The following is a 54,078-nucleotide window of genomic DNA, read 5'->3' on the forward strand; positions in this document are numbered from 1 at the left end:
ACTGGGAGACTGCGATGGGGCTGGTAGCACAGGGGTAGGGGCACCCCATCGCTGGCTGCTGCCAGGCATCGCCAGCCCCCTTTGGAGGGGCTGCGCGGGCTGCCCAGGGGCAGGGGGTCTCTGCTAGTGCTGAGCCGGCCCGGGGCTCGGGCCACTCTGGCCCCAGCCCCTGCCTTACTCCCAGCCAGTGCAGGTCAAGCATCTGGGAAGTATGCTTAGTTCTGCATCAGTCTGACCCAAACCCAATGGTCCTTTTTTGGAAACCCAACCAGGGAGCCTGGGCCCCAGGCGAGGGCCTGAGCTTCCCCTCGTGGGGGCTGCGCACCACCGAGCGCTGATTGCTGCAGACTGCAATCGCCGCGTCTCCAACGAACGGGGCAGCCAGGAGCACTGAGACGCTCCCGTTTTCCCGAGAGCACCACAGCAAGCTCCCGACCTGCCATGGTGTCATTTTAAGGCAGAGACTTAGAAGCTAAGAACGGGATTTTCAATTTTCAAGGCAACTTAAACTGCAGAGAGGGGGTGGCTAAGGGGTCAGTCCTGCTCGTGGGACGCCAGCCCAGCACCCTCCCATATTCACACAACGACCAGGGGTGCAACCCTTGCACTGTTGCACTTGGGAGCTGCCAACGCCAGGAGCCGGAAGCCTTCTGCGCTCAACGGGAGGGGAGAGGGGGGACAAGAGTGAAGTTTTCCCTTCAGTTTGCTCCTCTGTCACTGAGCCCATCGAGTGCCTGCACCCCCCTCAGCCCCTCGTGTGCTGCAGTCTCCCTCCCACCCCAGCTCGGCTAGGGCACGAGAGGAGCGCTCCAAAAGCAACACCTCCTGCGGACGCTCGCATGCTCTCAACCCCGGGCAGGAGATCCCAAGTCACGCAGACCTGGAAGATGAGAAGGGCAGTCCTGTGCCAGCAGGGAACAGGTGAGGGGCAGTTTTGCAGGTTCTCAGCAGACAGCAGCATGGTCCCCCGCTTGCCGGGGAGGCTGGGGTAGGCAGGGCTCCCCCCAGGGCAGGCGCAGGGGCTCACACTGCCTCTGGCATGATGCTGCAGGGCCCGAAGCAGAGCACCGCGAGCACGAGCACCCCTTACACAGCACACAAAGTACCTGGCAGTCACCTGGACACTGCCTTTCTGCTCTCACCTCCTTCTCCCCGTCCCCCCCAAAACCTGCTGACAAAAAGCCATCAGCCCCTTTGAGCCCTGGGGCAAGGAGGGTAGATTCTTCTCGTTTCCAGCCATGGGCCCAGGCGGGAAGCAGAAGGGGTTGTGCCCCCAGGTAGCCCAACAAGAGACTCAAAGGCAAATGCTGGTGAGGGATGGCGCAGGGGCATTTCCACGGCAGCAGAAGGGCTGTGCAGATGGGGGCAGGGGCCAGGAGAGGCAGGTCCTGTTCCTACATCACTTCACACATCTCCACTTCCACCTAGGCAGCACTTACCCACCTTAGAGGGTGTCTCATTGCCGCTTTAGCCCTGGTGAAGCATTTCTTTCCGAGATGCCCGGGGGTGAAGCACCAGCAAGCAATGCCCACACCATGCTGGAGATGCCTGGGGGTGCTGCTCTGCTTTACCACCTGGAAGAGCCATTTGCCTTATAGCTGCCTAAATAAAAGCCACCTCCAACATACAGCCCCCGACTTCAGGAGCTGCATAACGAGCACAAAGCTGGCGGTCTGACATTCAACCCGCTCGGATCAAAGCCGCAGCCTTTCCCGTCCCACGGCTGTCCCAGCCCCTGGATCAGGGCTCCGCTGGAAGGACAGGCAGACCTGGGGATGGAGCAGCGCACAAACCCATCCCCATCCTGAATGGATCGCTTCTGCCCAACACAAGCCCAAGGCTGGTGGCATCTTCCCAGCTTGCCAGCACTGGTCTAGCTTGTCCCGCCACCAGTACCTCATTTCAGCTCCTGAAGCCTGAATATTCCCCCAGTGAGCAGAAGGGCTTTGGTATGAATTCTTTTAGGGCTCAATTCTGGTCTGACATATGGTATTTCCACTACAGTCGATCCTGCATCTAGATCAGTACATGGAATAGAGGTTCGATGAGACCGTACGACAGGGCCACCTACAGGACATCAAATTCAGCTTCATAACAGACCAGACACAAGGACTAGGACACTTCGGCACAGGGTCTCAGGGCTCAGAAGTCAGTGGAAGTTCGTACAGCAATGTAACTCTTATACTAGCACGTCAGCAGGGAAGTGAAAGCAGCGCCTGGCTCCTGTCACCCCATGTGAGGTTCTTTCCTTCTTTGCCAGAAATCACTGAGTTTCCAGACTCTCCTGCCTCTTTGTCATGACCCAGCTGTTAGCAAAGGGCGCTTTCAGTGGACCTTTACGTTCCCCAGAACTAACAGTGGCAGGCAGAGGGAAGGCAGGAAGATGCGACTGCCAGAAAATAAGCTACACAAGTAAAAAGACAAGAAAGGAGGCAGACGAAGTCGTCTCAAATATAAACAAGCTTTATCCAGTAAAAATTGAGTAAGCAAGGTCATGGTTTTGTAGGGGTTTAAATCCCAAGCAGCTGTAAGAGGCCTTGTCCATGTCCAAAGTCTTCTAGACGGCCGCATCTGCACTCAGCAGAAGGGCGGACTTCTTGGCAACGGTCAAACCAACCTGCTCCTGGGGAGCCTGGTCCCTTTCCCAGAAGGAAGGGGCTCAGAGCAACATGTGATCTCACCCACCTGCCCCGCTCTGCCCACAGCATGGCTGGTGTTTTGGCACAAAGCACCAATGCTGGCTTATCCCTGCAGCTTCAGTCTGAGCACAAAATGTACGGGACGCTGTCCGCAGTCTCTACCCGGAGAGTCCGCTCTGCCCTGCTATGGCTAGGCATCCAGGTGCTTGGTGAGCCTACGAACCTTCTCCTTTTTGTTCCTGTTCCCATGCTTTTTCCAGGGTTTCCCCATCTCGTTCTTGGAGCTAGACTCAGTTCGGGACACGGGACCACTGCCAGGTTTGTATCCCATCACAGCCTGGACGCCCTTCGTCAGAGCACGGACGTTCTCCTGGGGAACAGACATTTGCAAAGCTGTCATCGTTACAGTAATTACTTCTAAGTGACAGGCAAAGGTAAATCCAGCCCTCAGCTCAGCAGCTGCAAAGCTCAGGAAGAGCACCGATCCCCTAGCCTGACCTCCCGAATCACACGCCACAGGACTTCTCGGGCTGACTCCTGTCTGAACCAGAGCCAACCTTTCAGAAACGTGCCAAGTCCCAATTTCAGTTCTCCCAGTGTTGCAGCAGCCACCACAGCTGGGGCAAGTTGTGCCAGCAGTTATTTGCCCTCTACTGAAATCAGGCGTCTTATCTGGAGCTCAAGTTTGTCCAGCCTCAGCTTCAAGCCAGCGTGTCGTGTGCCTTCATCCGCCAGACTGAAGACTCTCCTTGTCAAATTTCAGCTCCCAATGGAGGTACCCGATTCAGGAAAATCGGCTCACACCCTTCTTGATCAACTCAGACTGAGCTCCTAGGGGCACATTTAAGGCAGACCTCCCAGTCCCTGAACCATTCCTGTGGCGTGTCTACAAACCCTCCCTAACATACGACCGTCCTGCTTGCGTTGTGGAAACCAGGGCACCACAGTCATGACCAATGCAGAGGTAGCAGAACTCCCTGCATCTGCACAATAGCGGCTTCTTTCCAGGTGCAACTACCACATCTGCCCTTTGGCCAGCGTCTCTCACAGCGCAGGCCCAACTGCTCATCCAACAGGCCCTCCACGAGCTTTCCAGCGGCCCACTTCCAGCCTTCGTTCTGTTTCCCCATGAATGACTTCACACTGGGCTGTACAGACACGCATACAGCGTGTCTGCGCCCGGCTCACTGTCATCACCCACCCTCCTCATCTGTTCTTCGCTCCCCCAATCCAGGTTACCTGCATCTTCCAGGTCACTGATAAAAATAATAAATACTGTCAAGGCAAGAACCAATCCTAGGCAGACTCTAACAGAAATGTGCCTGTTTGATGAGGATTCCCCATATCACCATGACACTGAGACTGAGCTGTTAGCATATGTTCAAACAGATTCATGACTGGCTCTGTTAATTTTGTACTGCTTGAGTTTCTAAATCAGTGTCATTCAAGCATTTTCTAGTTACACCCACAGCCTTTTGTATCGGAGACACAGCTAGCCTCACAAGACGGAATATTCACAAATCCACCACCTCATTTATGCTGCCTTCATCTGATTCCCTATCAGCTGTATCCTGTATCAAGCAATCAATTATTTTGGCTGGGATCAAACTAACAGGCCTATAAACTAACCAGATCACTCCATTTATCCTTTGCTAACATTGGCACAGGATTAATTATTCTTCCGATACTCTGAAACTTTTCTGAGGTTCCAAGATTTAAGATCAACATCAATCCTGACCACTCCTTGGCTAGCTCTTTTAAAACTCTTGGTTGCAAAGTTATCTAGATCTGCCAATTTAGAACTCCAGTAACTGCTCCAGTGACTTCAGAAGCTGCATTTAACGCCTTCCTGAACTATGGTTTCTGGTTACCTTTAAAGATGCTGACAGCCAGTGCTAGGCAATTTGTCCCCAAGGAATTAATTCCAAAATACCTGATGGAAAAATGTTTTGTCCACGACATTTTCAATTTGTTTTGCCCTCCGATTCCTTTCTGGTCTCAGTTCTGCATTACCCTGCATGGCTCTGCTCTGTGTACGTCTGTTGTGCTGGTGTTGGAAGTCTTTTGGGTCAGTGCCCGGAGGGGGATGACAGTACAGCAGCTTACCCTGCAAGAACAATGCATAGCTGTTATTCTCCTGGTAAGAAACCACAGCAGGCAGGGCAGACCCCTCAAGATAAGAGGGGTAACCACAGCTAGCAGCTGCAACCAGAAAGTCAGGACTCCTGCGTTCTTGGCTGAGCTCTATCGCAGACTCGCTCCAATTTTGGCCAGCTAAGTTGGTTGCTCACCCAGCTGTAAATATGCTCAGTGACAGCCTTGTAGGGATCCCACGAAAGCACTCTGCAACCTCCTGCGGAGAGGTTCTCTAGCAGCTTGTGGGATTATCACCATCAGGACAGGACCGTGGCCAGAATCAGGCCAGCACCTGCCCCACTGAAATCAAAGGGACACTCCTTTTCCTTATTGTGAGCCGTGTATTTCACAGGTGCTCTTTACTGTGCAGCTCGCTTCCATCTTTCTGGCATCGCGTACTCTCCCCAACAATATCCAGCAGTGAGACCCTGTCCCCTTGCTTTTTCTTCTCTTTAAAAAGAAAAAAAAAAAGCCTTGATACCTGAATTGATCTCACATGCTAGAGCCGTGATTCTCAACCAGGGTCCTGCACCACTGTGGGGTGCCTTGAGATCCTTTCAAGGGTGCTGTGGGGTGCCACTCAACGTGTGCACTGTTTGGTGTGCAAACACAATTCACAAGATAAACCCAGAGGCTGCCAGCAGGAATCCAGTGTTACAAACACTCTGTCCTGCTGCCGTTTTCCTGAGCTCTTGAAGAATTGCTCTATTATTTTCTGTAGTCAAAAAGAGTGGCAGCTCAGAACTAGCATTTTCCAAGGGACCCTCAAGTCTAGAAGGGTTGAGAAACATTGTACTAGAGTATTAGCTGAAGCAGGCCCTCGTTTATGGAGTTCGTTACCCCTATAACGGAAAAGCTGCTTTGGCGCCCAGCAGGAAAGGTGACTGGTGCAGGGAGAACTTACACTGACGTAATCCTTCAATATGTAACGGGCCGACCTTGGCTGATCCGGCTGCCCATGAGCTGTCATAAAGCCTCTCATGTCTGAAAGACGGAGCAGGAGGTTACGATTCAGGGAGCTTCCACAGCATGTTCTCCGCTGCTCCCTGAACACGCCACCCAGGGAGGAAGCCCTGTGCCGCGATACGAAACTTGGAAGACTTGCCCCTGCCCTCTCCCCAGCACAGGCCAGTGGAGAGGAGGTTAATACCCAGACCCGAGCCAAGTCCCACAAGCTTTAACCCTGCGAGAGAACATTTCAGCGTACAGCAGCGCACCATTACTCACATCCATAAGCAGTTAGCAGCTCTTCAGCTGTGGGTGGGCGATCAGGATCCTCATCTTCTCTGGGTCGTATGATATTGATTCCGTAGGCTGCTTCTAAAACGTGTCGTGGGATATGCTGGCAAATGTGGACTAGTCAAGGAAGCCATGTGTTGGTTTCCACTGCACGTGTACAAACAGCAGTCTGAGGTCATGCTAATTAACCCGGCGACAAAACTGCATGTTAAGAGAACATTTAAAGAACATCTTGGGGACTTTGGTTTCAAGACTGAAACAGGAAAGAGGCACAAACCTCCACAGTGAGGCTAAACCTGGGAATCAACCACCTGAAAACCCTCCGAAGTGGGATAAGATGATAACATAGTGGGTTTATTTCCTTCCTTTGTAACACCACGGACCTCAAAAAACACCGACAGCCCTGCTGCCACACAGCCTTTTCCACACCCAAGTCTTGGTATGCGTCTAACACGTGCAGATCTGTACCAAACCCCAAGCAAAGGATATTAGAGAGATGGGTGGGACATGGTCCTTCATCTGGTCTATGGGCAGAATTCCAGAGCAGATCATCTCTGCCTTTGTCGAGACGAAGGATGGCATCACCAGACCGGGGCAATCACAGAGGCACAGGCCAGGCTCCACGTACAGGGTCTGCGCGGCAGATAAAAGCAGGGCTCACCAAGTCTCGCTTTGTACACACAAGAGCAGGAGGGAGGGGGGAAGGGCACAGAGTGCATGTGCGCACACATGTATACACACGCTCCAGACGGAGGGTGAGGAAGGTCCTGCAACATGACAGTGATGGCGCTGCGGTCACCAGCCAGAGCCTCCAGCCTGCCTAGTGCAGAGATAACAGGCGAGGAAAGCAAAGCTGCAGTAACCCCAGGGTTTTTAACAGCGGACGACAAGGGATGACAGCCCTGAAGTCCTGACCTCCAGGGGTCAAGGCAAAACTCAGCTCTGACTGAGGCTCACTTTGAGCCAAGTATTCACAGAGACAGAATGGGGTGTGCACAACACTGACATCGGAACAGCAGCTCGAGTCGCACACTGCATGGGGGAGCGCATGATCGGTCTTTCCTAAGCGATGCTAGCAGAGATCAAGACTGCCCCCACAAGACACAAGCAAGAAACTATACACAGCCTTCAGACCAGCGAGCCAAGAGTGCTCAGGCACCCCCAGAGGCAAGCCGCCTAACACTGCAGCCTTCTTCAGGGGCCTGATGACACTCCCCCACCGCATACCTGAAAGTGCTTTGTGTGCCCAGGCGTAGCAGACACCGACACCTTCTTGTTACCCAGGATTGTGTTGATTGTCGAGCTCTTGCCAACGTTGGGATAACCCACCTAGAAGACAGAAAGCAGACTGAAAACACGGACACATCCGCAGGACTCTGCCACGCTCTTCAGAGAGCTCTGATGCTGAGGCTTTTATCACAGCGCTAGCTATCACAGCGGGCACTCAACACCACACTCCAGAGAAAGCCTGAAGGCCACTGCACACAACATCCTTGGTGGTACGTGCTCTTTTACACTGGAAGGCCCCAGAGTGTTAGACTGACCTCCAGCTGGTCCATGAGGCCCCGCTTCCAACCTACCAGCCCAATGGTGACCTCTCCCTCCTTCGCCTTCCTGCCGGTGTGCAGCGATCTGAACACTTCCAGCAGCTCTTCTCTCTGAACCAGGTGGCTGAAGTTGCTGAAGGGCCTGCTCGGCACCAACCCAGGGCCGTGCTGCCTCTCACTCCCACCTCCTGTCCAGCCTGGCGCAGAGGAATTTACTTCCTCCCCACCCTCATCTTCAGAACAGGTTTGCCAGGCATCCTCCTCCTCCTCACAGTCCTCATACTCTTCGCTGTCATTGTCGTCAACCTCGCTGCCCAGCACTCCGTCTCCCAGATGCAGAGAATTCTCTGGGTGCAGGTTATCCGTGTCATTCTGCACGGCTCCATCTTCCTCCTCCTCACTAGAGCTTCTGTCTTCAGAGTCACTGGACTCTTCTGGTGCTCCCTCAACTTCTAGGCCCTGCATAAAAAGTGAGAGTGTCATCCCTGAAACAGCTGGGCAGACAAGAAGCCTCAGAAGCCCGGCAGGCAATGTGTGTTGTGCTGTACAAACCCATTCAGACACGCCCTGTCCTCACCCCCATCACCGCCAGGTAGCACCCACAGAGTATTACATAGCCAGCTACCATTATAAAATGGACAAGGCCAGTTAAACCCACATGTAGCATTATTCAGCTAGGATAACTGAAGTGGGAGCAGATCGTTTCAATGTGTGAGAAGACATTTTGCCAACTACTTCAAGATTGCTCTTATACACCATTCCTTCCCTGAAGAAAGGAAATGCTTTGTTTGGACATGCATGCACCTCCTAGCACCCAGCCTAGAAGGCAATTCCATCACATTATGCCAGCCAACCAGTTGTTTCTAGTACTACTCACTGAACCCCTCAGAGCTAGCTCACATCTTGGCTCAACAGTACTTATCTTTTCACTTGCCATGAAAAAGGAGCTGCAAATGGTGTGACAAAAGAACTGAAGGATACGCTACTTCAATTCACGAAGGCTTTTGTGGACACGTCTCTATCTGCTGCTGCAGCGGTGTTTTGTAACTGCGCAGCAAGAGTGAACACAACCAACACCCTCCCCCAGGCAGCAGAAACATCCCGCTTTCTTGAGCGCTCGGCTGCACTGCAAGCAGAGCAGTCACACGGAGACCTCAGTCACTGCGACTCCCCAGAGCACGCTCAGCACAAAGAAGTCACCTCCTTTACCTTAGCCGCAGTGCTCAGCCGCACACGCTCTCCCAAGGCTGACCAAAACACGACTTTAACGCCTTCGCTCTCAAAGAACTGCGCCCATGCTGCCCGCTGCTCCTCATTCAGCAAGTCCGCTTTGTTTATCAGGATGATGTTCTCTTTGTCGCTTTCCACTTCCTTCACGTAACGCTCCTGGAGAGAACACACGGGCTGCAGAGGATCCGACCTGGGACCCTGCCCATCCCCACCCACATACGCTAAGGCAGGTATGCTCCAGACAGCTTCAGCATCCACAGTGCCAGGCTCACCAGTAACCCAGTGGGGTCTGGCACATGCAAAGTGCATGTATAACTGCAACTACAGCACGGATAGCCAGACAACCGGTATTTCAATGCGCAAGCCCATCACTGCCTACACAGCCGTGGCAAAGAGGTATTCAGGTCTATGAAATAATGGTGGCCACACTTGATCCTCAATTTTCGCATTTATTTTGCTGTCTCATTACCACACATCATTTTAGAGGCCGTGGCTGTCAAATGGCTGTTGGTTCTGCAGTTCCCAATATTTCCTTCACATTTTTACAACAGCAACCTCTTGGCTTGGATTTCACGTGACTCTTGAAACAAGCAGTGCCACAGAGAGCAAGGACTTCAAGTGGGTAATAAAGAGCGGCAGCAGGAACTGAAGAAGTCAGCATCTTGTTACACAGCAAGTTTCCTTAGCAACAGGGAAAGAGAAGCAGACAAGATATCTGCAGGGCTGGCTCCAAATGCATTGCTTTCTGCCTGAGCTATCAGAGAAGCTTTGGGTGGGGGACGGGGGGGTGTGTGGAAAAAAGGTTGCTGAGGCCAGGAGAACATTCGCAAGAAGAAATAATCCATGCTGACATGAATCTGAGGCACAGAAGACACAGGCCACAATGTGTTAGATGTAAGAGAAGACGGCTTCGGGCAATGCATCAACACAGCTGAAAGCACAATCTGAGACCCAGTGGTTTGCTTCACTTAACTTACCAGATCTTGGCACCTAAACAGGAGAGGATTCCTGGCATCTACTATCTGAACGACGATATCACTGCAAAACAAGAGGGAGCCCAGTAAGCCTCATGTGCTGCATTACCAGATGAGCAACCACAGTGTTCATGAAAAAGCAATACACAAGACCCAGCATTTTCACCTGTCAATCATATTGGCTCGTTCCACTAAGTAGCCTCATCGCACGGACAACGCGTCCCAGCGCTCGTGTACCCCAGGAGAGCCCTGCTCCCTTCACAGGGCTCCTGCTGTTCTGACGTATCCCAGCCAACACCACGCACCGGTGTCTCCTTCCCCAGCAACGCCCTGAGATCCTGAAAAGGGGGTGCTGCATCAGCACACGCCCTTGCACTGATGAAGCCACCTTTCAGAGACACTCAGCAGCCAACCCCCAGTGTTTGGTGTCCAGGCAGTTAGGACATTTAGACATGCTCACAGGGTGGGGGGGACAGGGACAGACTAATTACAGAGGCTGTGCATCAGCTTCCCCACACTGAAAAATGGTGGCAGGGGTGCTTTAACTGAAGCTCATTGAATGCGCTTTAGTTAAGGCGCCCCACTGCCATTTTTCAGTGTGGGGACGTCAATGCACGTGATGCTGAAGTCTGCTGGAGCACGATAATTACCATGCTCCAGCTGACTTGATTAATCGAGTCTGCTCTGACACACTGTGATTACAGCGCGGTGGAGTAGCCTCACTACACATGTATAGGCACCCGTGGTGCTTCGTCAGAAAGTCACTTCCATGAATTTGCAGTACACAGAAGCATGTTGTGCTCTGCTTGTGCCACCTACCCAGGAAGAGGAAAGTGCAGACCGTTTCTAGCACACCTCACACCCTGGGACAGCACTCAATTCAATCTGCATTAAGAAAGTAACATAAGGTGGTAGTCAAGGTAGATGTACAGAGCCCATTTTCACAGTGATCGTACAGGATTTCATCTGTAGCTCTCATCACTGCTACTCTTCTCTGGTACCCTCCTAATTCTAGGTAGATTATAGGAGGTTGTAACACAAATCTGTTTGTCTTGCAGGTATGATGATTTGCAAGTGCGACAGGAGAGAAAACCCAGTTTACCAGAAACAACTCTCATGGCTCAATAAAGCAATGTATTTCGGCTAAAAATACCACTAGTGTCCAGCCAGCAGTTTTCCTTCTCCTGAAACTCAAGTGTGAAATTCCAGCTAATAGCTGGTACATCACCTTTCGGAGGTGGAAAAAGATCCCTTCACACTGTTAACCTCAGAGAGTCAACTCTGTGCCTGGTGAGGAACTCCATGGACTAGAAATACAGGCGCAGAAAGCTGGAGATGTAATGAAATCTCACACCATGCAGACACAACTGCACTTGTTACCAGCAGCATCCAATGGGAGGAACAGTATAGAGAAAACATTTCCATCTGGCTTTTGATACTGCTTCCCACAACATTCTCACTAGCAAGCTAAGAAAATCCAGGTTGGGCAAGCTGGGTAGAAAACTGTCTGCAACATCAGGCTCAAAGGGCAGTAATCTATGGCTTGATATCTGGCTGGCAGCTGGTATGAAGTGGAGTGCCCCAGAGGCCGGTTCCAGTTTTGTTCAATATCATTATCAACGACCTGGAAGATGGGATGGATGCACCCTCAGCAAGTCTGCAGATGACACCAAGCTGGGGGGAGCAGCAGATAGGCTGGAGGGTAGGGTTAGGGTTCAGAGAGACCTGGACAAATGGGAGGATTGGGCCAAAAGGAATCTCAGGAGGTTCAACAAGGACAAGTGCAAAGTCCTGCACTGTGGAGGGAGCAATGCCATGCACTAGTGCAGGCTGGAGAAGGACTGGCCAAACAGTAGCTCTGCAGAAAGAGACTTGGGGGTGACAGGGGACAATAAGCTGAACAGGAGCCAGCAGCGTGCCCTTGTTGCCAAGAAGGCTAATGGCATCCCAGGCTGCATCGGGAGGAGCGTTGCCAGCAGATCGAGGGCGGTGATTCTTCCCCTCTAGTCTGCACTGAGGAGGCCACATTTGGAGTCGTGTGTCCAGCTGTGGGCCCCCTGCTACAGAAGGATGTGGGCATGTTGGAGAGTGTACAGCGAAGGGCAATGACAATGGTTGGGGGGCTGTGGCAAATGACTGATGAGGAGAGGCTGAGGGAACTGGGATTATTTAGTCTAGAGAAGAGGAGACTCACGGGAATAGGATAAAAATTAAGGAAACCAGAAACCGAGTAAGCAGAGAAAGCTCCTGGCAGCAAAGTATGACTGATATTGTGTAAGAAGGGGGAAATGAGAGAAACCCAGTTGTTTGTGCTTCTGGAACTATAATGAGCCAAACGCAAGCAAACACCTAGGAGGGAGCAAACCTGAGCTGGCAAGGCCACGGACTGCTTTTCCCATCTCCTTTCTGGTATCAGACCCCAACATAAGCTTCCTGAGGTATGTGCAGATTGGGGTAGCACACCACAACCTAAACAAAGGAGGACCTGCATACTGCACAGGAGGGCAGGCGCATGGCAAGATGCTTCTGACCACACAGGAGCTCACTCACCCACGTTCCTGTGACAGTGAGGCAATACAAAGGGGCCCTTCACGGGAGCTTCATGAAAATCAGCAGAAATGTGATCTCCAAGTTAGTTGGTAATGAAATTAAAGGCCTCAGTCTCATTGAGGGGGCAGACGGCTTGGCTATTCTGTTACAGCTCAGCCACACAAACACCACTTATACCTGGAGTCAGGCAGGGAACACACAGTCATAACACTATTCAGGATGGCAGGAGTCTATCTGCTGCTTCACCTCGGCTTTCCAATGCTCTGCTATTCTTACACTGCATCTTCCCACTGCCCCGGGGCCAGAGAATGGACAGGTGCATGTGGGGAGGGAAGGTGGAAGATTTAAAACCAACAGCCTGACCTCGCCTGGGGTCTAGAGACAGGACTGCGGGTGCAGCAGCAGCACAACATCAGTGGGAAGAGGCATGAGTAGAATTACGCACCCACATTAGTGTCTGGAGCCCCAGGGGTCAGAACTGTACTCTGAATAAAAGCCTGGGCTTTGAAATACTCAGCTCTGTTGCTTCCGAATAAAACTGCTTCAGTGATCACAAGAAAGAGATACCAATGATCTGATTGTGTTTGCAGTAACTTCCGTTTTTATATTAAGACAAAAATATTAACCACAGGACCACAGCTTTAGAGGAGTAAGCCCATGTTTGGGCAGTTGAGGGTGTGTGTTCAAAGCTCCTGTGACTTGGGAATACAAGTCAACTGGCTTCAGACTGCCGGGCTGGCCGGAGGAATACAGCCTCATCGGAAATCTCAATCTGCCGGGTGTCAGCATAGGGGAAATGTGTGATGGCTACAGATATGGCCCAAGATGGGGCATCTTTAATTACATGTCTGAGTTCACCCTGTGCTCACGGGAAGCATAGTAACGACGCCCTCTCAGTACAGGTTAATATTTGAAACCTGAAGGTGCTTAACTGAGGAAAATGACATGTAAAATCTGAAACTGAACCCACAGTTCAGGAACTGCATCAGTACTGGACTAACGTCTTCAAGAACCATTACAATAGAGGGAATGGAAGAAAAAAAAATTACATGCAACTAAGAATGGTTCAACAGAAGAAGCCATGCTCTCCTTTTTTGAAGCAATCACTCCCTCCCCTCCACCAAAAAGACACTAAAAACCTTACCTCCTTTCAATGACTCTCCAGAGCTGGCGCCAGAAGTCTAAATTCCGTTCAAACGGGGTCAGAATTAGTTTCTTGTCTTCCTCCAGCCTAGAGCAGAAACAAGGGGAATTCACCACGCATGGTTCACGTCAGACAGTACGTGCTGCGCCAGCCTCTCTTTGCAATTCTACTCAGCTCACCTCCCAGAAGAGCTGACAACCCCCCCACCCCTCCACTCAGCACTGGGGACCCTCTTCGCAGGACCTCAAGTCGAGTTCCTGAAGACAGCAACTCAGCACAGCAGGAAGGAGTCGAGACCGGAGGGGAGAAGTCAGTTGGGTGAAGAGCTGTCATTTGCTGCACCAGACTATTGGTCCGCCCAACCCCATATCCCATCTCATGGTGTGGCAGAGAGTGCGTGCCCATGGGGAGGGTGACCAGGGCATGTCCAGAATTTTCCACCCCTGCTCCTCTCCCACTGCAGCTTCAAGTGATCAGAGGGTGGGGAAGTTCAGCAAACAGGCTGGCAAACATCAATGACAGCATCAGAACTGCAGAAATGACCTGCAAGGCCAACCAGCTAGCTGCTACACGGAGCTCAAGGGTATGTCCATCCTGCGTGTTGCAGCAGAGAGGGGCACGCTGGCTCTAAAGGAGCTCCATGCCCCTTCCACGAGGTGACTCCCAGAGCCCAAGCAAGGTCACTGAAGAGGCTGCTTGGGCACCTCTACACAGGACCACAGCAGGCAGCCTAGATATGCCCTTACAGCCACAGCCAGGGCAGTTGCTCACACAGGCAGGAGGAGAGGGGAGGGGGAAGGGAGATTTCTCTCATTTCTCCAAGCAGCACCTTCCTCCAGAAACCAGGAGGGCACTGGTGCTCCGTGGAGGCAACTGTTCACAGCACCTCACCTGAAGAGGTCTGGCAGAACCCGAGGCCCCAGCTACAAGCATATTATGATTCACACTTTGGAAGAAGAAGGTAAATGACATAGGGACAAGTGACACGTGGGCCTGAACTGTCAACATCGTAAGGACCAGCTCAAGCAGTGCTGCAGGTCAGAGGCTCCCTGCAGAGATGGAGGAGTTCACCCCTCACTCCCCAAATTCCACAACACTAAACACAAGTGCAACTCACCAGGCAAGCTGCCGCCTCCACTCCAGAAAGCTGTCCCTCTCTGCTTGCCTCAGCTTCTCAGCGCTGGTTCTGCTGTCCCAGTACGGTCTGGAGCCATCGTGAATTAAAAGAAACATGGAAGTGCGTTGGAGCGTTTCCCCAACTGCAGCTGTTCAATACGAACTCCACAGGAATTCATGCCCCAGGCAGTCCAGCTGCACGCAACTCAAGGCAGGTTGGACGTATGCAGTCCTGTCCCAGCAGCCTCGTGACACCAGGTAATTCTCTACTTTCTAAAGGTCACTTCAAAAAGAGGGGTGACCAGTCAACAGAAAGACGGTTACCCTTCAAATGCGAGAGGGCTGTTCCCTTGACTGTACTCTGGGCAGCGTGTGCCACTCTGATCCTCTTCCCTTGCCTGATCTACTGTTCTGCTTTATGCTCCCCCTCCCTCATGCTCCCTGCCCTTTCTGCTGCTCTGCCTTCTGCCCTATCTGCCCCTGTGCTGCTTCTCCCCTCCCCAATCTGCCACAAGCCACACACAGCAGTTGCCCATGCCACCTGTGGTGGTTTAGGAGATGCATACACCCAGTGCAATGGGCACTGCCAGCATCTATGGACACTGGCCAGTGCACCAGATGCTGACAGGGAAGGGAAGAAATGAAAGCAAAAGCCCATTTTGAGGGAAGAAGCAATCAGAGTGACAGCTGTTTAGAAACTAGCAGGTAGAGTCAGCGGGTGTGTGGGACAGCAAAGGGAGATACAGTAGGTTTCTAATGGGTGAGCTGATATTGCCTTTGCACACACTGAACCGTTTCTGCCCTTTTACACAGCACTTGCCAACAGTATTTTCATCACCAGAGACAGGGGCTGATAGCTCAGCTTTTCCATTTTTCACTGAACTTCAACAGTATGTGTGGCAGGAAGAAGCAGGACCAAAGTCAGGGAGAAGATCTGCATGGGGCAATACAGCACCAAGGCGGGCGGCATGTGGAAAAGCCAATACGAGTGCCATGCCCATATTCAAAGCGTGTTTTGGGGGGTTTGTTAGTTTGACTCTAGATCTTTTAAATAAAAACATTCTCTTCTAGCAGATTGGAGTACCTGCAGCTCTCCATGTTAAATTCCAATTATCTTACAATTCTCATGTCTACAACAGGTTTGGATGCCGAATCCAATTATTAATTCTAAAAGCAAGGAAGGCTGAAAGCACAGCAAAGAGTCTCTCCTTGGGAAACTCAGCTCTGCAGCGTTCCAGGGGAGCGCAAGGCTTCTCAGTCTTAAGCAAACAACAGTAGAACAAATACATCATTTCACATTTTAACAGCCCTGTTTGTGTTGTGTGTGGAGTTAATTTATATCAAAAATATTATTTTCTTCCTTTCAAGTTTTCCTTCACCTCCAGGCATATACAGTGCCTTTCTTTATCTGTGATTACCACGGATTATAACAACATGGAGGTAGCAGTTAACATCTTTCAGGTTTTATATGAGTTATTCTTTCATGGAGTAAACATACTGAATTACTTGGAACAAGCCTACCAAAAAGCTTGCACAGTAAAAACATGGGGGCTTTGGAAGTGAGAGGCCTTGCAGAGACCAAATGGCCAAGCTGATCTGTAATTCCACTCGTAGCATGTACACTTGAAGACAAGAATACCACAGTATAGATCAAAACCAGAGCACTACACACAATGTCAAGAACCTAACTGTTAGCTTAATGTTCAGTAGTTGCTGCCATCAGAACAAAAGCATGCAGATTCCATTATGAACAGGCTCTGAATTAGGTTCACAAAGGAACTGCTCATGTGTAACAGCTCTGGATGTTAGCAGTTTTCCTGAAGCAGGATTGACCCCAGTAACATGCTCTTGAATAGCAAGGGGGAAAATACTTTAAAAAAACCAAAAACTTTCCTCACTAACAGCAGCGACACCCAGCTCTAATAGCACTTCTCAGCAGTTGCTCTAACGGAGCTCTTACAGAGAAAGTCAATACCACTCTCTCCATTTTACAGAGGGGAAACCAAGGCACAGGGGCTTCCTCAATGTCAGGCAAGCCACTGGCAGAACTGAGAAATAAAGTCTGGTGTCCCAGCGCTATGCTCTACTTACTTGGCTTACTGCACCCCTCAGCAGGAGCAAGCCACTCCGGCTGGTTGGTTTTCAAAGGGATGCTACTTTGGGTTGCCTGGTGCTCTCAGTTCAAACACAGGCAGCAGGCCACAACTTCAGGTGTGTAGAAGAATTACAGTCATTGTGTAAAGGAGTGGTTCTCAGGCTTTTTAGGCTCAGATACCCCCCCCCATACTTTGTGTAAACTGAGCAGTACCCTATTTCAGGCACTACTTTATTTATTACAGTGCTTACCCACCTGAAGAGGGGCTGGGAAGGAGGAGAGGCTGGCAGGAGCCCATGCTGCTGCAAGTGGGGGGAAGAGGAGCAGCAGCAGCTCCAGGGGAAAAAGGCTTCATTTATCTCCTCATAGAGCCTGCACTAAGCAGCACCCTTCAAAGACTGTCACAGCACCTTGGTTGCAAATCATCGATGCAAAGAAATAACAGATCAATGGGAAATCCCCCTTTGAGAAACTGGATGCTAGCAGTGCCAAAACACTGCAACATCATACGTAGTCTTTCTGGACTTTAGGAAAGCCTTTGACACTGTCTCTCACCCCATTCTCATTAAAAAATTAGATTGTGGTGTCGATGCCTACACAGTCAGATGGGTCACCAATTGGCTGGAGGGCCGCACTCAGAGTGGTGGTGGACGGGTCATTTTCGACCTGGAGGGATGTGGGCAGTGGGGTCCCCCAGGGCTCGGTCCTTGGGCCTGCACTGTTCAACATCTTCATCAGCGACTTGGACGAGGGGGTGAAAAGCACCTTGTTCAAATTCGCAGACAACACTTAAGATGTGGGGGGAAGTGGGCACGCTAGAGAGGAAGACTAGGCTGCAATCAGACCTAGACAGGTTACAGGGTGGGAGGATGAGAACAGGATGGGTTTCAACACTGACAAGTGCAAGGCGCTGCACCTGGGGAGGAAGAGCCAGCAGCATACCTACAGGCTGGGGAACTCCCTTCTCGTCAGTGCAGAGGCAGAAAAGGATCTTGGAGTCATTATCGACTCCAAGATGAACATGGGCCGACAGTGTGGGGACGTGGTCAGGAAGGCCAACCGCACCTTGTCGTGCATCCACAGATTCATCCTGAGCAGGTCCAAGGAGGTGATCCTCCCCCTCTATGCGGCACTGGTCAGGCCGCAGGTGGAGTACTGCATCCAGTTCTGGGCGCCGCACTTCAGGGGGGATGTGGACAGCATGGAGAGGGGCCAGAGGAGGCCACCCGCATGGTCAGGGGCAGCAGGGCAGGCCCTACGAGGAGAGGCGACAGGACCTGACCTGAACCCGAGACCTGAAAAGGCTGGATGAACACCTTGCTGGGGTCATTTGACCCCAGTGCTCTTTCCTGCCATGGCAGGGGGTCAGACTTGATGATCTGCTCAGGTCCCTTCCAACCTGACCAACTATGAAACTATCATACTGATGAGTAACTTACCTCCTTGGTATGTTCAGAAACTGCTTGTTTTCCTCATGGAGCTTCTTGACAGTTTTGGTCTCTTCTGCAGTCAAAAGGCCAGTCCGAGCCTCCGCAGAAACAAACTTGATATTCAGTTTCTCTGTTTAGAAGAGGAAGAACAGCCGGTCACATCCCTGATCAGAACGTGCAGATGTCACGATCTGGCATCCTTCAAAGGAGGATGTTTACACGAGCGTGCTATGATTGCGCTCAGTCTGCACAGAACTGATCCGGAAAGAAAAGACATCCATTCTCGCTGCATTCAAATACAGCTGTTGCTACCTGGAAGCCATAACGACAGACAAGCTGTTGTGTCGTATAAACGTAACAGGATACATCAATCAACGGCTGCTGCAGTGAACCTCTCGTTGAGTTAAATGCCTTTTCTTTTCCTACACTGCCTGCCTCTCTCAGTAGTGCCCCCTCCTCCTTCCTCTCCCCTCTGTATTTTAATCGCTGGTTTCTATTTAGCCGCTCTGCTCCCTGCGGTCCCTTCATAGCATCTGAGGGAGTCGGCCCCTGCTTCTGAAAGCACCTGCTATACATCCCTAACGTAGCCTGTCTGGTAAGGTGCAAGTCGACCCTGCTTTGTGCCTGCCTTCAGGCTGCCACAGCTAACTACCTTACTGACATGAACCCAGCTTGATTCCTGCTAGCAGATTTTCAATATAAAGGCTTGGTTTGTTTGGCTTTGGTCTGCGTTTGGGAAAAAGACGCCTAGTGCTTGGAGGGAGCCTGGAGTCCTCCAACAGCCGCGTAGGTTATGCAAGGTTTCCACACGCGCGCGCACCTCTGCTAACGTGCCTTCAGCTACTGAAGCAAAGAACGTCTCCACTCGGCCCGAGCCTGCCGCTGGAAACGCAACTCAGCGTTTCAAGCACGATGGTTATTCGTGCAACAGGCACGGGGTCCACCGGGAAAATGACCCACGAGCCACGATGCACGCCACGAAACAGAGTTAAACACAAAATCCCTCGCCAGTCTTCGGGTGCCGGTCTGCGGGGCAGGGGAGAGGAGGGGGATGCTGCTTCCGGCTTCAGCCAACGAACCGGTGCTGAATCCAAACACGACCGGAGACCAGCGCCCCGGCCGAAAACTCGCTTTACTGCAAGGTCCCGAGGACCGGGACCGAGATCAAGGCCGCAGGCAACTGGGAACGCCCCGCGTCCCCCAGCGGCTTTTCCTCAAGAGCTGGTCGTGCCCCGCCTGCCGACACCACGCGCCCGCGCGCTTTGTGGCCGGGCTCCGCGCCCGGCCCGCGGCTCGCGTTAGTGTTTCTCTGGTCGATCCAGCAGCCCGCTGGTCCCCGCACCAGCCTCTCGCCGGGACCCTCGCGCCCGGCCCAGGCTCGGGACGTGCCCGGGAAGGCCCCGGCCGCGACTCACCCGCCGCAAACTCGGTGCCGGCCAGCTCGGCCGTGGCCAGGAACTCCTCCAGCGAGCTCGGCTCCGTCACGGACTGCGGGGCCAGGGCCGAGCGCGCCCAGGCGGCGCCGTCCTCGTGCACCTCGCTCGTGTGCAGCTGCGGGGGCGAGACGCGGCACGGTCGGCACCGGGACCCCCCCAACCCCATCCCAGGGACCCTGACTGACGGGGCGGTGGGGGAGGGGGGCCCTCAAGGGAGGAGGTACTGGGGGCCATGGGGGGCGGTGCGACGTCACCATGGGGGGTAGGCCGTACCCAGGCCCCGGGCCCGTCCCGGCCGCCGCGCCGCGCCCGGCTGCGCTCCTTGAGCAGGGCCCGGCCCAGCCCCGCGCCCGACGCCTTCTTCCTGCCCATGCCGCCCGCCGCGGCCGCCGCCGCCGCTGCCCCGGAAGCAGTGCGGCTCGCCCCGGAAGCTATACGGGGGGGGGTGGAACCAGCGGCCCGGCGGGGACCCGCCTCTGCTGCCGGGCAACGCGGCCGGCCGGGAACGCGGCCCGCGCCGGGGGTTCCGGGCGCGCGTCGGGCCGGGCCGGGCCGGGCCGGGCAGCTGCGCCGCCAGGGGCCGCTGCGGCACCGCGCCCCAACCGCCCGCCCCCGGCACACGCGCGCGCACGCACGTGCACACCCACACACACCCATGCACATGTGCACACTCACACACATGCATGTGCATAGTAACAAGTGCACAGCTGCAAGAGGGACAAGTGTGGCACAGGGGGCTGAACTGTCCAACACACGTGCACGTGCATGCACGCCCATGCGTATGTGTGCACAATTACATAGTGACAGGTGTGACATATGGGCCTGAACTGTCCAACACACGTGCACGTGCATGCACACCCGTGCGTATGTGTGCACAATTACATAGTGACAGGTGTGACATATGGGCCTGAACTGTCCAACACACGTGCACGTGCATGCACACCCATGCGTATGTGTGCACAATTACATAGTGACAGGTGTGACATATGGGCCTGAACTGTCCAACACACGTGCACGTGCATGCACGCCCATGCGTATGTGTGCACAATTACATAGTGAAAAGTGTGACATATGGGCCTGAACTGTCCAACACACGTGCACGTGCATGCACACCCATGCGTATGTGTGCACAATTACATAGTGACAGGTGTGACATATGGGCCTGAACTGTCCAACACACGTGCACGTGCATGCACGCCCATGCGTATGTGTGCACAATTACATAGTGAAAAGTGTGACATATGGGCCTGAACTGTCCAACACACGTGCACGTGCATGCACACCCATGCGTATGTGTGCACAATTACATAGTGACAGGTGTGACATATGGGCCTGAACTGTCCAACACACGTGCACGTGCATGCACGCCCATGCGTATGTGTGCACAATTACATAGTGACAGGTGTGACACGTGGGTCTGAAGTGTCAAACACACACGCACGCCCAGGCATGCTCGTGTGCACACCCACACGCAGGTGCATGCACACATGCGCACACACGGGCACGTGTCGCCCGCTGAGCAGGGCCGGCGGTGGGCTCGGTGGGTGAACGCCGTTGCTCTGCCCGCGTCTTTCCCAGGCGGAGCTCAGACGGACAGCGCCTGCCCTGCGCGCCCGGCTCCCCGGGTGGCCGTGGCCCCCTCCCCACGCGCACGCAGGAGCCCTGGGAAGCTTGCCCTCGGAAGCTATTGTATTCATATTATATTATGTAGACAGACGAGCCCTCGAAGCAGAGGAGGATCGCATCCTCCAGCAGCAGCTGCCAGGCCGACCCCTCGCCTGCCGGCCCGCGCGCAGCTGCCTGCGGCTCTTTAGTGACAGCTGGGCGCTGTCAAGACCGAATCTCAAGAGTCTGCCACCGGGAAGCTCTGGCAAGAGCCCGGGGGGATTTCCACCACTCTGACTCGTCCCCGAACACGGCGCCTGTGCGCAGATCCGGCGCAGCCAGACGGTGCAGGGTGCTTCAGGCACTGGGTCCCTTTCAACGCGTGCGGCTGTCCTGTGCAGCCAGCGTGCTCAGCTCGACTCCAAACCTTCGGGCATCCGTTAGCAGCATCCTCAGGAGCCGTGCCTGGAGGAGTGCGTTTTCATGACCTAGACCTTGCGTGCGTTACAAATGTACAGCGCCGAGCACAGCAGACCCTGGCTCCTGACCCGGGCAGTACCATAAAGGACACGGGACCTGGAGAAGAGCGCTGCCAGCTGGGAGGCGGCTGGACCCGGTGACTCAGGGCTGTCCTCTCTCTTCGTCCCGTGGGACGCGAGGTGTGAGAAAGTCCTGTATCCGTTCTTTACGGCCACCTTCTCACAACGGCCCATTAGCAAAACCAAGCTGTCCCGCCGGCTCGGCTCGGCTCGGCTCGGAGCGGGAGCTCCAGGACGCAGCGAGCTGACCCGGCTGCCAGGGCACCCTGGTTTAAGAGAAAGCAGCCAGCATGTGGCTGAAAGCAAAAGCCTTGGGTACGGTCCAGCCCCTTCCCGGCCGGACACACAAGCCTCCCTTCCACACCTCCCCTTCGCCGTGGAGCCAAGGGAAGGCGGCGAGTGGCGTTACCCGTCTATGTCAGGCCAGCTGCTGCAACACGATGGCGACAAGCCACAAATGAACATGAGCAGCGTGGCTTCATACCTTCATCCTTGTGCTAGAGCAGCCCCAGACCTTCACGCCCCAATGAGCAGTGCCCTTCAAGGCCAACATATCTGTTATTATATTTCTTCAATACTTTGGTTAAAAATTACACTCCTTCCCCGCCGGCAGCCAGCACAGGGACGCACCAGCCAGTGACTGCTTCTCTGGTTGCATCTGGCAGCTCTTCTGACTCCAACATCCCAGATGTGGACTTCGGGGCGAGGAGGTGACAACCGCCCTCGTACCTGCCGCCCCAGGCAGTGCAGGGAGACGGGCCACGCCTTAGCCCTTCTGTGCAAACCCAGCAGCTCACGCTCCTTTGGGGTCTTCTGCTAACAGTGCGGTCCACGTGCAATAGAGGGACATCACCTCAGATGCATTGCAATGGGGGAAGTGGAGGAGGGTGTGCCAGGGAAGACTGCAGGGGTGCAAGGGACTCTGCCAGAGACCAGCTGGGCAAACACACAGCAGTTCCTGCCCCTGATGGCAGGATGACCATGGATGTGAAGTGCAGGCCCAATGGTCCTCTTGAGGCATCCAGGAGCAGCAGTCACAGCTCACCGCCTCGACTCGGGTGGGCTCGGAGGTGCCCCGAAGAGGGGGAGCTAAGTGCTCCGCAGGGCTGAGCGGGGCTCTTCCCTTGCAACATACACCTGTGCCAACCTGGGGGTCCCGGGACCCTGCACCTTCCAGCCGTCTCTGCAACCATCGCTCAGGGACTGCCCAGAGCTCTCCAGGGTCTTGCAGCAGAAACGGCCCCGAGGACGCCCTGAGTGAGAAGGCGTCTCTGGCTGTGAGCAGCACGTGTGCCCGCAGGGTCCCTTGGGGGGATCCGTGGGGCTAGGACAGTCCTGGTGAGGCCAGCCGCTGGCACTCACGCAGACCCCGTAGTGGCATGAGCCGTTTTCAGCTGCAGCATCACTGCGCTGCCGTCCCAGGTCAGCAAAACGGGCTTCTGGTTTTGCTGAAACTCGGCAACGTGCATCTGCTCGCGGGCAGGGCTGTGTGCACAAACGAAGGACACCCCCTCCAGCAGGGCAGGGCCCTCCAGCACCGCACTTGGCTTGTACCCACCCAGCCCCCCTGGTCCCTTCCAGGGCTGTGTGTGCCTTTCCCCTGCCGGCAGCTAGAGCAGATGGCACCGACTCGGGGCAGCAGATGGAGGGTGAGCCGACCGCCCGGACATGGCAGGGAACCAGCCAGCTTCCATGCCCGTGTCGGACAGACCGGCTCTCGTCTCAGGTTATTGTGCCTTGGAGCAAAACCGGTGCTCCAGTTCTCTATGCAAATCCTGATGATCATTTAGTAACAGCAGCTTAGTTCAGAAGCCAAGGACCCCGCGCATTTGGCCTGAAGCAAACATTGTTCTTTGCAGCCAGCTTGTCCTCCGTTCCCCCCAGGGCAGCGCTGGGAGATCTCTGTGCTGTGCTCCTGCATTATTCATGTCAGGCCTGTTCATTATTCATGCCGTTGCACAATGTCTGATACCCTGGCATTCCCAGGCCTGGTCCTCGCGAGCCGCTCTGAAGATTTCCAAGAGCATCTGCCCCCAGCCCAGAGATGGCTCGGCTCTGCGCAGCATTGCAGCTGCTCGTGCTCCAGCCTGTGCCACGTCTTTCCAACAGGTTTTCTCATTTCATAGCGAGCTGCCAAACAGCCCAAGCGTGCCGCTGGCTGACGGCAAACCCTGGCCCCAAGATGGTGTCACTGTTGGAAGTACACTAGGGTTGTGTTTGTGGGTGTCCGCTGTTCCCCCCATGCCCATGATCAGCCCTCCGCCCGTGGGCCCATCCCCTCGTGCTCAGGACGGGTGGGTTTTGCCTTCAAGAGGGTTCCTGCAGGTGCCTAGAGTGCATCGTCTCCATCCTCCTCCCAGCTGTGCAGCGTGCCATGGCCTGCCACTGGGCACCCACCTGCGCCAGGCCCCAGGACCCCCTGCGCCCCTTGGGGACCAGGGCTCAGGGTACACGTGCCATGGGCTGACTGCTCTGCATCCTCCGCACTGCCTGGCTCGGGCCCTTTGCCGTGCACCGCAGGGTGGTGCAAAGAGGCAGTGCGGAGGCACGGGGCATCCCTTGAGGGCATGCCCCACTCCGGCCATCCCCGCCGACGCTTCCTTTGGGGCTTCGCTGCTTCGTTCTCCCCACAAGGCAGGGGTGTGGAGGGGCCCGAGCTCTCTGCTGCGCTGGCTGGAGAGGGGCTCTCTGTTCTCTCCCCAGAACTGACCGGGGGAGCTCCAGGGCGGACAGGAAAGGTGCCTGCCTTGGAGGCCAGAGACTCTCGCTGGGGTGCCTGAGCTCTGCATGGAAGGGCCAGGCCGGGCCTGGCTCATCACATCTGCCCGGTGCTAATTATAGCCATCGGCTCAGGAAGCACCTCTGGGCTGCCGTGGAGAGGCTCCCGCACAGGAAGCGGGTGTGGTTGTCTGTGGCGAGCCGAAAACAGCTGCACTGGGTGTGCCGCACGCCTGATGGCTCGGCCTGCCCTTGCCCCACCGCCCCACACCCACCCCTTCATGTGCCATGGCCCTTGTCAGCCACCACCTGCTCCCCGTGCCCTGCACGCCCGCCCCCCCCCCGACTTTGGCATGCCCAGTGCTGGGAGAGCAAGCTGCAGGCGTGTTCCACGTACCCTGGGGTCAAGGGAGCAAGGCAGGGATGGGGGACACGTGCCAGCACCCAGCACATGGGTGCGCAGGAGCGCACCACAGAGCCTGGCCTTCCAGCCATCGGAGACAGACCCACAGCCACCCTGAGCCCCATTCGCTGCAAGAGACAGCCCCTGCCAGCCCTGGCCTGTGGCTGCGGTGAACATGCACGTGCACACAAGTACCCGTGCGCACACATCCTTCCCCTGGGCCGAACGAATGCAAAGGCCGGACCTCGCCATGTGTGCTCAGCGGTCCCTGGGGCTGCAGAGGGGATCCCAGGGCACGGGAGGTTTGCTGCCTACCCAGAGCCAGGATCCGAGACATGATGGCGAGGATTCCCAACCTCATCCGGCCCCCTGATTACTATCCCATGGTCCTCATCCACAGGTGGTCTTCCCATCCATCCTCCCGGTCAGTGGTTGCCATCAGCATCAGGACACCTGCATCAGGGAAATCAACCTGCGGCTCCAAAGTTGGTGCCATCGTGCGGGCTTTGGGCTCTACAACCACAAGCTGCACTTCCACGAGAGGCATCCTGGGATGAGATGGTCTTCATCTCTCTTCTAAATGTAAGAAACTGTTCTCTTACAGGTCGGCTGATCTCCTCTGAAGGGCTTTAAACTAGGTTAATCGGGGGATGGGGAAGCAGAGGATAAGGAGAACCTAGGATCAGCGAGCCACGAGCACTGCACTGGATCAGCCCAGGTAAGCACTAAGGGGCCTGATAGACATCAGGATGGGGGGTACGAAGGCACACAGTGGGGGGCTTAAATGTCTCTACACTAATGCTAGGAGCATGGGGAACAAGCAGGAGGAACTTGCACTCCTGCTTGCAAGCAACAACTTCGACCTGGTTGGACTAACTGAAACCTGGTGGGACCCTGCTCACGACTGGGCAGTGGGCATTGAGGGCTATAGGCTGTACAGACGGGATAGGGTGGGGAAGAAAGAGAGGGGGGTGGTGTTGCTCTCTATGTTAAGGAACAATATACATCCTCTATAATCAAGATGGGATCAGAGGAGGGGCAGACCGAGGTACTATGGGTCAGGATACAAGGGGGTTGGGGGGAAAGGGGCTTGGTAGTGGGGGTCTACTACAGACCGCCACAAAAGGAGGATGAGCTGGACCTGGACTTCTCCAGACAGCTCTCAGCAGCCATACGGTCAAGAGATATGGTAGTCATGGGTGACCTAAACTACCTGGACATCTGCTGGGAGGAGCAGTCAGCCAAATCGAACCGCTCACGTAGGTCCTTGACCTGCATACAGGACCTCCACCTAACGCAGGAGGGATACGGTCCCACGAGGGGAAACGCTTTGCCAGACTTGGTGCTGGCTACAGGGGATGACGTGGTGGGGGATCTGCAGGTACAAGTTAACCCAGGGGACAGTGGCCATCGCCTGACTGAATTCACTATCTGGCACAGGGTGGGTAAACTAACCAGCAGGGCTGAAGTGCTAGACGTCAGAAAGGCTGACTTCAGTGTGCTCGGGAGACCAGTTCATGAGGCGTTACATCTCAAGAGCATTGGAGAAATGGGGGTCCAGGAAGGGTGGTCATTCCTCAAGGGAGTGATCCTGCGGGTGCAGGAGGAGACAATCCCATTGCACATAAAAGGGGACAAAGGGGCCAAGAAGCCCTCTTGGCTGAACAGGGAAGTCCAGGAAAGCCTAAGGGCAAAGAAAGAGGTATCTACCAGGCGGTAGCTACGAAGGAGGAGTATGCACTTGCAGGGTGCTCCGATCAGGTCCCAGAGGACTGGAAGAGGGCCAGTGTGGTCCCTATTTTCAAGAAGGGGAGGAGGGAGGAAGCAGGAAACTATAGGCCAGTCAGTCTCACCTCCATCCTTGGGAAAACTCTGAAAAAGATCATCAAGGATCACATTTGAGGGAGCGCAGCAGGGGAAATAATGCTGAAAGGAACTCAGCACAGGTTCACTGCCTGACTAACCTGGTTTCTTTTTATGACCAGGTCACAAAGTGCTGAGACACAGGAGTCGAGGTGGATGTCATCTACCTAGACTTTAAGAAGGCCTTCGATACAGGATCTCTTTCTGTTCTTGTAAATAAGCTGACAGGCTGCGATGCAGATGATGACACGGTCCGGTGGGTGGCAAACTGGCTCAGGGGTCGCACCCAGAGAGGGGTGGTGGACGGGTCGGTATCGACCTGGAAGGGTGTGGGCAGTGGGGTCCCACCAAGCCCAGTCCTTGGACCGGTGCTATTCAGTGTCTTCATCAGTGACCTGGACGAGGAGGTGGAGAGCACCCTGTGCAAGTTCGCAGATGATACCAAATTATGGGGCAAAGTTAACACACCAGAGGGTAGGGAATGGATCCAGGCGGATCTGGACAAGTTGGAAAAATGGGCAGATTGAAATAGGATGCAGTTCAACAAAGACAAGTGCAAAGTGCTGCGCCTGGGCAAACAGACCCACTGACACACTTGCAGGCTGGGAGACGACCTTCTCAGCAGCACAGCAGTGGAAAGTTATAGCTGACTCCAAGATGAACACGAGTCTTCAGTGTGATGAAGTGATCAGTAAAGCTACCCGCACTTTATCCTGCATTAGCAGGTGCATGACAGACAGGTCCAGGGATGTGATGCTTCCCCTCTTATATAACACTGGTCAGGCCGCAGCTGGAGTACTGTGTCCGGTTTTGGGCTCCGCACTTCAGGAGAGATCTGGACAACCTCGAGAGGGTCCAGAGGAGGCCACTCATATGGTTAGGGGCCTGCAGGCAAGGCCCTACGGGGAGAGATTGAGGGCCCTGGATCTCTTCAGCCTCCGTGAGAGAAGGCTGAGAGGTGATCTTGTGGTCGCCTACAAATTCACCAGGGCAGGGCAGCAGGGAATAGGAGATGCTCTACTTTCTAGGGCACCCCTGGAGTAACTAGGAACAATGGCCACAAATTGATGGAGAGCAGATTCAGGCTGGACATTAGAAAGCACTTCTTCGCTGGAAGGGTTGCCAGAATCTGGAGCGGGCTCCGAGGGAGGTGGTGCTCGCCCCCACCCGGGGGGGTCTTCAAGAGGAGACTGGACAAGCACCTAGCTGAGGTCATCTGACCCCAGCGCTCTTTCCTGCCCAGGGCAGGGGTCAGACTTGATGACCTACCAAGGTCCCTTCCGACCCTAACATCTATGAAACCCACCACTTGCCTTCTGGGGTTGCCCTATCCCATGGGGCAGAGAGCCTGGCAGCCAGGGGAGGGTGGGGGGGGCTACCTGGTGCTCTCACCATCACGTCAGCTGTGCCCCGTGCAGGAAGTGGGACCTCCCTGCTCGTGCAGGCAAGTCCCTGGTGAAGGAAAGTGCAGGACAGCAGCAGTCAAGGAGGCACCTTCCAGCAGCTCCTGCTGGGCTCTGCAGCATGCCCACGGCAGGGAGCAGTGGAGGGGGCAGTGCAGGCCAGGGCAGGTGCCAAGCAGGGCCATGACGTGCAGCTGTGCTGGCTGGCGCGTTGCGTGGGTGAGCCGTCAGAGAGATGGTATCTGGCAGACTTTCCCACGGCTCAGGAGCTCCAGGGCCCGGCGCAGAGGCAGGTGACTTCAGCAGCTGGAGAGCAGGCTCTGCTGCATCCAAGGGCTCCAGGGCCTGGCTGATAAGCGAAGCCAGCCCAGTGCTGCTAGCGGGCCCCCTCCGGGCCCAGGGGCCACGTCGTTCCAGATCCTGCTGCCAAGCAAAGCTTTGACCCCAGGTGCCTGTCTGGCCTCATGTGAGGCTGAGTAGAGGTGTAGGTTGTAGCCAGGTTGGTCTAAGGACATGGGCAGACAAGGTTCTTTGGGTGAATCTGATATCTTTTATTAGACCAACTTAAATAGTTGGAAAACAATTATTAAGCAAGCTTTCGGGTTCAAAAACCCTTTGTCAGGCTGGGCAGGGCACTCTACCCGCGCCCCGGCTTCCTGGTCTGGAAAAGAAGCAGCATTGGTGTCACATGGGCAGCCTGCCCTTGCCTGACACAGCATGCTGTCACAAGGCACAGTGTGTAGGGACTCTGGTAATGGGAGCATCACATTGTGACATGCAACACGGCATCAAGGGACTCTGGTAGCATGTGCAGCAAGCTGTCACATGAGAGCAGCATGCAGGGCCCCTGGAAACACGTGCAGCATGCTGTCATATGACAGCTGTGCACAGGGACCCCAGGAATGGTGCACGCTGTCGTACGAGAGCAGCATACAGAGCCCCTGGTCACGTGTGCCACATGCCATGATGGAGAGACCCCAGGGAGAGCCGAGTGTGGCCAGGCGAGGATCAGCCCCTACGATGGTTCCACCCAAATTGATGAGCAAACCTGGCAGCGCAGCGCTGCGACATCTCCAATGCCCGCCCAGCGAGCTGCAGAGCCAGGCCTGAGCCCAGGTGCCCGGGGGGCCCAGGGCAGAGCTAGGAGCTGAACCTGGCACACGTCTACACTGCGGCGCCAGACAGCTGAGCTCGCCCCAGGCAACTCAGGCACCCCGTCCTCCCAGCTGCCCCGGCCGTACGTGGCACCAGGTTATCCTGGCTGGGGACTCAGAGGGGACTGGACTTTCCGTCCTGCCCGTGGTGCTGCTTGCTGCACAGACGCCAGACAGATGTGGCTGTGTTGGTCAGAGGCAAGACACACTGATGTTAACGGGACAGAGCAGGCCACGGGCAGAGGCAGGAGGCACTCTCTTCTGCGAGGAACCTTCATCATACTGCACCCACCCCGGGGCCTCCTTGGCCAGCTGGGCAGCGGGGCACCGGCACCTCCGGCTGCCTGGGGCCTGGCCAGCAAAGGAGCTCAGCCGTGTGGCCTGCAGCTCAGCCACGAGACCTGCCCGCCCGGGCACTGTTGGGTCACGCAGGCACAGGCAGGGCGTGCTTTGCCAGCAACGGGCATGGGTACCCAGCCTAGCGCCCAGGGCAGGGGACGGGTCCTGCTCTGCCACAGACTCACAGGGAGACCCTGGGCGGCTTGCTTTAGGCTCCCTTCAGCAAAGAGAGCTCTGCCCCTCCACGGCCTCAAGGACGGCCTTGCTTTGAGCGTGCAACTAGTCCTGGGGCCGCTCAGGGACGGCGCCTTAGGCTTTTCCAGCATCTGGTTCCCCACCCAGGGCCCTGGACGAAACAGCGCTTGCCTCGCAGAGACACGGCGAGGCCTCGCTCATAGTTCAGGGCTCTCTGGGAGCGAGGAGAGCTGCCCGACACAGGAAATGCTGTGACTGCGACACACCCAAAGCCCTCGCCGGCAAGCGATGCCCTGCTGATAGCACCCTCCGCGCGCCTGCTGCATCCAGGGCCGTGCTGGCACGCGAGGTCTGATGCAGCACCCAGGCCCTGAGCTGTGACAAGTCTGGTGGGGGTGTCACCGGAGCTGCCAGCCGGAGCGAGGGGTTTGACCTGCCGCTCGCTGCCTGCCCTTCCCGCCGGGCCTGGCAGATGGCGCAGCCTCATTAAGAAAAGATGCCGCATTTCTTCTTCTGCGCTGAGCCAAACTCTGCGAGGTGCTCGGCAGACACGCCAGGCGTGTGCCCGCTGCTTGATGGCGAACACGGGTGGGTCCGTCCTGCGCAGTGCGTGTGCCGGCTTCTGTGCGAGCAGCGCTGTGAAGCTGCCCCGTGCGCGGTGCGTGGATGCGAGCGCCGCCGGCCGTGCAGTGGCTTCTCCGTGCGGGGGCGCGAGCCGCGGGGCTGTGGAGCTGCCCCCGTGCGCAGAGCGGCGGCGGGCGGGCGGCGGGCGGCGCGGGGCGGCGCGGCGCGAGTGCGGGGCTGTGCGCTGCGCGCCGGGCCCGGCAGGGGCGGTGGCAGCGGCGCGGCGCCGCCTCCCTGGCGGCGTATTTAGAGCGGCGCCGCAGCGCCGGGGCGGGCGGAGCCGGGCCCGCCGCGCCGGCCGCCGCGCGATGCTGCCCTGGAAGCGGCGGCGGCTGGAGCTGGAGCGCGAGCGCGAGCGCGAGCGCGGCGCGGCCAAGGCGAAGGCGCAGGCGAAGGCGCCGGGCAAGGGCGCGGGCGCGGGCGCGGGCTTGGGCAAGGGCGCGCTGAGCCTGCGGTCGCCGGCGCGGCGGCTGCGGGCGCTGGCGCGGGCGCGCGTGGGCGGCATGTTCCGGCGGCGGCGGGGCTCGCTGCGCGTGACGGCCGAGGACCCCGCGTGCTCCGCGCTGTACCTGGGCCACGCGGCCACGCTGCAGGCGCGCGGCGACGGCTGCACCGACCTGCCCGTGGCCAAGATCTGGAGCCGCAGCCAGGCGGGCCGGCAGGGCAGCCGCATGCGGCTCAGCGTGGGCGCGCAGGGGCTGCGCCTGGCGCCCGCCGACGGCCCCGCGCCCCTGCCCGCGCCGCCGCCGCGCCCGGGCCACCTCTACCTGCTGCACCGCGTCACGCACTGCGCCGCCGACCCGCGCCTGCCCCGCGTGCTGGCCTGGGTCTACCGCCACGAGCTGCGCCACAAGGCCGTGGGGCTGCGCTGCCACGCCGCGCTGCTCTCCAAGCCCGAGAAGGCGCGCGCCATGGCGCGGCTCCTGCACCAGACGGCGGCGGCGGCGCTGGCCGAGTTCCGCCGCCTCAAGCAGCGCGACGACGCCCGGCACCAGGGCCCCCCGCGCGCCGGGCCCGCGCGCCCCGCGCCCCTGCGCCGCCTGCTCCTCCACCCGCCCGCGCCCTACAAGCCGCCCGCAGACCGCGGCCGCAGCGCGCCCCGCCTCGGCCGCATCGCCGAGGACCTGCCCGGCGAGGAGCGCGAGGAGCAGGACGCGCTCAGCCGCCGCCTCCGCCGCCTCCGCCTCGACCGCGACCGCCACGGCCCCGGCCCCGACCCCGACCCCGACCCCGACCCCGACGGACACGCCGACCCCGACCCCGACCCCGACACCGGCTGACACCCGCCGCCCACACACGGACTGAGCCCACGCTGCGCCCCCCTCCGGCCGGCGCCGGCCGCCACGGACACGCGCGCTGCGCCGCGCCGCGCCGCGCACACACGGACTGCGCCCCGCGACTGGTGCCGGGCACCACGGACACGCGGGCTGCGGAGCCCCGCCGACACACGGACTGCGCCCCCGACCAGCGCCAGGCACCACGGACACGCACCCTGCGCCCCCCGGACTGCCCCGCACACACGGGCTGCGCCCCCGACTGGTGCCGGGCGCCACGGACACACGGGCTCGGCCCCGCGCGCACCGGAATAAAGACGGTGGTTCCCGGAGCCCGGTGCGCCCTGCCCGCCCCGCGTGTGTGCGTGTGTCCGCGCCGGCCCCGGGGGAGGAGGAACCAGAGCCCCCAGGTCAGTGCCGGAGGCAGAGGTGCACAGGGAGGAGAGCTGCCCTCTCGGGCACACGTGTGTGTGTGTGTGTGTGTGTGCATGGGGGGGTGTCCTGCACTGTTGGGCACGGCAGGGATCTGTGTGAGAGAGTGTGTGTATGCACGTGTGTGTGTGTGTGTGTGTGTGTGTGTGTCCTGCCCTGTAGGGTATGGCAGGTGTGTGTACATATGTCTGTCTGTCCCAGAGGAAGAGAAAAGCAGGAGCCCCCAGGTCAGCGTTGTCTTGGCCTTGGCAGAGCCAGGGGCAGAAAGATGCTCTGGTGGAAGCCCTGCCCTGTGAAGCACCGCAGAGCCTTGTGTGTGTGTGTGTGCATTGTGTACATATGTGTGTGCCTGTGTGCATGTGCCAGAGGAGGGGACGAGCAGGACCCCCCAGGTCAGCGTTGTCTTGGCCTTGGCGGAGCCAGGGACAGAAAGATGCTCAGGGTGGAAACCCTGGCCTGTTGGGCATGGCAGGGGGTGGGTGTGTGTGTGTGTGTGCATGCCCGCGTGTCCATACATGTGCATGTCCCAGAGGAGGAGAAAAGCAGGAGCTCCAGGTCGGCGCTGTCCTGGGCTTGGCAGAGCAGCGTGTGGACAGCCCGCCCCGCGGAGCACTGCAGGGCCTTGTGTGCGTGAAACAAACCCGGGCCCCGGCGCTGTGGCCCACACTACAGTGTCTCCGCGGGCGCCAGGCCTGGGTCTGCGCTCCTGGCAGTGCCATGGCAGGCAGGCCTGGGAGGCGCTGGGATTTTAACAGGCCGCGTTCCTGGCTCGTCGGCAGCCCTTTTGCCCGAGCTGGCGCCAAGCCCTGGCATGTGGAGGCGCTTGGTCCAGGCCCGCTGCTGGGTCCCTCTGAACCGCCCCGGCCGGGGATGGGAGGGCACATCAGGAATGCTCTCCAGCCAGCAGGATCTACGGGAGCGAGAGGCTGCAGCAGGGCTCTGGCTCCCAGCATCGCTGACCTGGGCGGACATCCAGGGGCAGGGGGAGGGAGCTTCCCTGCTGCTTGCAGTATGTTTGTTCCTGTGTCAACTCCAAACAGATGTCGCTTGTTTGGTTTGCAGCTGCAAGCTGCAGCCACGCTGCCAGACCGGCAGCCTGCTGGGAGCCCTCCCCTCGCCTCGCAGAACCTGCCAGCCCCTGGGAGTCTCATAACCCAACATGGGATAAGCAGGGAAGTCAATTAGTCCCAGGACAGCTGGGGTATTTTTAGCTGTAAATCTGTTTGTCAGCAGCAGGCACCCTGGGTAGCCAGCTCTTCCGGGTTTTCTCCACGCCAGGTGGAGGTATCAATTAAGAGATTAATTAATCAGACACTCCTGATGTCTAAATATTTTCCATGGTGACTGTGCTGTCGCGGAGGCAGAAGCAGGAATGCTAATGATGATTGCTGACAGCTCCTGCACCTGTAAAACACCGGGCACAGACAATAGCCCTTGAGCAAGGAGCCAGTCCGCGAGATTGTAAATACCTCATTAAAACACGTTGCCAAATCCTGAGCCGCACCAGCAAGGAGCTGGTGGAGTGGCCTCGAGATGAGTCAGTCTCCTGTCCAGCAAGGGAGACGTGGGGGGTCAGTTCGTGCAGGAGGAGCAGATTCAGAGACAGGTGGGGGGGGACGTTCCCAGCCGTGGGGCTGCTGTGGGTCTCGTGGACTCGGTGCGCCGTGCCTCCTGGTCAGGCCTGCAAGCCTTGTCGGGGACCCTGAGTCCCGGGAGCCACCTGCTAATTTGAAAAGGAAGGACATTATTTGGAGCCAGGTCCTTCCCAGGCTCAGCTCCCACTGCCCTTAGTCAGGAAACGCCCCATCACGTCCCAGGAGAGCTGCCTGCACGGGGGTGCGCGGGCGTACCGGTCGCTCCGCGTCTAGCGCGTAGGGCCCAGGGGGTGTGGGCTGCGGCCGCAAGTCCCGGGGGCCGCGGGCACTTGCCCAGCCTGCCCGGAGAACGTCCCAGTGCCATTGGATACCGAAGGGCCCGCTCCCGCTCCTCCTCCACACGAGGACATCACGGCATGATGGGGAGACCTTTGGGGGTGAAATAGTCGGGGAGAGGAGCTGTTCTGCTTTTATTTCTCCAGATGTCGAGGCTCTGGTCTGTGTGGGGGCCCCCAGCCCGCACACCAGCAGTCAACAAATACATAAAGGATTGTCCCTAAACGAATTCGCCTCCACCCGGCCTCCCCACACCTGCTCGAGCCAGGATGGAGACCACGTGGACTTTGGGCCCTCCTTATTGCTTTCATGGGGCAGCGTCACGAGCTCGCTGAGGAGGGGCCGGTACCCGCGGGATGTGACCTCCACCCAAACAGCAGCAGCAAGAGGCAGGGTGGAGTTGCGCCTTATAGACTAACCAGGGAATGATAACCCGGTGTTTCCTTTACCCAGCCTGGGTTGGCTTCAGTGCCTCTTGTAGCCCCAGCCCGTCAGCGCCTTTCCCCTCTGGGGAGCAGCCCGTGGGCCTGCACAACAGGGAACGCTGCTGACAAGAGGCAAAGTGAGTGCTATCCCTGCGGCGGAGGGAAGGCTCGCTGTCGCGGCAGCAGCCCAGGGTGCTCGCCCCAGCTCCTAGGGGGCTCCCGTGGATATCCCTGGATGCAGCATTGGGCCCCACCGTCAAAGGCAGACCGTGTGCAAGAGACACAAGGCTCCAGTTTTGTTATTTCCATGTGAACTTTCTGCAGTGAAACCGTCCCATGAAAACACTAATAAAAACCTTCCGAACGCAGCTGGAATGAGGCAGCCAATGTTGTGAGGTCACTCGTGCGCGCGTGTTCCCTGTGCCCCTCCTTTGGCAGCGGGTATCCTGGCTGTGAGAGCATTAGCAGCCTGGTGCAAGCAGGACAGGGTGGGTGGGTGTCTGCCGCAGCCCCCTGAGGACACTGGGGGGGAGGGAGGGGAAGAGCCGGTCCCTTTGGGGTCCTACAAGGGCTTGAGCTGCAAAGGATTTTGGTTTGCAACATGCTAGCACCTGGAAGTGGCAGGAGCCCCTGCGTGCAGAAATCACTGCCGATTAGACCGGGTTTGGGGAGCTCTGGGGCAGGTGCCTCCATGCACAAATTGCTGTCTCGTGCAGCCTTCTCGTTCTGATGAAGCCAGGTCCTTGCCCCAGAACAGGTGAGAAGCAAGGCACGTTAGCAGGTCAGTGAGGAGTGTGCATCACGTAGGCTGTGCCTGAGCTGTACCCGTTCTGTGGGCGCAGACGCTCACTTTCCACCGTGCGAACCCAGTACCTGTTGCCAGCGGTGAAATCAACCCCTTGGCCAGAGCTGGCAAATTGGACCCTGATGCTGCTTCCACTGTGTGGGCTTCAAAGGAGCAAAAAGTTCCCTGAACTGACAGTGGAAGCACTGAGCAATTCCTTCCCAGGGCTGGCCTGCAAAGCAAAGGGATGCCAGGGTAAGTGGTGTGCTGGCTGCGTGGGAGGAACTCCAGACTGGGAGCAGATGTGAGTGCAAAGCCCAGGCAGACCTGCCTGCAAACCTCTGGCAGCATCGCTTCCCTGGCCATGCACAGGGTCAGCCCCAGGTCCGCCCGTCGCTCCCCGTGCTCTGCACACGCAGCCAGGCGAGACCGCGCCAGGCAGCCGGCTTGGGCCCCCCTGCTCCCCACGCAGCTTTGCCGTAGCAGGCGCACGTGACCCGCAGGCAGTAACGAGCTGGCTCAGATGACACGGTAACAGAGAGGGCTGGGACCCTGCTCAGATGGCACGCTGCACGGGCATGGGACTGAAGTGTCACCTGCCAGCCAGAGCCTGGGGCCAGGGACCTGATCTCAGGCACGGCAGCTTAGAAGGCAGGGGTCTGCCCAAATATTATGAACTGTTTGCCAAGCAATGCTGACGCCTCCCGGACCTGGCAGAGACTTGAGGAACAGAAATACGGCTGCCTCTTGCCTCTGTTCCCTTTGCGCACTTGGCCGCGTGTGGCAGACTCCCAGGCTCCCCGTCTCGTAAGCGAGAACCCGATCCTGCCAACACTAAATGCACCTGGGAACGGCGTTTGTAGGAGGAGTGGGTTAGATTTCAAGTCGATGGTGACCTCTGTAAAATGGGTATTGTGTTTATGCATCTCCGAGGAGCCTCGCAAGAATTAATCACAGAAAAGTAGGACTGGCAGGTCCCTCAGGAGGTCACATCTAGTCCAATCCTCCGCTCAAGGCAGGATCGTCCCTGTCTGACCCATCCCAGACAAGTGTTTATGTAACCTGCTCTTAAAAATGTATAATGACAGTGATTCTGCAACCTCCGTGGAAGCCTGCTCCGGTGCCAAACCACTCTGAGCAAGCAAGTTCTCCCTAATCTCCAACCTAAATCTCCTTTGTCACCGTTTAAGCTGATCACTTCTTGTCCTGTCCCGTGACACCGAGAACGGTCGATTGCGTCTTCTCCATTACACCCCTTTTTCTGTTTGAAGACAGTCACCAAATCCCTCCTCCATCCTCCCTTCCCCAGATGAACTAACCCCTGTTCTTCCAGCCCTCCTCGTGTCACGCTTGAGGAAATACAAAATGTCTACAGGGCGCGTTAAGATGCTCAGATAAAAGGCTCTGTTTCAGCGTCCGCCGCGAGTGCGGTGCGGTGTCACTCACGAGCCGGGCCTTGCAGGAAGGTGGATGTGCCGGGAGACACCGAGCACCGAGCTCCCTTGAGGGTCTGCGAGCACCTGGCTCCAGGGTTTGGTGGCGTGGCGGGGACATCCCGCGCCGACTCCAGAGTCAGCCCCTGCCCCTAGCCCTGCAGTGTGCACACACGGTGGGTCTCTGAGGACGATCTGGCCATGCGAGTTCCTTCCATTGGTATTTGCTAGCACGGCCATTCAGTGCTCCAAACCCTGGAACCATTTGCCCAAACCGGCCTGATTAAAGACAAAAATAGTCCCTAATAAACCGAGGCACATTGCACCTAGGTGAGCAAGTCTGCTGCTTTCTGGGATCCAGAGACTGGCCTCTAACGGCGAGCGTCTCCCGAGCCTTCAGCAAACCGCTTCGGAGGCTCTGCGCAGGGGCAGAGGGTGCCAGGGAGCTGTTTGTCCTTGGTGCTAATTAGAAAAATCTGTTTGCTGGAATGCAACACCCCCCGGCTCTCGTGCTGTTTGGACAGCAGATCACGCGCGGCCTGTCCGGGGGATGGATGGAGAGGCTCTGTGATGGCCGGGCGTGGTGTACAGTTTTTGTTGGCAAGTCCTGGAGCGGCCGGCACAGCTGAGCTGTGGCTCTGCCACGCGGGAGCGACGCAGGTCATCCCGAACGGCGCCGGTGCCAACGAAAACGCTCCGCTCTGCCCCAGGCTGCTGCCCCGGCCCCGCTGCACAACAGCTATTCCAGGAATGCGCGAGCTCGTTTCTGTCCCTCATCCTCTGCCTCTTCTGCTGGCAGCCTCGTGGTTCACAAGCACCTGGTCCCGTGGGAGCAAGGACACAGGCCTGGGGTAACCCCGCAACGGCTGCTCGGGGAGCTCGGAGCCTGCGAAGCCCCTGCCCTGCAGAGCGCCGAGCGAACGCCCCGGCCCTGCCCTGCGCTCCGTCAGGGGGCTTTCCTGGTGCTCTGGAGGAGATGGCAGTCTCTGCTCTGGCCCTGGAGCCCCTCCGGGAGGTTGTTTCCAGTCAGGTCCGGCCATCTCTGGCCTCTGCCGGATGGAAGGGACATGCGTGTTACCGTCTTTGCAGCTGCAGGCTGGAGGGACTGGGGCAGAAGGAGGCTGAGAGCAGGGGCGGCTCTTCCCTACTCGCGGCAGGACCAGGGCGTGCAGTGCTTTTGGGGTGGCCTTCTTCCCAGGGCTCCTTCCATCCCTCTGTATTTAGTTATTTCCCCAAAGCCCCTGGCCATGGGCACCTCCACACATACTGGCTCCTACTCGTGCCTGCGGCCTAGCCCCGGACTTGGGTTCCTCCGGCAAACAGCCCCCGGGCCTCTGTGGGTGTGGATGGTGCAGCGCTCCCCGGGGAGGCCTCATTTCAGAGCGTGAATCTCCCGGCACCTGGCTCATCCTTTGTGAAGGCAAATAACAGGGCTGCAGGCCATGATTCATTGCCCTTCTTCCTGACACCACGTTGCACACTGTCGACTTGAATGCACATGCAAGACAAAATGTGACATTAATAATAGCCGGCGCAGTCCTCGCAGGCAGAGTAGAGCCAGCAGCCGTGGCCATGCCGGCTGCATGGTGGGAAGACCTGGGCTCTGCAGAAGGTAAGTGGCTTGAGCAGCAAAGCCTTGTGTCCTGCTCTGTGGTCCTGTGAACAAATGGATGTGTGGTCTCCAGACATCTCTCACCTTGAGACCCTAGGGATAGCCGCCACAGACCCCCCAAAAGCAGGTAGGAGGTGCCTGGGATGGGAGGGGGCAGCTGAGAAGCAAATCATTGAACGATAGAAAGCGAGGGTGGAGGGGACCTCGGGAGGCCACATCTCGTCAACCCCCTGCTCCAAGCAGGACCAGCCCCAGCTACATCATCCCAGCCAGGGCTTGGTCTACCCGGGTCTTAAACACTGCCAAAGATGGAGACTGCACCACCGCTCTGGGGAGCCTGGTCCAGTGCTTCACCACCCTCCCAGGGAGAAAATTCCTCCTAATATCCACCCTCAACTCCCCTGGCTGCAACTTGAGCCTGTTCCTCCTTGTCCTGTATCTGCCCCCACTGAGACCAGTCCAGCTCCGTCCTCCTTGCAGCCCCCCTGCAGGGAGGTGAAGGCTGCTATTCAATCCCCCTTGGTCTTCTCTTCTGCAGACTCTATCAGCCCATTTCCCTCAGCCTCTCCTCACCAGTCCTGTCCCCCAGCCCCACAATGATTTTCGTTGCCCTCTGCTGGACTCTCTCCAACGTGTCCACATCCTTACTGATCCCTGGAGCACTCCACTTGATACCAGCTGCCTACTAGACATCGAGCCATTGACTGCTACTCCCTGTGGCAGATGCTCCAGCCAGTCTTCTGCCCACCTTGCAGTCCGTTCATGCAGCCTGTATTTCCTTAGCTCGCCTGCGAGATCGTTGTGGGAGACCGTATCAAAAGCCTTGCTAAAGTCAAAGTCCATCACATCCCCCGGTCTCCCCTCATCCACAGAGCCAGTTGCCTCGTCATAAAGGCAGTCAGGTTGGTCAGGCATGACTTGCCCCTGGTGAATCCATGCCGACTGTTCCCGATCGCTTCTTCTCCTCCAGGTGTTTAGAAATGGATTCCTTGAGGATCTGCTCCATGATTTTTCCAGGGACTGAGGTTTGTCCGACTGGTCTGTAGTTCCCTGGATCCTCCTCCTTCCCCTTCTTGCAGATGGGCACTATGTTTGCCCTTTTCCAACCATCTGGGATCTGTCCTGATCACCATGAGTTTTCAAAGATGATGGCCAATGGCTCTGCAGTCTCATCAGCCAACTCCCTCAGCACCCCCGGGTGCATCCCATCTGGCCCCATCCACTTGTATGCGTCCAGCTTTTCTAAACAGACCCTGACCTGTTCTTTCACCACTGAGGGCTGCTCACCTCCTCCTTGCACAAGGGTGCGCGGCGTGAGGCCCTCAGGGCTCTCCAGGGAGCAGCAGGGGAGTGTGGCTCACCGTGTGTATGATGGGGAGACCCTACTTCTGCTCCGTGCCCTGTCTCCGCTGGCAGAGCCTCTGCTCAGTGCGCAGCAAGGATTTTGCTCTGTATGTGAGCTGTGGCTCTGCACTTGCTCCACTCCATCCTCAGCTCAACCCACACGAGCAGCCCCTGCCCTCTGCACTGAGGCGAACCCTGGCCCTTGGCACGGAGCGGCGGTCCCAGCCGGTGACACGGTCTGCTTGGGACTTGGCCTCCAGTGCTACCTCCCGCAAGGTGCCCAGCATGCCCGGCTTTTTCCGCCTAGCTCTGCAGCATGGGGTACACGCCGGCTGCAAGGCTCGCAGGGGCTGGCCCTTGCCTCAGTGTGCAGCCGTCTTGTCCCCTGAAGTGCTGCAACCCCTGGCTCCAGCCCCATGTCTGTCAGGAGCAGCCCCTTCGACTACAGACATTGCCTCTCGGACATGCCACGGTTTCCTGTCAATCCGGTCCGTGCCCAAGGGACTCGTCGGAGTCACTATCGAGCCCCCGTGTGCCCGTGAGACCCACTGTTCACGGGCAGGGGCTGCTGCAGCTTGGGCAGGGACTGGTTAAAAGATTCAAGCCGCCACGTTGTTATAAATAATGTGAAGCTCCCGTAGGAAGGGGGTGATTTAGCTTAATTATCATCATTACATTTTCAGTCTCTGCTAATAACAACGGAGCCATGGCAGCGAATGTTAATACCGCGGCCCTCGGCCCCGCTCGGCGCTGCACTCACCCCTCCGCACCTCGCACCACGCCTCTTGGCAGCCACAATCCTGCGAGGCCGCCACACCAGGCCCCAGCGCAGGCAGGGGGGAAGGCGAGAGCAAAAGAGGCTTCCCAGGTGCCTCATTCCCTGCAAGGAAGGGCCTGACTGTCCACACCTGAGCAGAGCAGAGCAGAGCAAGCAGCTCTGCCCAGGTGCATTCATTGCAGCTGCTAGCCTTAACCTGGCTGCCTCTGCAAAACACTGATGCAAACATGCCAGGGGCAGGGGAATAGTATTGCCTTGCCAGCGTCCCCACGGCCCGGCACCGCATTGCCAATGGCTCTCTGTTCTCCCCCCCGTGAATCGGGACCCACCGTCACAGCCCCTGCTGATCTCCGGCAGAGGACTGCCCTGCAAGGAGTGTTTGCAGCAATGGCTAATTAGCCATGAGCGTTGGAGACGGTGGGTTGTGGCCACGGACGTGCAGGCACTGGCCCCAGACACCCAGTTGTGGGAGCTGCAGCCCAGTCAGCAAACCGAGGCCTCGCTGGGGCTCGCGGCTGGGCGCATGAGCTCTACCGCTGCCCCCGGCTGAGTGCCAGGGGAGCAGAGAGCCAGCCCATCAGAGCCGTGGGCACTGGATAAGCCAAGGGGCAAGCCCCCAGGAGCAGCTGGGGCTGGGGGCCCTGTGCCCGTCCCCACAGCCAGGCTCGGCTCCCTGCAGCCGGCTGAGCTGCCAGGCCGGCGGCGCAGGCGGGGGCAGGCATGTTGGGGCAAGCAGGGGCTGGGGTGCAGCAGAGACATGGGTGGAAGTGCCAGGGAAGCAGCAGCGTTACCCCTGGAGCAGATCGGGGTCTCTCGGGGCCAGGCCTGCTCAGCACTGCTGGCTCCAGCCCTGCGAGGCTGCCTCCAGGAAGGACTGGGCTGGGCTGGGAGCACCGGGAAGGGGAGCACCACGCCGGGGCACCACGCTGGAGATGGGCTCCCTTCTCTCACAGCCGCAGGGCGGGGAGCCCATCTCCAGCGTGGTGCCCCTGCGTGGTACCCAAAGCCCTTCCACGCTCGAGCTAGAGCTTGCCTGATGCTGAGCACCCTGCAGCCTCCCGTGTCTGTCTCTAAGCCCGTGGCCGTTGTGTTCCCCAAGGGCCATCCTCATACCGAGGTCCGGGTCACTGCTGCTGTAACCTGCCCCTCTCCGGAGCCGTTTCTCAGTGCACAGCGGGTCAGAGCCGTCCCTGGTGGTGCCCTGCTGCCTTCAGCACAGCCGCACCAAGGATGAGTTTGGGCTGTGTTTTACTGGTCGATCCCTTTGGGTCCCAACCGCCCCCCAACCCATGCACCAGAGATTCGTGGGCTACTGGGAGCTGACACACATGAAGGAGGTGGTCTGGCATAGCGGCATGCTTCGTTCTCTGCTGCTTGAGGGCACGGAGCCATCGGGCGCCGCTCCCCCGCCCCGCCGGGCCTGTGCTCCTCACCACCCTGCCACGGGCTGCGGTGCGAGTGGAGCCAGCGTCTCCCGCGCACCCTCCTCCGGCAGCGCTCGGCTCCAGGGAGTTTTCCAGGATACGCGCGGCTGAAAAGAAGCGATCAGTCATGGCGGCGAGAGCCAGGACAGGTTGGGCCTGCGGGATGGCCTTTGTCTGCGCCCGCTGGAATTATCGCTCTCTAAACACACAGACATAACAAAGCCTCTGCTGCCCGGAAAGAGCCCGAGCGAAACAAATGGAGGAAACTAGGAAGGGCCTGAATAAAGCTGAGGATCGAGATTATGGCACTTGCCGCTGTCTGCTCCGTACCTGACCCAGACAATGGAGCGGCACGGTGCTGGCCCAGCCGGGGGCCGAGGGCCGGCGTGTTTGTTTCCACTCCCCCCAGCGTGAACCGCTCCTGGAGCTGGGACAAGCCCAGCCCTGGGGTCGCGCGGTGCCCTGGAGTCTGCCGTGACACGCACCGACAAGCCCGTGCACACGTCGGGCTGTGGAGCGAGGGGCGCGTGTCCCCCCTCCCCGGCTAATCTGGACCCGCTCTCATGAGTGTGTGCGTGTGCACGGGGTCACCCCAGCCGGGCGTGCAGGCGTGGGAGGAGGGCGGCGGTGCCCATGGTGAGCGCACAGGCTGTGCCCCCGGCAGTGCCTGGGAGCTGGGGGGTGCCAGGAGCCCGCCTGGCTCGGGGTCCTTGCACCGGGGCCGGATTTCACCTCCACCTTGCCGACACTGCGCCTCCTCCACAAAGGTCAGGCGGGCTGACTGTCTGTGGCCAGGCAGCTGGGCCAGGTTCTCCCCTGCCGGCACCACAGCTTGTCACCTGCCCCTGCCCAGGGGTGCGCGGTGCCCCCTCCCCTGAGCGCACGGGACGCTGCAGCAGCTGCTCCAGTCCCTGCTTTGCCGGGGGCATCTCTGCATCCCGGGCTTCCCGGCACCAGGCAGGCCCTAGGAGCCTCTGCACCCTGGGGTGGGGTACGGCTGTCCAGGTGCCCTTTGGCATCCCTGGGGGCCTAGCCTCCTCTTTGCCATCACTGCTTGGTACAGGCGGAGAGGACAGGGCAGCGTCGGGCGCCCTTGCTGCTGGGCACGGCTCGCAGGCAGGCAGGAGGAGTCCGTGCAGAGGGGTCTCAGCCAAACTCGCCCCGACGCCTCTGTGCCTCTTGCAGGGCTCCCACCCCACCCCGACTGTGGCTGTGTGTGGAGGAGTGTGTGCCCTGTTGCTTTTGTGCGAGCACCAGGTGAGTTCAGGTGCAGCTGCATCGTGCCAGAGCCCCTGTGCTGCGGCACTTGCCCCGTGGCAGGGCTGGTGGGCTGGCCCAGAGTGCATCACACTCCCCTCCCAGCTACAGCCAGTGCAAATCCAAGAGTCCTCCTGGGATCCTGTGGCCTTTGTGTCAGTGTTACCCCGGCCAGAGTTAAAGCGCTGGGGAAATGGAGAGGAGATGGCTTTGCAGACCTGGCTCCATCATGTCACCTCTCGAGGGCCCTGGCTCCCCTCCCCTGCTGTCTGCAACTGCATTGCCAGGGTCTCCCTGCCTGCAGCTGCACCTGGATCCTCCCTTCGCAGGATGTCGGAGGGGAGCTGCCCCAGCCCTCGTCCCCTGGGGGATCGGGGGCATTGCCGTGGCCTTGCCCCTTCCTCCTGGGAAAGGGAGACCTCTGCACCGCTCTCCTCCCCGGTGCCAGGGCACTGAGGGCAGCCCTGGCAAGGCAGACACGCGTGGCGCTCAGAACTGAAGTGTGCTCTGGACGGGCCGAGTAGCTGTCCCCAGCGCTGCGCAGCAGTAATTACTCTTCCTCCACAGCGTAATCACCGGGAATGGACATGTGAACGGGATGGCAGCTTTGGCCCTTTGCCGGCATGCAGTTCAGGACAGGGCATCCTTCCCTGCCGTTATCCTGGGGCTTGCCCACTGATCTCAGGGCAGCAGCGTGCAAGAGGAAGTGCATGCAACTCCTCATTGGCGGCTTTCCAGGGAGTCGTGCAGCGATTTTCTCTAGTCTCTGACCCGTCACGTTCCCTTGCTCCCCATGCTGGACTTGCCCTGCGGCGTTTGAGCCAAGGGGCAGGCTGCAAGGGGAACATAGCGATGCCAATGCTACGTTTTGCCGGGGCGAAGCAGGGAGTGCAGCTGGACTTCGAAGTCAGGCCGCTGTACAAACTGACTCGGGTTGGTTTGAAACCCCAAAAGACCTGCAGGCAGCTCAGGCCAAAACAGACCCAACTGCACTTGGCTTCTGGGTTTTGAACCCCATGACACTGGGATTCAAGCCTCTCTGATCCACGCTAGCTGCCAAACGTGGACCAGGAGGCAGGGTCCTGCTTGGAGCTGTCCCAGGCCGGGGCTGCAGGTGTGGGGCGGGCGCATCTCCAGCTGCGACGATCCCAGGCTGTGCTGGGCACAGGCACGGACACGGACACGGACACGGATCACAGCACACCGTTCCCAGCAGCTCAGGGAGGGAGGCCGCTTCTTATCCTCCTCCAGGAAGCAGAACCAGCAGCAACTTGCACACGAAGGCTGTTATTGTCTCCCCTCCAAGGAGCGTTATTAACTGCAAACAAAGTGCAGACGCGGTGAAATTGCCCGGTGAAGCGGTTTGGTAATTGTCAAAAAGAAGAACTTGTTTTCTCGGGATTGCAACACACGGCGTTGCATAACGTGACTTGCAGCACACTCTCCTCCGCTCCAGCTCCCATTTCGGGCTATAAAAAGCAAAGCACTTCTGAGGCTTATGGACAGTAGAAGGAAAATATCCACAAGGAACAGACAACAGCACAGAGCCGAGTCAGTGCTTGATGGCACGCTAATTTGCAGTGCTGTTATTGCGGTGGCGGATGTTCTCGGAACAGCAAGCACGTAAAACAGGGACGAGACGACGGGGAGCACAACACGAGGCAATTTGCATGTTAATGCAGACAGGGCTGTGGGCTGAAGCCATCATGAGCTTGTTGCGAGGGAAGTTTTTGCTACCAGACAGGTGCAACGGCCTAGCTGGAAGAGCGCGGTCAGTCTGGGCCACGCGGTGCCCCTCAGGGACGCGGGTGGACCGGGCAGCGCTGCAGACCTGGGTTGCGGCAGGGTCACCGGTCACGTTTCCTTATCTCCGAGGCTTCAGCTGTATTTGCAGGTTCTCTCGTTCTGAAAAGCAGCCTCTTCTTCCCACAGGCAGCTCACTGAGCCTTTCTATCAGGTCATCAGCCCATGGAGAGCTGAGCTTCAGCTACTGAAGCTGGCAGGGAGGATGGCCTTGTTGAGGAGGCACTGGGCCGGGCCTTGAGGCCTGCATCCAGCTCCTGCTCTGCCACAGATCCTCTCTGTGCCCTTAGGCAAGTCACTTAATCTCCGGGCTTGATCCCATGCTCCCCGCAGGTGGTGCTAAAGCTCCTACCGGATTCAGAGGTGCCGGATGGGGAGCTCAGAGCTCAGTTTCCACACTGTAAAGTGGGGGTGATGCATTCGCTAGTGTTCGTGAGCTCTTCACCTGCTAGGGCAAAGGAGGCTTTGTAAGAACAGGGGGAAACAGCTGCTCCCTGCAAATTCCACGGCTTCACGGGATCATAAACAACGAGGGTTGAAGGGACTCCAGGAGGTCACATCTACTCCAACCCCCTGCTCCAAGCAGGACCAGCCCCAACCACATCATCCCAGCCAAGGCTTTGTCTAGCCAGGTCTTCAAAACCTCCAAGGATGGAGACTCCACCACCGCTCTGGGTAACCTGCTCCAGTGCTTCACCACTCTCCTAGTGGAAGAGTTTTTCCTAATATCCAACCTAAGCCTCCCTTGCTGCAGCTTGAGCCCATTGCTCCTTGTCCTGTCATCTGCCCCCCACTGAGACCAGCCCAGCTCCATCCTCTTTGCAGCCCCCCTGCAGGGAGGTGAAGGCTGCTATTCAATCCCCCTCGGTCTTCTCTTCTGCAGACTCAATCAGCCCATTTCCCTCAGCCTCTCCTCACCAGTCCTGTCCCCCAGCCCCCACAACCATTTTCATTGCCCTCCGCTGGACTCTCTCCAATGTGACCACATCCTTTCTGCAGCGGGGGCCCACAGCTGGACACAGGACTCCAGATGTGTCCTCCCCAGTGCTGAACAGAGGGGAAGAAATCACTGCCCTCGATCTGCTGGCATTGCTTCTGCCCATGCAGCCCAGGATGCCGTTAGCTTTCTTGGCACCAAGGGCACACTGCTGGCTCCTGTCCATCCTATTGTCCCCTGTCCCCCAGGTCCTTTTCTGCAGAGCTGCTGCCCAGCCCGTCACCCCCAGCCTGCACCGGTGCATGGCATTGCTCCCTCCTCAGTGCAGGACTTTGCACTTCTCCTTGTTGAACCTCCTGAGGTTTCTTTTGGCCCAATCCTCCCATTTGTCCAGGTCACTCTGAATCCTAGCCTGACCCTCCAGTGTATCTACTATTCCCCCTGGCTCAGTGTCATCCACAGACTCGCTGAGGGTGCATCCATCCCATCTTCCAGGTCACTGATGAAGATATGGAACAATATCAGGTGGTCCCAAACGAGCCCGTCAGAGCGGGAGCAGCAGGGGCAGCTGCTACCGGCCACCCGCACCTCTGCCCTGCCCCCAGGGGTATTAGGAACCAGCTCTGGGAGCACAGCCTGCAAGGCAGCCTGCTGGGACAGACTCGCGCCCTCTCCTTGCTGGGGGGTGCAGCAGAAAACCTTTGACCTTATCAGTCAAAACCAGCACCTTGAATTGCAGCTAGGACATTACTGGGAGCCACTGAAGTCTGCTGCATCGGGGCCTATACAGAAGGGTATGGGCTGTGTTCTTGTGGTTATAATAAGAGGTGCAGATCTCCCCTGAGATGGAGGGCTCCAGGTAGATTTCCATTGACTTGTCCCTTTAATAAACAGCGACGTGATGAGTGGCAGGAGATACCAAATCCTCCCACCTACGTGACTTCCCCTTGCCTCGTCTCCACGCTGTGGTCTCGGGGCTCCGAACCGTGTCAGCACTTTGTGCGACTGGCACAAGTGTCTCGTCCTCCAGCCCCCATGCAAATGAAGACAGTCACGTGTGAGATTTGGCAGGAGTTGCTGCCCCGGGGGTGAAGGAGAAGGAGGTGGGAATACAGCGGCTGCCCTCGGCGCAGGGGCTGTTGCAGAACGAGGCACAGAGCCGGACAGGAATAAAGACGGGCCTGTGGTGAGGGCAGGCTCGGTGAGCTGGCACTTATGCTGCGTGGCAGATAACCCGAGCGCGGGAGCTCGGCAGCCTTGCAGGGTAATCAGGCGTGTGCGGTCTGTCTCCTCCTCCCGTCTCCTTCCTCTTGTGCTCTGCACGGCTTGGAAGCCCTCCCTGGATGCCAGTTTCCATCTGAAAGGACCTCGGGGTTTTTGGGCTCCTTTCTTTCCAGCCGTCTTTCTTCAGTGGATTCGGTGCTGGTGAAAGCTGCTGCCTGGGCTGCTCGGGGCTGGGCATCCTGCGCTGTGCCCAGCCCGGGGCTCCGATGCGCCGTGGCGGTGCCAGGCCTCGTGCCCAGCCGTGGGTGGGTGAACCTCGGTGCCGTCCTCAGCCGCCCACTCCTCGCACCTCGGCCTGGCAGGTGCATCCACACAACATAGCCCCGCGCCCACCCGTGTGCATCTCCGCGGCTCCTGGGAGCATGTTCTCTGCTCCTTCGTGCAGCACTGAGCCGAGCCGCTCTGTGCTTCCTTCCTAGGGAGAACTTGTCTGCCCTCCTGGGCTCACAGGGGGTTGTGGGAAGGCTCTGGAGGACTCAGCCCTGAAGCAACATAGCATCAGAGCACCGGGCAGGTTGGCAGCCTCGGAGCAAGTCACGCTCCACTTGAAGCTCACAGCTTGGGATGAGCTGGTCTGGCTGGAGCCACACAGGGCTCAGGAGAGAGGATGCTCAGATCACCCATGGGATCCTTGTAGCTGCTGGTCCCAGGCAGCACCGTGCACCTGAACTCCTAGAGGCCTGATGGAAATCGGGATGTGGGGCTTCCTCACGGCCCGGGGGACTTGTTGGAGGCCTCCATGCCTGTCCAGAAAGCCAGCCAGGACTGTCTCTGCACTGGCCCGGAGCGCTGGGACTCTGTTGTCTGTGGCCAGGCTGGTCCTAGCGCCTGGGCTGGTGACCGAGAGCCTGGCCATCTGCTCCCCGGCGAGCGGCCAGCTGCTGCGAATGGATGCGGTGCCCAGTGGCTCCTAGGGCTGCCCAAAGCTGGGGCCTGAAGAAGCAGCCTCACTCGTGGAAAGAGGACCTCGGAGTCAAGGCCAGGGATGCTAGCATGTGCTAGGCACGTCTATCCGGTGGCCATGCTGTGCAGTGAGGCAGTGGGAGAGATGCCCAGGGCAGGGAGGGGTTCAAGGAGGGGCTGTCCGTGTCCAGCCGGGGGTTGGGCATGGTCCAGGCATAGCGGTGCGGTGATCTCCCATGAGGATTTCCAATGAGGGACACTGGGGTTGGAGATGAGGAGGAACTTTCTGACTGAGGGGGCCAAGCTTTGCAACAGGCACCTAGAGAAGCTGGGGGTCTCCACCGTTGGAAATCCTGCATGTGTCGGGTGTGTTTTTTAAGCCTCGCCCAGAGGTGCTGGGTGCTGGACGCACCCCAAGCTGGGGATGGACTGGGCTGTGCCCGTGCTCCCGCTGGCACTTCAGAGTTCCTGGCCAGAGGGTCTTGCCCCCTTGCTTAGGGCCAGACTGACACCGTATGTGGGGGCAGGAGGGAATTTCCCCCATCCCCCTCCTCAATCAGATTGGTCAGGACTGGGGGCTTTTGCCTCCTCCTGGAGCGGGGGCACGGCCTCTGCCTGGGCGGGGGTCTCTCGAGCGCATGTGAACAACCTTTTATAGAAGCAAGACATTGTCTGCTGCGGTTCCCCTCCTTTACCTGGGGCAGGTTCGGGTGTGACGTCTGTGTTGTGTCAGGGTTGAGGGTCATTTTACTAAGAAGAAGCATGTTTTACTAGAGGATGAACACAGCTGCCCCTGCCCCTGGAGCTCCCTTCGAGCCCCACGGCTCTGGGATTTCTAACTCGATGCTAGTGGCATAAATAAAGACGACATAACCGTCAAGGGAGGCTTCCAAGAGCTCCATTTGCTGGGTTTCCATAAAGAACAACTGGAACAAGGATGCTGCTTTCCAGCCACTGCCTGTACAGCTCGTCAGCCAGCAGCGGGACCAGCTGTCCTGCGGGTGAAGCCAGGCCTGGAAAAGAAAGCTCCCCGCTCCTGCCTCAGCCCCGGTGCAAAAGCACCTGCTCCGTTACCGCGGATCGCTGCTCTTGGCCACGGTCACAGATCCCCGCTCACCCGGCTGCGCTCGGGAGCTGCAGCCAGAGGCCAGTCAGCACCAGGCGAGCGTGCCAGGACAGCAGTGTCAGTGCTGGGGGGGAAGAGTGGTTTTGCAAGATTTCCCTGCCAGCAAAGCCTGGCATCCGCACAGCGCTGCTGGCACAAAGGAGCTTCGCAGCTGCAGCTCGCGTGGCCCCAGCTTCCCAGCAGCAGCGCTCGGTGCTGGCAGGAGCTGCGCCTGCCCCCGAGGGTTTGCCGTGTAGCAGCGCCCGGGACCGGCAGCCGCGGTCAGTCTGAGCTGCTGCGATGCAAGCTCCAGGGCTGTCCCCTTCCCTGTTCGAGACGGTGCCGGGGCTCGGCGCACAGCTCGTCTTGCCCGCAGCAGGAGCTCTTGAGAGCGTCGCAGGCCCACCACAGGTGATCTTGTGAGGTCTCCTCCAGCACCGCTTTGCTATGATCCTAAATCCTAGCGGCGCCCAGGGGCTTTCAAGCTTAAATAAAAGGATGCTTTTGGGGGGTCAGCATGTGGGAACAGCAGTGGCAGAAGCTTGTAAATGGTCGGGAGCCCAGGGGTACAGACATCGAAGAAGTGTCATGTGCGGTGTGCGGGGCTGTGCTCTGCAGGAGCTGCCCGTGTGTGTGTGTGTGTGTGTGTGTGTGTGTGTACACCCTTACCCCATGGAAAGTGGGGGCCAGCCCCCAGCAGCTGAGCCCTCATGGGAGAGGGGCCCTTCACCACAGTTTTAGCTTCCACTTATCAGAAACTCCCCGCTGTGTAGGTCGCATCACGGAGAAGGGGCCATGCGGAGCACGGCTTCCCGCTGCACCGCCACCCTTTACACCTTGATAAGCATGCCTCTGTCCGTTGCCGAACCGTCAGCAGCTTTCCTGGGGGCACCGGCGAGGGGCTTTTAGGCATGAAAGAAAGCGGAGGCAGGGGAGGGACAGCTGGGACCGTAGCGCCCGGGCAGGGCTGGAGGGGCAAGGGAGGCTGCACAAACCAGCCCTCCCCTCGCCAGACAGGCTTCTGTCAGCCTTCTGCACACAGCTGCTAGTGCGGATGCCACCGGCCAGATGTTCCTGCCAGCGGTGCGAACTGACACTGAAGTCAGCAAGCAGCCCTGGCTGCCCATGCAGTCTCTTTGGGAAGAGAGGCCCGAGAGACTGCTACCCTGTCTGGCATCCCCGTCGGGCCGACATGGGCTCCTTCTGCTGATGCAGCCTGGATGCTTGAATATCTTTGGGGGTACGCTGTTTGGGGGTTATCCTGGACCCTTTTTATGGCCATTTTATAATATTTCTATTCCTATGCTTCGGCTCTCTCCGCATGCCTCGGTGTCTTCTGGGGCTGCCCGCAGACCCCTTCCCGGTTACCCAGGTCTCAGGACAGCGTTTATCCCCGATCTGCAGAGCGGAAGTTACCTGACTGCTTCCACCCTTCTAGGATCTTGCTTTCACAGCCCAAAACGCCAGGGACGTGCAGCCAGCTCTGGTGCCGTGGCAGTGCCTGGGCATCCCTGACCCCTGAGTCCCCGCGGACAGCTGCACCCCACCTGGGCCAAGAGCTGATGAGGCAGGGAGGGTCCCAGGCTGCCAACAAGGTACGTCCCCAGGCATGCTCATAGACACAAGTGCTAGAGATGGATGGCCTTGCGTGTAGCTTGGTGCTGTAGAAGAAGCCAGGGTGGGATTGGCAGGGGGTGATGCGTGCCAGTGTCGAGGGTGGCATGCACCTGTGTTTTGGCCAGCCCCAGTGCTCTGGTCAGCTCTTTCCCACCCGCCTGCTGGCCTCAGCTGGGCACCGGGGCACATTGGGGGTGTTTGTCACGCATACGGTGAGTGTCACTGGCCTGTCGCAGATGCTGGAGTCTGTTGGAGGGTGCAATTTCTCCCAGGAGCTGCTTGCAGGCATTGAGCAGGATGCAAAGAGGATTATCCTGCGGGCACGGCCAGGCATCCAGGTGCCTCCCTGACCCCTGCCACATCGCTCGCTGCTTAGGCTCCCGGCACCCAGGGGCTGGGGAGGTGCCGTCCCTGGTGTGCGGATAGCGGGGCCCCGCTGCCTGCTGGCTTCAGCATGGAGGGCAAGAGTAGCTGCGGAGCAGCACAGGCAGAGATGGGCATCGAGGAGCTGCGGTTGCAGTCCCACACCCATGAGCGTGCTGCGGGTTGGGAGCCATCCCATGGGCGGCAGCCTGGAGCAGACGGGACCCTTTCGTCCTGGCACCAGGCAGCAAAGCCGCTCTCCTCCCTGCTTGTCCGGGAAGCCTGCCTGGCTGTGGCCTCGGGGTCACGCTGTGAAGAAAGGCCTGAGAAGAGCCAGCGGTGGCTGGAAGAAGTCCGCTTTCCCCCCAGCACCCGTTCTGCCGTGCCTGGGGCATGACAGCACTCCTGCATCACGAGCATAGCGCTGTCTCAGTGCAGCAGCGAGCGCTCGCCCACGCAGGGCGCTGGAGTTCACACGTGTTGTCACACCGTCTCATGGGGCTGCGCGGGGGCTGCACCTGAGGGGTCCACGCAGACACTGCCCACGAGTGTGAACCTGCCACGCTCGGTCGCTTGCAGACGGGCTGCTTCTTCCAGCTCTGTCCTGTTGAAAGGGCAAAAGCTGCACACTCCCGGTGCCAGGCTCGCGGTCCTCAGCTGAAAGACCTGCTCCACTTGCAGTGGTTTCTGAGCAGGGACCGGATGCTGCCCGCTGCTCCCTGCTTTCGACCTGCCCTGGACACGGCTCCATCCCCCCGGCAGCTGGTGGGGTAGGCCTTTCTAATGAGCATGACGGTCTGTACCCCCAGCACCCAGTCAGCACTGAGCTTTGCTGGCCTGGCAAGCAGCGCGTCTCACTGGGCACGGAGACAGGAGCAGGACCTGAGGCACTCTGCCATGCAGCCGCCCTCCAGGCTTGGACGTGGACGTCTGCTCAGCTTCTCGAAGCGCTGCTCCATCTCACGGGCGCTCCCCAAGGCTGTGGAGGCCCCTGTGACTGTGGCCTGGGGCTGGGAGCAGGGGTGGGAAGTCTGGTCCCAGACTTCTCACTGTTTCCTAGGAGGAAAGCAGGGCTGGTGGTGGGCACTGCCAGGCAGGTGGGGCTGGGTGAGGACCCAGTTCAGCCCTGCACGTGCCTGCACCACCATACAGAAAATCATGGGACTGCACAATGGACGAGCCTGTGCAGGGCTCATTTTCCTCCCCATGCCCCCAGTCTGCACCGAGAGCCGTATCCCTGTCTCCGGGGGCTGCCCACGCCCTGGGCCAGGCTGGTTGCTGCACGGCTCTGGTCCAGCCCACGCCCCACACCCCGCCGGCCACACGCACCTCCCCGCGAGCCTCCCTCCGTGCACAGCGTGGGCGCAGAGCTACGGCGATGGGTGACAAAGGCTGCCGGGCTCCCCTCCTGCCCCGGTGCTGCTGGCCATGTCACCCCACCCTTGCATAGGCAGACTGAGGCCAGGCCCGCCGTGGCACCGTGGCTTGGGGTGGAGACAGCCGTACCAGTCCTGCGGACAGCGAGTGCCATGGGGAGTCCAGACAGCCGACGGCCCTTGCAAACCCCTGGCCTTCCCCACGAGATGCAGGATATGAGCTCGGCACCTGGCGAAGTGGCATCTGGGTAACTGCCTGCAGCTACTGCACTTCTGGTGCCGTCCCAGTGCCCGCGGGGGCAGCACAGCAGTGCACGGCTGCTGCGCGCCGCCCCACAGGTGCTGTCGTTCATGGGGGGGGGAAAGGCCTCCGGCAGCAATGCTGCATGCAGGCGGTTTGAGCTGGGGACGGCGAAGGGTAAAGCTGCCAGTGCCGGAGGCTGGGACACCCTGCCCTGCCCTGCCCTGCCGGTTGCCTCAGGGCTGGGCTCTGCGGTCAGGCAGATCAGGCAGGGAGATTATTCAATCCTGGAGCGGCGCTAATGCAGCTGTGTGCTCCGTCTCCCGGGCTGGGAGCAGCCTGTTCCAGCCTCCGAGGCCCGCGGCCCAGGGGAACCAGGCTGACAAGATGTTCAACCACCAGCTGGGAACGAGCTATCAGCATTCCTGATGCCAGACCAGCGAGGATGCAAAGGGACTCCCCCTCTTCCTCCCCCGCTCACCCAGCCAAAATACCAAGTGCCAGAGCAGGGACCTTCCCTCTCCTGACAATGGGCAGCTCCTGAGCTGGGCCCCCTGGGTTTGAACTCCAGGCTGTGCCCGGGGCGCTGCAAACCCACGTGCCCCTGATAGGCGCGACACAGTGCATGGCAATGCGCAGGGCTTGTGCTGCATGGCGCAGGCCTGCGCTCCCCTTGGTGAGTGCTGGAGGGGCTGCACCAGTGCACGTGCACGCACGCTCCTGGCCCCCGGCTGCAGGGTGCATCTCTACCTGAATGCCACTGCCTTCAGCCTCTGGGGCCACCAAGGCCCCGGTACCACTGTCTGTGCTGTGCCCCCTCCCAGCACACCCCAGGGAAGGCAGGACTGGTGTTGTAAACTGAGGCACAGAGTCCAAGTGACATGCTCAAGGCCCCCCAGGACTTCTGCAGCAGGGCAGGCAGCTGGAGGCTGGTGTCTCCCGGCTCCAGGGCCAGCGCGGCAGCCCTTCCTCCCCACTCCTCTGAAGCAGCCGAAGCCCTGCAATGCAAGACCGGCACCCCTCCCGCAGGAGCTCCCACCTCTCTGGTGCCCAGCTGCTGGTGGTGCTGAGTCCTGCTTCCTCAGTCATGCGTGACCTACCAGGGGACATGCCCCGCAGCAACATGTGTGCATGGCTTCAGGGCAGCGCTTCCTGCTGCGTAACCGTTGTAACAGGTACGCGATCTGGGCTGCCCTTAATGTGGCCCACACACCTGTCTCTGGGGCAACCACCCGCCTACTCACCTGCCATGCCTTGTTGTTAATTAATTAATTGGTGTTAATTAGCGGGAGGCTGCCCTGGTACTGCCCCGCTGCCAGGGGGCGCTATCTGCGGCTCCTTTCCTCCCCAATACCGCAGCCCAAGCCTCGCAGATG

The 54,078-nt window shown here is 58.4% G+C and overlaps 2 protein-coding genes across 2 annotated transcripts; one reads left to right on the forward strand and one right to left on the reverse strand.

The window, feature by feature from the left end:
* Positions 1-2,447: 2,447 nt before the first annotated feature.
* Positions 2,448-19,931, reverse strand: LSG1 (large 60S subunit nuclear export GTPase 1). Its single transcript, XM_059731274.1, has 14 exons — positions 19,810-19,931; positions 19,516-19,651; positions 18,110-18,230; positions 14,577-14,663; positions 13,460-13,546; positions 9,769-9,829; positions 8,771-8,947; positions 7,595-8,020; positions 7,242-7,343; positions 6,502-6,647; positions 6,003-6,124; positions 5,680-5,759; positions 4,573-4,746; positions 2,448-3,009 (listed from the first exon to the last, which is right to left on the reverse strand). Exons 1-14 carry the CDS (start codon positions 19,906-19,908, stop codon positions 2,830-2,832), a joined length of 1,998 nt encoding a protein of 665 aa, XP_059587257.1. The 5' UTR covers positions 19,909-19,931; the 3' UTR covers positions 2,448-2,829.
* A 10,317-nt stretch (positions 19,932-30,248) lies between these two features.
* Positions 30,249-31,761, forward strand: FAM43A (family with sequence similarity 43 member A). Its single transcript, XM_059731275.1, has one exon. It carries the CDS (start codon positions 30,331-30,333, stop codon positions 31,657-31,659), a length of 1,329 nt encoding a protein of 442 aa, XP_059587258.1. The 5' UTR covers positions 30,249-30,330; the 3' UTR covers positions 31,660-31,761.
* Positions 31,762-54,078: the final 22,317 nt, after the last annotated feature.

This window comes from Alligator mississippiensis, chromosome 7 (genome assembly GCF_030867095.1).
Source record: "Alligator mississippiensis isolate rAllMis1 chromosome 7, rAllMis1, whole genome shotgun sequence".
Taxonomy (NCBI): domain Eukaryota; kingdom Metazoa; phylum Chordata; order Crocodylia; family Alligatoridae; genus Alligator; species Alligator mississippiensis.

Coding starts and splice junctions, on each gene's coding strand:
- LSG1 (XM_059731274.1), bottom strand. CDS start 19,908: ATGGGCAGGAAGAAGGCGTCGGGCGCGGGGCTGGGCCGGGCCCTGCTC. Junction 13,547..14,576: donor TGGAGGCGGCAGCTTGCCTG/GTGAGTTGCACT, acceptor TTTCTGCTCTAG/GCTGGAGGAAGACAAGAAAC. Junction 7,344..7,594: donor GAGAGGTCACCATTGGGCTG/GTAGGTTGGAAG, acceptor TCTGTCTTCTAG/GTGGGTTATCCCAACGTTGG.
- FAM43A (XM_059731275.1), top strand. CDS start 30,331: ATGGCGAACACGGGTGGGTCCGTCCTGCGCAGTGCGTGTGCCGGCTTC.